At 56.4% G+C, this 68,780-nt stretch overlaps 3 protein-coding genes across 5 annotated transcripts; all 3 read left to right on the top strand.

The window, feature by feature from the left end:
• Nucleotides 1-11,351: 11,351 nt before the first annotated feature.
• Nucleotides 11,352-20,090, top strand: CCDC124 (coiled-coil domain containing 124). 2 transcript variants are annotated; one of them, XM_079773140.1, is made up of 5 exons: nt 11,352-11,397; nt 16,298-16,467; nt 18,780-18,969; nt 19,399-19,513; nt 19,647-20,090. In XM_079773140.1, the coding sequence occupies exons 2-5, from the start codon at nt 16,309-16,311 to the stop codon at nt 19,852-19,854; spliced, it is 672 nt and encodes a 223-aa protein (XP_079629266.1). In that variant the 5' UTR covers nt 11,352-11,397; nt 16,298-16,308; the 3' UTR covers nt 19,855-20,090. The 2 variants fall into 2 exon arrangements, with proteins under 2 accessions (XP_079629266.1, XP_079629267.1); XM_079773141.1 differs by having other exon boundaries at nt 11,375-11,436.
• An 11,809-nt stretch (nt 20,091-31,899) lies between these two features.
• KCNN1 (potassium calcium-activated channel subfamily N member 1) lies at nt 31,900-54,339 on the top strand. Of its 2 annotated transcripts, none has more exons than XM_079772662.1 (9): nt 31,900-32,036; nt 36,402-36,884; nt 37,659-37,754; nt 40,489-40,907; nt 43,668-43,809; nt 45,917-46,027; nt 46,396-46,523; nt 50,892-50,961; nt 53,921-54,339. In XM_079772662.1, exons 2-9 carry the CDS (start codon nt 36,483-36,485, stop codon nt 54,167-54,169), a joined length of 1,617 nt encoding a protein of 538 aa, XP_079628788.1. In that variant the 5' UTR covers nt 31,900-32,036; nt 36,402-36,482; the 3' UTR covers nt 54,170-54,339. The 2 variants fall into 2 exon arrangements, with proteins under 2 accessions (XP_079628788.1, XP_079628789.1); XM_079772663.1 differs by having other exon boundaries at nt 31,925-32,036; nt 40,489-40,909; nt 43,649-43,809.
• Nucleotides 54,340-55,908: 1,569 nt separating this feature from the next.
• ARRDC2 (arrestin domain containing 2) lies at nt 55,909-63,157 on the top strand. Its single transcript, XM_079770169.1, is given in 10 exon segments — nt 55,909-56,407; nt 59,288-59,295; nt 59,298-59,580; nt 59,671-59,737; nt 59,948-60,095; nt 60,594-60,696; nt 60,785-61,041; nt 61,206-61,368; nt 61,621-61,775; nt 62,014-63,157. Coding segments are annotated over 10 exon segments (1,491 nt in total). The 5' UTR covers nt 55,909-56,154; the 3' UTR covers nt 62,068-63,157.
• Nucleotides 63,158-68,780: the final 5,623 nt, after the last annotated feature.

The following is a 68,780-nucleotide window of genomic DNA, read 5'->3' as shown; positions in this document are numbered from 1 at the left end:
TGATGAGACCACAGTTGAGGTTTTGCCTGGGGCTGTGGTCAGCTCAAGGCTTGACTGGGATTAAAGTATCCAATTTTATATTCACTCACTCCACAGGGATGCCTCATGACTTACCAGCTGGCTTCCATCAGCATGAGTGATCCGAGAGAGAACAGCGATCTAAGACAATAGCCATGGTCTTTGTTGTTTTTCTAAGCTTAAATGCATTTCTTATGTAACAATAAATCTAGAACTAGGCAGCTACAGGTGTCCCTTCACCTGCTCCATGATGCCATAGGTTGTTTTTTTTCTTTTTTTCTTTTTGATTCCACCATTTCCATGTTCTCTTTATCCCCAGACTTGTTGCCTTCTGATTGAAAAATGGCTGCAGCCTCCAGGTATCACAGCAGAAAGAGGGGGAAGCCAGCGGCATCTCCCCCTTATCAAGATGGAAAAAGCTTTCCTAGACATCCCACAGCATTCTGCCAACATAGCCGCCCCTACGCAAAGGAAGCCAGGACGTTGGGAGGTAGGAAACCATGGTCTTTTAAACCTAATCTTGGAAGTGCTGCCTCATCACTTCTGTTGTGCGATATTCATTAAAAGCAAATGAACAAGTCTAGCCCAAGTTCAAGAGGCGGGGAGTAACACAAAGATGTGAATACTGGGAGGTGGGGTATCACTGGGGACCCTCTTGAAGGCTTCCCCTCACAGGTCCCAAAGCCAGGATCCTAGATAACTAAATCCAGGCAAGGAAAACATGCCCCCAATCCAGCTGGAGGTCCAGGTGGCCTTTTCCTTTTTTTTATTTTTCTTTTTTTCTGATCACAGACTCTTCTACTTGGCCTGCAGAATTATAGTGTAGCAGGAAGTGTTTGCCATAGTACAGACTCCCCCATGTCTGGCTATGAGGAAACCAAGACTGGCCAAAGAATTCAAAGGGTCTTTGGGACCTCCAGGGCAGAGCCTGGCCTGTGTCATAAGCAGCAGTAACATAGAAAGGCACAGACTCAGTTGGGAACGCAGCATTATTTACTGCAGTGGGAGTGAAGCCAAACACTGGTCCCTTAAGAGGAGAGATTTTCTGAATGGCGTTAAATAGTTCCTGCAGAGCTGGTGGGGGTGTCTCTAGGGAGAACATGTTGGTTATTATGGCACGGAGAACCCAAATATTTGTTTCCACTCTCGACGGGCTGGGCTTGCTGATAGGGTTGCAATTATCTAAGCAGAAAGTGATTTTGTTGACCTGCTATCAAGATCCAGTTGTTACAAGATGAAGTTTGGGATTAAGTAGATGAGAGAAATGTACCAAGTCAGAGGACCTGTAAAAGGAAATCTACCGTATCAGTTTCTACTGCATCATGCTGTAAAATAGTTCCACAAACTGGGTGGCTTAAAACAACAGAGACGTATTTTGATTTCCCTGTGTATGAGATCAAGTTGTCAGCAGGTTGGGCCCCAGCGGTTTGGCTCAGTGGGTAGAGCATCGGCCTGCGGACTGAAGAGTTCTGGGTTCGATTCTGGCCAAGGGCACATGCCTGGGTTGCTGGCTGGATCCCCGGTAGGGGGCGTGCAGGAGGCAGCCAATCAAGGATTCTTGCTCATCATTGATGTTTCTATCTCTCTCCCTCTCCCTTCCTCTCTGAAATCAATAAAAAATACTTTTAAAAGCCAAAACCGGTTTGGCTCAGTGGATAGAGCGTCGGCCTGTGGACTCAAGGGTCCCAGGTTCGATCCCGGTCAAGGGCATATACCTTGGTTGTGGGCACATCCCCAGTGGTGGGTGTGCAAGAGGCAGCTGATCGATGTTTCTCTCTCATTGATGTTTCTGACTCTCTATCCCTCTCTCTTCCTCTCTGTAAAAAATCAATAGAATATATTTTTTAAAAAAAAATACTTTTAAAAAAAAGTTGTCAGCCGAAACCGGTTTGGCTCAGTGGATAGAGCGTCGGCCTGCGGACTCAAGGGTCCCAGGTTCGATTCCGGTCAAGGGCATGTACCTTGGTTGCGGGCACATCCCCAGTAGGGGATGTGCAAGAGGCAGCTGATCGATGTTTCTCTCATCGATGTTTCTAACTCTCTATCCCTCTCTCTTCCTCTCTGTAAAAAATCAATAAAATATATATTAAAAAAAAAAGTTGTCAGCAGGTTGGTTCATTCTGGTTGCTGGGAGGATCCAGCTGTAGGGTAGGAGGAAGGTCTATGCCCCCCCCACTCCATCATCATCATCATCATGGCCAGCAAAGGTGGGCTTCTCATTTTTCTCCTCTCTTCTGCCTGAAGCTAGAGAGAGTTCTCTGCTTTTAAGAGCTGTGTGATTAGATTGGGCATATCAGGAAAATCCAGGATAGTCTCTATTTTTTTAAAGTCCAAAAGGTGAAAAGATTGAGACATACAGATTGGTAGTTACAAAGTAGCTGTGGGGATGTAAAGTACAGCATAGGAAATATAGTTAATAATATTGTAATAATTATGTGTCGTACCAGGTGGGCACTAGAAACATCGGGGCAACGCTTTGTAAAGTATGATCTAAGCACTATGCTGTACACCTGAAACTAACACAAAATAATATTGAATGTAAACTGTAATTAAAAAGGTATTTAAATTTTTAAAAAATAAAATAAAATAATAAAGTCCATAACCTTAATTATATCTGCACAATCCCTTTTTCCATATAACTTAAGTTTTAGGATCCAGGGTCCAGAGTGTGGACATCTTTGGGGGCTTAGCTATTACTCTTTTTTTTTTTTTAATTAAATTCAATGTGATGCCCCTCCCTTGCGTGAGATTTGTGTTTGTTTGTTTTAATAAATTTTTATTGATTTCAGAGAGGAAGGGAGAGAAAGATAGAAACATCAATGATGAGAGAGAATCATTGATTGGCTGCCTCCTGCAAGCCCCCCACTGGGGATCGAGCCCACAACCCGGGCATGTGCCCTTGACCAGAATCGAACCTGGGACCTTTCAGTTTGCAGGCCGACGCTCTATCCACTGAGCCAAACCGGCTAGGGCTCAGCCCCTTTCCATAGTTGGGACCAAAAGCCTAAGGGACCTGTGTTTTGCCTTGCTTTTGCCAGAGCTCTCAGCCATACCCCTCAGGCGAATGGGTAACATCTAGTTCACAGGATGAGGAGGGTTCGAGGGCCCCCGGGGTCTGTACCATGGCTGCTGCTGGGCCTTGGTCCATTCCCAGGTGGCCCCCCTTCAAGTCAGGGCATATAACGGGCGGACTGTCTGAGCTAAGCGCAGTAGGAAAACTCCAGTAACCCAACAGCCCCCAAAACTCTTGCAGATGCTTGGGTGTGAGGGGCCGTGGGTAGGCCTGGATCTTACCAACCCCTGCTGTGAGAGGACCTTCGTCTTACCCGTCCAGACAACACCCAAGAATTTGACAGACGAGCCAGGCCCAGCCCCCTTGGTCTAGGTGCTCCGGGAGCCAGGGGCACATTCTCCGATGTGCAAGGTCATAGAAGAGGGGAGCGGTCCATTTTGCCTCCACAACCGAACCATGAGCCAGAGTAGGGCTGTGCAGGGGGACTGGGGCAGGACTGTGAACGCCCATTGGCATCCTTCCCAGCTGAAGGCAAAGTGGTCCTGGCTATCAGGGTGGATGTCCATGGAGAAGAAAGCAGTAACTCAATCCACCACGTGCTGGTACGTGTCGGCTTGACCTGCCAGCTTGTCTAAGATGTCAGTGATATTGGGCACTGCCACAAAGAGCGGAGGAACCACTTGATTAAATTCCCTATAGCCTACTGTCATTCACCATGTCCCGACTGGCTTTCTCACAGGCCAAATGGGGGAGTTGTGGGGATTGTGAGCTGGACAGACAATCCCTACTTGATTGAGCTCCTCAATAGTTCCCCCTATTTCCTTGTGGCCCCCGGGTAGCTGGAACTGCTTAGTGGCGACCACGCACCTTGGCTGTGGCGGAGCGATGGGGAGTGCTCTTGCCTGCCCCTGCAGGACTGCCTTCACCACCCAGACGCGCAGCCTGAACTCCCAGCAACGGTCCTCAACGGGAGCTCCAGGAGGCCACCCCTCCCTAAAATATACCTGGTACAGGAGGAACAAGCACAGCACAGCAGGGGAGGGAGGGCGGGCGCCCAATGGCAAATGAGCCAGGGACGTGCCTCACGCCTGTGGCGGCACCCCCGGCCCCATCGATGGCACTGAGGGGTCCTTGGGGCCGGCCAGGGTTCCCCTGGAGAAGTGTGCGCTCAGCCCCTGTGTCCATGAGGGCTACTAGGAACACCCGTTGCACATTCTTGCGGGACCAATAGATGGCAACCTCTACACGCGGCTTAGGGAAGACCCCAAACCAGGCAGAAACGTTAGCCCCGCTCCCTTTGCAAAGAGGCTGCCCCAAGGGTCATCTCCAGGAGAGCCTGCAGTAGAGCCCCCCCCCCCCCCCGCGGCCACCACCCCCCACCGGCCACCGCGGAGTCTCTCCCCAGCCCGATTTGAGAGAACCCACCAGCTGTGGGGCAGGGGCGCAGGGGTGGCTCGGCCTTGGCGCTCGGGGTTCATTCCACGACCTGCACCTCTGGCTTAGCCTGGGGGGAGGGTGCTAGTTGAAACTGCTGCTGCGGCCACAGGAGAACCGAGATCCTATTAGGCTGCCTGTCAATTTTCTTGGGACCCACCCCTACTCTCAGGAGGGCCAGCCCCATTCGCTTCTGGGTGCCTTTCACCGCCCTGCCGCCCCCTCCCAGCTGCCCGGCTGTTTATTCTCCTCCACCTGCCCACGCCTGTGCCTGTAGGGGTAAGGGCTAATTCAGTCTCTCCCAGACCCCACACTAACGGGCGGCTGGCTGCACTGTCTCCCACCAAACCTGAAAGGATGGGAACCGGGGTCCCGCGTAGGCAGCCAGGGCCGCCTGCAGGATGTGGTCGCTCATGCCAGTGGTGAAAGTCATTGCCTCTGGCCCCAGAAAGTCGTCATCGTAAATAGCGTGCCTCATTCCCATTTCCTGGAGGGAAGTTTGGAGCTCTGCCATGGGCCCCCACCTAGGCACAGACATGGGTAACTGTCCCTCATTGGGCCAGGTGGCCCGACACCCTGCCATCACCCATGTCAACAGGGATGGATTCTCAGTGTGTTGTGCAGCCCCATGTAGGGGTGTGGAGGGACACAGAGAGGGGTGTGGACTGACCGCGGCCATACGCTGCACTCATCGCCCGCCAGGACTATCCTATCGGCCCCAATGCACCACAACCTCGACAGCCACCCTACGATGCACTGTCCCCTTCTGGTGACACTGGTGGCTAACCCCACCAGCTGGGCTGAGGTGTGCATGCATTTGAGCAGTAGAGGCAGCTGGGCAGGCCCTGCCCATCCGGCCTCTCCCGTTGAGTTTTCAGTTTCTGAGCAATAAGGGACGGAGCCTGCATGGCTGGGCCACCTGGGCCTACCTCAACTAATATCTCCTCATCCGAGTCAGAGACGTTTTCAGCAGCAGGACCTCACCTACTAGGGCTCCATTCCGGGTGCGCTACCCTGGCCTGGGTTCCGGCTGGGGTCAGCTTCCTCACCCTCAGGAGAGCGAACCAGGCCCCTAAATCCTGCAGCTGGCCCCGTTCGCTCTGCTGCCACCCCGAAGTCTCCATATAACTGCCTGCGTCAGATGCACGTCCCATTCTTTTTTTTCTTTAAAAAAAAAAATATATATATATATATGTATATATATATAATATTTTATTGATTCTTTACAGAGAGGAAGGGAGAGGGACAGAGAGCCAGAAACATCAATGAGAGAGAAACATCGACCAGCTGCCTCCTGCACACCCCCTACCGGGGATGTGCCCGCAACCAAGGTACATGCCCTTGACCGGAATTGAACCTGGGACCTTTCAGTCCGCAGACCGACGCTCTATCCAGTGAGCCAAACCAGTTTCGGCTTTTTAATATATTTTATTGATTTTTTACAGAGAGGAAGGGAGAGAGATAGAGAGTTAGAAACATCGATGAGAGAGAAACATCGATCAGCTACCTCTTGCACACCGCCCACTGGGGATGTGCCCGCAACCAAGGTACATGCCCTTGACTCGAATCGAACCTGGGACCCTTCAGTCCGCAGGCCCACGCTCTATCCACTGAGCCAAACCAGCTAGGGCTGCACGTCCCATTCTAACTTTACTTCCTCCTCCAACCTGCGTACTTTTGCTTCAGCGGCCAACTGTTTCGCTGCTGGCCTCCCCTCCCGCACTGCGGTAAAGGGGCCACACCACCACAGCAGCCTCATGACCCTTTCCTTTCCTTGCTCTCCCCCCGCAGTCCCCAGGGCCATGAGCACTCCTGCCGGCATGCAGGGGGCATCCCCCCAGTCCCTTGGTGGTCCCCAAGAATATAGCAAGCTTGCTACGGCGAACCAGGGAACCTGTGGACCACCCTGGGATTTCCTCTGTGGATCCAGCATTGCCCCAGGCGGACTTTGAGGTTTTCTTCCCAACACTTCCCCTTTAGGCTTGCCCCCATCCTCGGCCTAGAACCCGGGGTTTTCCGGACTAGCCAAGTGCACTGTAGGACCTCCGATCCTGGGAGTGCCACGCTGTTCTTTGGTAGCCTGAAGAAACCACGTGGGGGACCAGAGCGGGAAATCGTGGCCTTTGTTATTTATACAGTGGGGAAGGGCCACTGACGGCCGGTCAGGTGAGTTTCTGCTCGGGGTCCGCTAGGCCCTTGACTGGCAGTGGGGAGTAGGAGGGAGCCAGGCTTGTAATGGCTTGTGCCGGCCAAAGACAAAGAGAGAATCTGGTGAAGTTTGTTTAGCTGTCAGGGACGAGGGAACCACCCAGGTCTGGGCTGCTCTCCTCCTTGTGGCTGCTGGCCAGGCAAACACCTTTGCACCGACTAGGAGGGTGCTTGACCCCATACAGAATAATTCACATGACCTGCAGCCTTCAGTTATGCCAATATGAAGTAACAGCTCCTTGCCCCCGGGAAGGTGTGACAAGCCTCTCTTAAAATTTTTATTATTTTTAAAAAATACATATTTCCATTTATTTCAGAGAAGAAGGGAGAGGAAGGGAGAGGAAGAGAAAGATAGAAACATCAATGACGAGAGGAACAACCATTGATTGGCTGCCTCCTGCACATTGGACAGAGCCACAACCCAGGCATGTGCCCTTGACCGGAATAGAACCTGGACGAAGCCTTCGGTCCACAGGCCAATGCTCTATCCACTGAGCCAAACCAGCCAGGGCTTGTTTATTTTTAAACCTGGTTCAACCCTAGCCAGTTTGGCTCAGTGGATAGCATGTCAGCCCTTGGACTGCAGGGTCCTGGGTTTGATTCCGCTCAAGGACATGTACCTTGGTTACAGGCTCCATCCCCAGCCCAGGTTGGGGCGCATGTAGGAGGCAATCAATCGATGTGTCTCTCTCTGTCTCTCCTTTCCACTTTCTCTAAAAATTAATGGAAAAAATATCCTTGAGGATCAACAAAAAAAAAAAAAAAAAAAGAAAGAAAGAAACCTGGTATGAACCGGTTCAGTGGAAGGTTAACTAGGTGTTGCCTGTGGCACCCCCATACCTCCACACCCTGATAGTGAACAACAATAAATGTTTTCAGCAAGCATGTCAACTCAAAGGCTAACACGGGCCAAACAAACAAGGTTTAAGTTTATGTGAACCGAAAAAAACCCAAAAGGTTAAATTTTCATAGAAACGTAGGTTTATTTCGATAGAGATGCTGAATACAAAGGGCTGAAATAAATGAGTAATCGTTAACATAAAATAATAGAACATTTTAATAAAGATGAATATTTTTTCTTGAACATTAACTTACCAGACACTGAATAACTGCACAAATTAATAAGCGTAACGCGAATAAACCTATTTTTCTTGTTCTCTGAGAGCGAAATATTCCCTGCTGCGCACACCAAACAAGTCAGTACAAGACTAATGACGTGGCAATCGGCTGCTAAAATATTTGCTGCTGGTATTAGTGGAGAGAAATGGTGAGCCTGCACGTAAGGCGTGTAAGGGAAATGAATGCAACACGATTATAGTAATCAGTCATTAGCGAACGTTTTAGTTCATTATTAATAATTATGTGTAACAGGATATTGTAAAAATTAAGTTACGGAATTTTTATTAAAACCTTTCTTACATAGCGTTATATTGGCTGGGCCGCAAAAATATTCGTTGTGGGCCGCATGTGGCCCGCGGGCCGTGAGCTTGACATGCTTGGTGTACATTAAGCCCCTTCTTCTTGGTGACAAACACCATTCCATGGTAAAGACAGAAAACAAATACGTCACTAAATGGATAAAGCAAGTTGATGTTATGATGGAAACAAAAAAGGAGGGCTGAGATGGAGCACCCAGGAGGTCAGGGGCGTCTTTACTGAGGACGGGATATTTGGCCAAGGCCTGAGGAAGGGAAGGAGCTGGCCAGGGGAATGCTGGGTGAGGACAGAGGGAACAGCACAGGTGAATTCCCCGAGGCAGGACAGTGACTGGAAATTTGGAGAAAGGAGGCTGGTGTGGCTGGGGCTGAGAGAGAATGGGGAAGACAAGGGAGAAGAGGCGGGCAGCGGGAGGAAGAGGGCAGTGAGGACCTATGCGAGGCTTTAACGCAGGAGAGGTCCATGGTCTGACCTAGGTCCCAGCAGTGTCACTGGGGTTGGACTCTGTGGTCAAGTCAGACTCTTGTGAACTGACGCCCAAGTTCACACCCTGCTTCTCCTCACAGCCAGGCCCAGTGTAACCATCCTCAGATCCCTAGTACTTATCGTTGGGGTGGGAGGGAGAAATGGAATAGTGGGGACTAGCTATAATGATAAGAAACTAGAGGCTCGGTGCACAAAATTTGTGCACTTGGGGAGGATCCCTCAGCCTGGCCTGCTCCCTCTCACAGTTCAGGAGCCCTCAGGGATGTCCGACTGATGGCTTAGGCTCGTTCCCCCACTAGGGCAGTTGGACATCCTTAGCGCTGCCGCAGAGGCGGGAGAGGCTCCCACCACCACCGCTGCGCTCACCAGCCGCGAGCCCGGCTTCTGGCTGAGCGGCGCTCCCCTTGTGGGAGCACACTGACCACTGCTGCGTTGAACGGGATCAGGCCAAAACCAGCTCTCCAACATGCCCCAAGGGGTCCCGAATTGTGAGAGGGCGCAGGCCAGGCCGAGGGACCCCACCGGTGCACAATCAGGGCCAGGGAGGGACACAGGAGGTTGGCCAGCTGGGGAGGAACCGTGGGAGGGCTCCAGGGCATGTCCAGCCCATCTTGCTTAGTCCCGATTGGCCAGACCCCAGCAGCAAGCTAACCTACCAGTCAGAGTGTCTGCCCCCTGGTAGTCAGTGCACATCATAGCAACTGGTCAACCGGTCGACTGTCTGCCCTGGTGGTCAGTGCACATCATAGAGAGCAGTTGAGTGGCCTCACCATATCATTAGCATATTACACTTTGATTGGTTGAACGGACAACCAGACAACTGGACACATAGCATATTAGGCTTTTATTATATAGGATGGTAATCATGCTCTGTTAACTGCGATTGTTTTGTTCTGATTAAAGAAAGTACATTCTGCCCTTGCCCATGTGGTTCATTGGTTGAGCACCGAACTACAAACCAGATCAGAGCACCCTGAGTTGTGGGCTCGAGCCCCAATAGGGAGCATATAGGAGGCAGCCAATCAACAATTCTCTCTCATCACTGATGTTTCTATCTCTCTCTCCCTCTCCCTTCCTCTCTGAAATCAATAAAAAACCTATATACTAGTACTAGTATATAAAACCCTAATATGCAAATAGACCGAACGGTGGAACAACCGAACAACCCGTTGCTATGATGTGCGCTGACCACCAGGGGGCACGTGCGGAACATGGTGGGCATTGGCCATAGTGGCGGGATGGTGGAGCAGGTGAGCAGGGGTGCCAGACCAAGGCAGGGCACTGGTTGCTGTCATCAGGGCAAGCCTCTGGTGGTTACTGAGAATTCTTTGCTCCTGCACACTGCAGTCCTGCCCAGTGCTGGTCCCGCTCGCACCCACTGCTGGCCATGGCCCCAATCTCTCTGCACGATCAGCAGGTATAAGTGGGGCCACATGGGAGCAGTGGGAGCGGGGCTACTGGCAGACAAGGGACTGGGGGCGCGGTGAGAGGTGCCAGGCAGGGGCACGGAGGATGGGCGGAGACGGCCCCTTCCCCACCTCGCGGCCCACAGTTCCTTTCAAGGTGCACGAATTCGTGCACTGGGCCCCTAGTATATATATATTTTTTTTTTAAATATCTAAAAAAAAAGAAAGCACATTCTGACCTGGCTGGGAGTTGTACATCCTGGGACCTGGGATTAACCTCACAATGTGGTCCATTCTCCTTATCCAAGAACTATCATCATGGAAAGATGAACAACCTTGTTGCCGAAACAATGGAGTCCCGGAGGTGCCCCCACCCCTTTGCAACCCCCAGCCCGCACTGCCTGTAACCTGTGACCATTATACCCTTTCTTATTCTTTTAGCCTACTTCCCCATGCCCTGTAATTCCTTTTGCCTACTTACCCATATAATCTTTGTCCTTCCACCCAGTATAAGCAGCTGGCTTTTTTTTTTTGGGGGGGGGGGGGCAGAGCAGATTTCTGTGGATGACCTGCTGCTCTCCCATACTGCCCTCGTTATTGAAATAAACACTCATAGGATTCAACCCTGCCTCTGCTTAACTGACTCAAGTCGTGAGTGACAGGCAGCACAGACCCGGTTTCAAAATGACCCCCAAATCTGTTTAATAAAATAATAAAGTAAATAATATTGCAAGCGGGTAAGGGAGGACAGTAATCCAGAGGAGAGGCCCACGAGAAACTTGAGTCGCTCGCGGTTACATTTTGGCCAAATTCAATTCCTGGTCTTTACGGGCCTGTTTCCCCACCTGGACGGCGCGGTGTTAATTTCTCTGCCCCCTTCTCCTGCCTCCTCCCTCCCCAGCTTCGCAAACGGAGGCAGAGAATGTGAGCTAGGGGAGCGCAGAAAAAACGCAAAGCGATAAGCGAAGGCTCAAGAGTGTTTTCCTCGACCTATTGGGTCTACGGACCGCGCACGGACTGTGGGCTCTGGCGCGCCCTGGCGGGGCAACTCCCGGCGGATCCCCACGGACCAAGAGCGAGGTACAAGCTGCCTTCCGGCCTCCAGGCAGCGGCCATCTTGGTAAAGGCAAGGTTCTAGATTGCCTGTACCTGCCCCTCCTGGCTTGCAAATATCTGAAGTGAGCACCAGGGATGAGTTTTTATAAACTATCCGCTTCTTGAAGAAAACGAATAAATGGCTGGTGACCTTGGCTTGGGTCGGAGACCCGGCCAGAACTCCCTTTACCAAGATGGCGGCGGCGCGTTTACGTCATCAGCGCGCGCCGCGGGAGCTCAGCACGCAAGCTCCACGATGACTTCACGGAGGAGCGACCTGACCGGCGCTGGGGGTAGGAGGTAGGAGCGGCCGTGGAGCTGGCGGAGCTGGATTTCGGGGTGCGGGGTGCGCGTGGGCCGGGTGGGCCGGGTGGGTGTCTGGGCCTGGGACCATTCCCCACGAGGGCTAGAGGTGGGGTGCTCGGAGGCGGGGCCTCTTCCGGCGCCCAGTCTCGATGGCTGCCGCGGAGGCTGTGCCCATTAACTACAGCTCGCGACTGAAACCCAGAGGGATCGCGTCGTGTTCGAGTCCACCCAGCTCTGGCTCTGCCCTTGAGCAGCTGCTCGGCTTGGGGATGACAGAGCTTCGTCCCCGGCTTCTAGCAGTGGGATCAGAACCGGAGAGAGGGATGATGGGCTGGGCGAGCCCAGAAGGGAGAGCCGGAGGGCTTCTTGGAGGAGGAGGCGTTGAGCTTCATCTGTTCTCTCTTACTTTCACATCCAAGCAATTATGTGGTTCTTGATTCCCACCTGTGTTCCCCTGTCCAGCCAGAGCCACTCCCCAGATCCCTGCTTGAGCTCCCTGCTTCTGTCTCCTCCCCACTCCCCACCCCAATTTACTTCCTCACCAACCTCAGAGGGTTCATTCCCATAGGTCTGCGCCTCCAGGCTCTAACACCCTCTGCACCCTCCCATCACCCTGGAGTACAAATCCCTCTTCCTAGCCTGCCTCCCCCACATTCCTGGGGGCTAGGATTTTCCTCTCCTTTAGACTTTTTCCTGGACATTTCATCCAGGAAGTCCTTTGACACACATCTCCCAGAAGCCCCCTCGAGGCTCCCCCACCTCCCACCCCCCTTTGCAGGTCCCTATCACAGCTCAGATCTCAAGTTGTCACTCTTAATGCTGATCTCCCAGACAGCCTGGCAATCCCATGTGGGCAGGAAGCCCATTGGCTCCACCTCTTTCGGTGCTTAGTACATGCTTACTGAGTGACAAAGTGAGGGACTGTGTACCAGAGAAGGAGACTGTCTGTCTTAGTCAGCCTGGGCTGCCATAACAAAATACCACAGACTAGGCAGCTTAAACAACAGACATTTATTTGCTCACAGTTCTGGAGGTGGCAAGTCCAAGATCAAGGTGCCCGTTCATTTAGTTCCTGGTGCAGGCTTTTTCTGACCTGCAGACGGCCACCTTCTCATTGTGTACTCACATGGTGGAGGGTAAGCTCTAGTGTTTTTTGCTCTTACAGGGGCACCAGCCCTATTAGGTTAGGGCCCCACCCTATGACCACATTAGTCTTTTTTTTTTAGGTAGGATTTCCACCAATGTCTTCTTTTGTTTCTGAAAATATATTTTTATTGATTTCAGACAGGAAGGGAGAGGCAGAGAGACAGAAACATCAACAATGAGAGAGAATCATTGATTGGCTGCCCCCTGCATGCCCCCTTCTGGGGATTGAGCCCTCAACCCAGGCATATGCCATTGACTGGGAATCGAATTGGGGACCTCAGTCCATGGGACAATGCTCAACCAATTGAGCCACACCGGCCAGGGCTGACCTCATTTAATCTTTCTCGCCTCCTCACTGGTCCTGTCTCCAAATACAGGATTGACCTTTCTTGAATGAGTTCTTCGACCTCTCTGGCCTCAGTTTCCCTATCCCCGTGGTCGGCAAACTGCGGCTCTCGAGCCACATGCGGCTCTTTGGCCCCTTGAGTGTGGCTCTTCCACAAAATACCATGGCCTGGGTGAGTCTATTTTGAAGAAGTGGCATTAGAAGAAGTTTAAGTTTAAAAAATTTGGCTCTCAAGAAATTTCAATCGTTGTACTGTTATTTGTCTCTGTTGACTAATGAGTTTGCTGACCACTGGTCTAAAACATTTATTGAGCCCTGGCTGGTAGCTCAGTTGCTTAGAGTATCAACCCCATACACCAAGGTTGTAGATTCACTCCCTGGTAAGGGCACGTACAAGAAGTAACCAATGAATGCATAAATAAAAGGAACAACAAATCAACCTCTCTCAAGTCAGTAAATAAAAATTTAAAAAACACATTTCTTGAGAGAAAAAAGAAAAACATGTATTGTGCAAATGAATGAGGGTACTGGGGACACGGTAGTGACCAAGGTAGTCCCAGCCCTGCCCTTATGGAGCTCCCAGCCTGGTAAGAAAAATGGACACTTGTTAGTCATATAAATGAACAGAAAGCAACCCAGACAACGATCTCAAAGAAAAGTTTGAGGTCTAAGAGTCAAGGGGATCCCAGGGAAGGCTTCGAGAAGTTTAAACAGGAGTTAACTAGGTAAAAAGAGGAACAAAGAATAGCCAGGTAGAGCGCACAGCAAGTGCAAAGGCACTGAGGTGGGAACCCTCGATATATTTGAAAAATAGCAAGGAGGCTGGTGTGTCTGCTGCTGGATTCGCAAGGGAGAAATGGAGGGACTCACCCTGGAGTAGGGGTGAGGAGTTTTCTCGTCTGTAACTTGGACAGCAATCCCCACTCCTTGGTGCTTTCCTGGGGAATCCGGGAGAGGGTTTCTGGTGTAGATGCTCAGTAGTGAATGCTGGATTCAGTGTGGGGAAGGCCTAGAATCACCCCCACATCTCAAATAAGAAAACCGGGGTTTGAAGGGAAATACATCAGTTACGATTACAGAGCTGAGGACTCAACCCTGAGTCTCCTGGGTCCACTGATCCCCAGTCTGTCCCGTTCTTCCTCATGGGGTTTGCTTCTGTGTCAAGTGAGGGGCCCTAATGGCTTCAGAGTCCTGATCTGTGTTGATGTTCCCTGAGGGACCTGCCAGGACCCTAGGGTGGAGCAGTGATTAAGAGCATGGAGTCCGGGTTGGCCAGTATAGTTCAGTGGTTGAGCATCAGCCTATGAACCAGGAGGTCACGGTTCGATTCCCAGCCAGGGCATATGCCCAGGTTTGGGGCTCAAACCCCAGTAGGGGGCCTGCAGGAGGCAGCCCATCATTGATTCTCTCATCATTGATGTTTTTATCTCTTTCTCCCTCTACCTTCTTCTCTGAAATAATTAAAAAAAAAAAAAAAAAAAAAGAGCATGGAGTTGGGACTGAGGAGAGCTAGGCCTGGGTTGGAATCCAGGCCCCTTCACTAACCCCCTGTATGGCTCTGAGCCTGTCCCTTAACCTCTCAGCCTCAGATTTCTCGTGTGTAAATGGGCACCTGATCAGGTACTTCAGCGTTCCCACCTTAGAATGGGAATAAGGACAGTCGCCAGGATTAAGGTTTTGGGACATTTGTTTGAGTTGGTCCACATAAAGTGCTTAGTGGAGGATGCCTTTGCTGCTGCTGGGGATGAAATGGTTTAGAACACACACAGCTCCATCCGACTAAACCTCCCGCTCTGCCCGTTGCATCATCATAATTCCCTCAGGTCTGGTGCCTCCCCCTTGTCAGCTAGAGGGCTTTGGAACAAACTAATCAGAAAGTGTTCCTGCCCTGCTCAAAGCTGCCTGTCACTCCCTGGGCCTGAACACAGCCTCCTTCTCGCCTCAAGGCCTTTGCGTGTGTTTGTCCTTCACCCTGAATCTTCACCCCTTTATCCTCGCAGGGCTGCCTTCAACCATCCTTCAGGTCTCAGCCGCGCGGTCACCCACCAGGGTTGTGAGAATTCACTAAGACACTAAGACGCTGCCTGTAAAGCACTTAGCCCAGCGCGCACAACTGCCGCAAACGGGAGCGGATACTAGAGTCTCTGCTGAGGGCTCAGAGATAGGTGCTTCCGCCCCACCATTCACACAGCTGAGAGTTTGGAGTTAGAAGTTGCCTGTCCTAAGTCGGGATGGTCCCACATTCCCTCCCCTTTATTCTTGGGTGCTGGGCCCATTTCTCCAAGGTTCAGCGAGGGGTGAGGAGGACATAGGAGGGATGTGCATCAGCCCATTTCCCAAACGAGGAAAACTGAGGCCCAGAAGGCATGTGCCTTGGGCCACACAGCACATGGTCCTCAGTCAGCACTTGGAGGTAGTGCTGTTAATGTCTCAACTGCACAGCCTTCCCTTCCTCACCTGGAAGGCAGACTTTGGAGGTGAAACTCCTAGCTCAGTCCCATGTGACCTGGCCAGGTACCTTGGCTTTCCTGCCTTAGAATGGGAATAAGAACAGGCCCCACATTTACGGCTTTGGGGCATTCACTGAATTGGTCCATATAAAGTGCTTAGCAGAGGGCTGGGCACAGGGAAGTAGCTGGGACCTGCACAGACCGTGTGCCCACCGGACAGCAGCTTCATGATTGTTACAGCACCTCCCAGCTGTGTGAGCCGGGGCTGGGTCATTCTTTGCCATTCACAGCGGCTGCTGACCCAGGATGAGGGGGACTGAGCCTCAGGGTTGTGGGACCCAGGAACTGAAGCTTCAAAGGTGGCAGGCTGGCCTGTAGAAGTCCACACTAACAGGACTCACAGCTAAAAAGTGGAGAGAACCCAGATGTCCATCAGGAGATGGGTGGATAAACAAAATATCCATTCACACAAGGGGATATTATTTAGCCATAAAAAGGAATGAAGCACTAATTCATGATACAATGTAGATGATCCTCGAAAACATCATGCTGAGTGAAAGAAGCCAGATGCAAAAGACTGCATGTGTGATTCCATCTCTCTGAAATGTCCAGAACAGGCAAATCCACAGGGACAAAAAGCAGATTATTGGTTGCCAGGGGCTGGGGAAGGAGGGACTTGGGGTGATAAAAATGTTCTGGAACTAGTTAGAGGTGGTGATGATACAACATTGTGAATGTATGAAATGCCACTGAATTGTACATTTAAAAATGGTTCATTTTGTGTTCTGTACATTTCTAATACATTTTTAAAAAGAGAAATCACTAAGTCTGAGTCCTTGTTTTATAGATGAGGCCATTGAGGCCCCAAGGGGGTCCTGGCTGCCCAGGAGTGAGTCTGGGGCTCCTGGAGATGGATGCCCCCTACTCACTGGTCCCCACCCTCCTCCCACAGCCTGCTGAGGGATGCCCAAGAAGTTCCAGGGCGAGAACACCAAGTCAGCAGCAGCCCGGGCACGGAGGGCTGAGGCTAAGGCGGCGGCTGATGCCCGGAAGCACAAGGAGCTGGAGGATGCCTACTGGAAGGATGAGGACAAACACGTCATGAGGAAGGAGCAGCGCAAGGTTGGGGGGCCCTGGGCTGCTGTGCCTGTGACTGAGATAGGCATTCGTGGTAGAAGGTGGTGGGAGGCCTCTGGGGCTTTGGCCTGAAGGGCAAGGAGGCACTAAACCCGGAGCAAGGGCAGGGAAGGAGGCAGAAGCAACAGCTCATACAAAGGTCCTGGGGTGGCCAGGACTTGGCACATTGGAAGAACAGCAAGGCAGCCACCGCCCTCCATGGGCTCGTTTTTCTCCTTCATGTGAAGCCAGGGTCAGGTTACACTGGCAGCTCTCACTTGAGGGGTGATTCTGCATCCAGGGAACACTTGGCAACATCTGGAGACATTTTTTTAAAATGTATTTTTTTATTGATTTCAGAGAGGAAGGGAGAGGGAGAGAGAGATAGAAACAACAATGATGAGAGAGAATTATTGATTGGCTGCCTTATGCACACCCCCTATTGGGGATCGTGTCTGCAACCTGGGCATGTGCCCTTGACTGGAATCGAACCTGGGACCTTACATTCTGCCGGCCAACACTCTATCTACTGAGCCAAACCAGCTAGGGCATGAAGACATTTTTGGTTGTCACAACTGGTTGGTGGAAGGTGTTCCTGGCATCTGGTGGGTCGAGGCCAGGCATGCTGCTCAGACTGGGCCCCTAGCAAAGAATGAGCCAGCCCAGACATCAGCAGTACCGAGGCTGGGAAATTCTGGAGAGACTCCCACTTCTGACCTGCTGACCTGGGCCTGAAGGACCTCCCAGGAGTTTCTAAAAACACAGAAGAGGGCAGAGATGGCTGGCTATCCCTCATGGGCCCCAGTGCCAGGTACACAATGGGTGCTTAACGGTCTGGGAATGTTTGAGGGCTGGTGCTTACCTGTTCAGCCCAGTAGGTGGCGCCAGAGACCCGCGTAACAGACATGCTGGTTCCTGGGTTGGTCACGCCTGCCTAGGATCCTGGGGATGCATTGGTGACTCCGGGCATAGAGCAGGGGTTTCCTCCGTTGGAAAACTGATAAAGGTTGTGGAAAATATTGGTGATGCGCAGTCCCTGCACACCTAGATCGGGGTGCCCGGGCACTTTTGAGAGTTTTCCCATTGTCTTTCTGTGCAGGACTGGATCCTGCCTTGTTGTTGGTGGACATTGAATGTCACTGGTTCCCTCCCCTCCTCCTCACCATGCTACATTGGGCTTGTGGGGGGTCTTTAAACTTTTTGATTGTCAACATTTTGACAACATAGCAAAGTTGAAAACCCCAAGGGAAAACCAGTGTCTGCCAAAGGTCCATTATGCAGACAGAAAAGCCAGAAACCTTTGACAGTCTGGGCCCTGGGAGCCCTCCCCATCCTCCAGATGAGGAAACTGAGGCTCAGAACACAGTGGCCTTGCCTGAGGTGCCTGAGCACAGAAGTGGGAGTCCCAGAAGCTATACTCAAACACCCTTGACCTTTAAACCTGCCCACACACACTTTTGTGCCATGCAGGCAGGATGGAAGCTCAGTGGGTATCCTCAGGCACATCAAGCCCTCTCCTGGGACATTGAGTCCAGCCACGGGAGTGTCATGGGGAATTGCAGGCAGGGACCATCCCGGAGGCATGGGAGGCAGATGGCAGAATTGTAGGCAAGTGAGGGTGCCTGCAGTGCAGAACCCAGCCAAAGGCCACTTGCACTGCAATGAGAACCTCACTGTCCCCTGGAGCAGGAAGGGCAGTGACCAAGGGTAAGTTCTGTAGGCCAGATGTCCCCTCGTCCCACTGGCATCTGGGTCTCCGTGGGGAGCCAGGGTGCGATCAGTTCAGCCCCTGTTTTGCTAGACTGGGGACAGTGCCTCCTCCAAGGTCTCTTGACCCGAAAGGGCAGAACTCTTGCCCCAGCGAGCAAATGGATTCAGACCCTCTGTGGCTCCTGTCTCCTTTGGCATCCAATACAAACTGCTCCCCAAGCCCTGAGGTTCCTAAACTGCCCCCCCCCCCCCCCACACACACACACACACACACTTCTCCCTCTACACTTCCCATCCCCACTTCAGCTACACCATTCTCTGTGCTTCTGGTCTTGCTAGGTGGTTCTTGCCTCAGGGTCTTTACACCTGCCACTCCCACCACTCTCCTTCCCCCAGCTCTCCTCCTGGCTGGCTCCTCCTCTGGCCCAGGGGTCACTTTTTCCTTCCTGTGTTGGACAAGGTTCCCATTGCTCCTATCTTCATATATGTTGGGCCATCGTGCTCCCAGCCATGTCCCCTGTGTCCAGCACAGGGTCTAGCACACTGCAGCGTCTCAGTCCACCTTGGTGGTAGGGTGGGGTCCACCCCTGACTGCCCCATTACCCCAGGAGGAGAAGGAGAAGCGGCGCCTGGAGCAGCTGGAGCGCAAAAAGGAGACCCAGCGCTTGCTGGAGGAGGAGGACTCAAAGCTCAAGAACAGCAAGGCCCCCCGGGTAGCTGTGCCAAGCAAAGTCACCCGTGCCCAGATTGAGGAGACACTCCGCAGAGACCATCAGCACAAGGACGCCCAAGAACAAGGTGGGGCAGGGTCCCCTGTGGAGCTGCCCGCGTGCACACTAAAGAATAGGCAGCGGACCTCCCCACCCCAGATGCCTGGGCTCTGCACGGTGAAGCCTGGGGGGCGGTGGCCTGGAAGGCCTGCTCTGAGCGCAGGCACACACGTGTGGACTTGCTTGTGCTCCACTCCTCCCCGGTATGGGGGATGTTGCCCGAGGCTAAGGAGATAGCAGCCGTGTGCGAGTCTTCTCCCTGTGCCCAGCACCAGGGGAGTGAAGAGGGCAAAGGGTTGGGCACCGGTAGGGTAGGACCACCCCCTAGGCCGGTCCTGGAAGGGCTTCTCAGCTCGAGTAGCGTTCCTGCCATCATTCTCCCCTCCCTTCTTTCCCCACTGTGTCTCTCTCTCTCTCTCGATATGTCTCTGTCACCCGGCTGGCTGCCCAACCCCAGCCGAGAAAGTCAAGAGCCACCTGGAGGTGCCACTGGAGGAAAACGTGAACCGCCGAGTGCTGGAGGAGGGCAGCTTGGAGGCGCGCACGATCGAGGACGCCATCGCGGTGCTCAGGTAGTGGGGCGGGGCCTGAGCCTTCGGGGCGCGGCTTAAGCCTGGGCGGGGCCTGAGCCTCTGGGGGCGGGGCCTGAGTCCCTGGGGCGAGGTCGCTGCTGGGCCCCTTTGAAGCCCGGTGTCCTCCCTGCAGTGTGGCGGAAGAGGCCGGAGACAGGCACCCGGAGCGCCGCATGCGGGCTGCTTTCACCGCCTTTGAGGAGGAGCAACTGCCTCGGCTCAAGCAAGAGAACCCCAACATGCGGCTGTCTCAGCTGAAGCAGCTCCTCAAGAAGGAGTGGCTGCGCTCACCAGACAACCCCATGAACCAGCGGGCCGTGCCCTTCAACACCCCCAAGTGAGCCCGGAACTGGGGGAGCAGCCCCACGAACTGGGAGAGCCGCCCCAGGGGTGGTCAGGGCCGTGACCCTGCTGCCCTCTCACCGGGTCAGCTCCCAGGGTTAGAGAGGCCCGGGCCAGTGCGTGTCCTGGGGGCTAATTGGCATCATCAGCCTTGCCTCCCGCCAAGGGTCCCTCTGTGAGTGACACCCACCGCCCTCCTGTGTGCAGTCCTGGGCTGATGCCCAATAAAGGTGGTGGGTGAGGCAGAGTGTGTACTTGAAGTCGGGGGCGGGGGCATGAGGCTGGCGTGAGGTGGGTATGCGGTACACAGCCAAAGATGATAAAGCTCCCAGCAGCACTCCTGTTGCAGCAAGCTACCTGAGACCTGTGCCCCAGCTCCTAAGGAGCTCCCTCCTGGCTGGGCCGTTTGCCCAGTGCGGAACCTGGACCACCATTCCTGAATCTTGATGGGCTCCTGCAAGAGTGCGACTCCGAGAGCTGGAGGAGGCTCTGGCTCCAGGTCACTTTAGGGAATGACTCAGAGGAGAGGAGAGGCAAGTTGCTGGCATCCTAAGTCTGGGTCAGAGTCAGCGGCCAAGTCACATGCTGTGCGTGGGGTCAGGAAGTGCTGGCTGCTCTGCTCTTCCAACACAGGAGGCATCCGGGTGGAGGCCTGGGCAGGCTCCCAGAGGAGGGTTTCTCCAGAGCAGGCCTTAGTGGAACATCAGTCAGATTCCATCACAGAGGCAGGGCACTGGGCAGGCAAAAGCCCGGAGGCTGCAGCAGGCAGGTGGGTCTGAGTAGCAATAAGCATCCCTGCAGAGGCCAATGACTGGGAGGGGCTGGGTGAATCCGAGCCTGGTTTCTGCTTCCAAGTGCTTCGTTCCCCTTAGGGAGTCAGCAGAGATGGAGGGCAGCTTGGAGATGGGCCCACCTGTGTGGAGTGGGGTCTGAGCATTTACCAGGTCACTGCTATGGCTCCCATTACAGTGACACCCTCCCCGCACCCACAAGGCTGCCCCTGAGTCCTCCTTTCTCCACCCCACCCCCCATTCTTCACCCGCTCTCAGCTCTAGCTCCTGCCTCCTTGCTCTCAGCTCCAACACCGCAGGCTTGTTTCCCCTCAGGGCCTATGCTTTGTGGGTTCTTCCTGCCAAATAGCCTATTCTTTCAAACGGCAAGTCTCAGATGCAGATCCTCATAGATGTCCCCAATGGTGTGGAGTCAGGGCTAGGCCAAATGGGGCCAGGCTCTGCCCAGAGGGAGGGAGGGCCTTGAAGGATGCATAGAAGTTCTCCACACAGACAAGGAACAGAAAAGGAGGTCACAACTCTACTGTTCAAGAGAGGGGTGCCATTAATAATTGGGTACAGCTGAAGTGCAGTATGTAGGGTGCCTGAAACAATGGCAGCTGGCATAAAAACTAACCAACATACAGTGAGCACTAGCTTAGTGTGGGGGTCCCCCAGGAGCCAACCCTGAGACAAGGACTGGAAGGCATGTGAAGGATTCAGGAAGACCCTGTGGAGGTTAGGGAAGAAGGATGGGGGAAGGGGGTCCCCATTAACAGTCCCCACCAGGGAGTGGGAGGACTAGACCAGCTGTAAGAGGCATCCCCTGAATGCTGGGCCCTGGTAATACCTCACTGCGCCCAGAGGACAGCCCCGTGAGATATTGGTCCCCTCTACAGATGGGAGAACTGTCACCTGCCTGTGTCATAGAGCCAGGAAGTGCCAGAGCTGTGAGGGAACCGGCAGGGGTGGTGGTGGGGCCAAGAATCAGGGGTGAAGGTGTCTGCCAATAACCAGTTCAGGAGTCCAGATGGCTCCCCACAAATGGAGGCCTGTGCCTTTTACCTCTAGGACCTTAGGCCAGGGACTTAGTGGGTTTGAGCCTGTTAACTCCTATATACAATGAGACTAAAAACAGTATCTACCCCTGAGCTATCTCGAGAATCAATAAGATGGTGCCTGGGGAGGGCATATCTTGAAGAAGGGAGCCTTCTGCATGGCTTGTTGGGGTTTTGGGGCCTGGAATAAGGGAAGATCAGGGACCAATGGTGATTAACCCTAGGAAGGAAGCCCTCCAGGCTGGGGAATGGGGCGATAGGCAGTTGTGTGACTAGGGGAGGAAGAGTATCGGAGCTGAGGAGTTGCGCATGCCAAGCCCTGCTTGGGGACCTGTAGGGGGACGGCCACCTAGAGAGTAATGATAAAATTCAGGGCAGGAATTAAGAGGACCGCCGTCAGCCCTCAAACGTAAAGATGTTGGTAATAACGTCTGTTCACTTGCACAGAAAAGCCTCTTCTCTCTCCGCCCCTGCGAAATCCCGAGCCTGCACGTGCGCGCTGGCAGGAAGGAATCCCCGGCTTCGTTGCGGTGCGCGCGGGAGGGGGCGCGAATTGGGAGTTCCCCGCGCTTCCAGACCTCCCAGCGCGCGCAGCCAGGACGACCTAGCGGGGCTGAGGGGCCGCCGAGTGCGCACCGCGCCTGCGCGGGGTCGGGGCGGGGGGTGGCGGGCGGAATCTCCACGCTTCAGGGCTTTCCCGTTGCGCGCGAGTGGCGGGGAGGGAACGCCGGGTCCAGCGCGCATGCGTCGAGCCCTGTCGGGGGGCCAGGGAATCCTCACCCGCCGCAGTGCGCCCGGGGGCGGGGCGGGGAAACCGGCTCAAACTGGAGCGGGGTTTGCCTAGGTCCGGGAGGTGGCGGGCGGAGGGAGAGAGAGCAGGGTCTTCCCCAGGTTCCCGCTCCGGCCCTTGCCGTTGCCTTGGCAACTTGGCGCGCGGGCTGCAGTGCGGAGGCGGCCTCGGGGAAGCCGGACTGCTCTGCGCCTGCGTGGAGCTCAGCGCCTGTGGCCGGGGTTTCCCTTCGTGCTCCCGGGGGATCCGCAGGGGAGGATGCGGGGAGGAGAGGAGAGGGTGGCGCTGTGGGAGAGGGTGAGCGAGGAGAGAGGGGCTGTGGAGGAGGGGCGGGTTCCGGAGAAGGTTGGGGGAGATGCGCAGGGTGGGGATGATGGGGCGAGGGGTGCAGGAGGAGGAGGGGCTAGGGGAGAGCGTAGAGGGAGACGGACAACAAAGGAAGAGGGAGGGGAGGGGGACCTTGGGGAGCAGTTAAGGAAGAGGGACAATGTGAGGACAAAGAGAAGCCTATGAAGGTAGCACGGGGGTGGGGAGTGTTGTGGGGGTGATGGGAGGAGAGACTGGGACGGACACCTTCTGGAGCCCCAACCCTACTTACCCCAGCAAACCCCAGAAGATTCCAGGCTAGGGTTTCCAGGGAAAAAAAGTACAGGCTGCCCAGATAAATAATGAATATAATTTATATTATTACAAATAGGTTCCATTTCGTGCCCAATATATTATCTGGCAGCCCTAATCTTGGGCGTTCCCCCTTTCCTTACTCCCCTCCCCTCCCCCATCTGTCCTTTGAGTCTTTCTGAAAGCCACGGGGACAGAGGATGTCTTTGTCTCACCTCCCTGGTTCCCTACAGCCCTGCATGCCCGGTCCCACCCCCAGCCCATTCCCCAAGCAATCTCCCAGCCTCCTGGATTTCAACACCAGCCTGAGGTGGAGTCCTGGCCAGGTGGTGAATTTCACAAAGGTGTGGCCTTCTCTCTTCCCCCAACCCAAACCCTCTGCCTTGGGCCTGGCCCTGCTGAGGCGAAATGTCCCACCTCAGACTAACAGCCATCACCTCCTGGGACCTCCAGGGCTCCCTACTCTCTGCCTGCTACCCAGGAGTCCCCACCTGCCAGGCTCACCATCAGTCTCTGGGCACATAGCATACAGTAGGTGCTTGGAAAACATTTGAGAGTGTGTTTTCTGTCCCAAAGGGGGATACCCTCTCTGAACCTTTATACCCTTCAACAAAGCAATTTTTCTTCTATCCTTCCCCTTGGTTTAAAAAATGTAAGATAATAAAACTTTATGGAAAAACTAATAATGGGAACGGTCAGCCCCTGAGGGCCTCTGGCCCTGGGCTGTCCCAGTGCCTCCCTCCCACCCCCCCCCCCCCCCCCATTCTCATCTTTGCTCATCAGACTTGTTTGCCGTGGGAACACTTCAACAATTGCTCCTCCGGCCTGGCTTCTGCTTCACAGTTCGGGAGCTTGGTCCCTATGGGTCATTGTCCACAGCAGCATGTTATTCTGGAAACAGGCTAAGTGGTTCCAGGTGGGGGACACATGTTTTCCGTTTCGCTGTCCTAGGCAATGCCCCTGCAGAAGCAGGACCTGTATCTTTTTTGCATGTCCTAGGGATGCTTTCCAGGGTGGGCGAGCTGAGGTGCTGTCCCTTTATTTGGAGCTGGGTAGCTTCTGAGGTGGCGCTGGCTCAGAGTGACCCTCTCTTCTCATCAGCCAGGCCCAAGTGCGCTGGGACCCACATTCTTCTGGGGCAGGAAGGTGAATAAGTGAATAGACCATACCAGGGGTTGAGGACAATAAACGAGGGTGATATGCCCAGAGAAGGGATGACTCTAGACAGGAGGTGACCTTGGATCAGGCCCTGAAAGACAATAGGGAGTGAGGAGGGCCAGGGAAGGGCAATTCTAGCAGAAGGAACAGCGGATGCAAAGGTCCTGAGGCTGGTTAGGATGGATGCTGGGCATGGCCAGAGCATAATGTATGGTCCAGGGAGACAGCCGGAGGGGTTGGACAAAGGGGAGGGAGAGCCAGACTATGTGGGACTTTGAGGAGGGGGTGATTCGGGGTCCTTCTCTGGGTTCAAGTAGGAGAGTGTCAGCTATTAGGGGCAGGAAGGGACCTGATCAGTCACATGGGTGAGAAGAGAATTCTGTGGCTGAGTCATGGAGAAGGGACGTGGGGCGACAAGCTGCAGGTCTGGGAGGGGCCTTCTGGGGGCTCCAAAGGGCCATTGTGAGGATTCAAGGGTAGGAACCTTTCCCAATGATGTGCGTTCTGTGACTGCTGACTCCCAACTGTCCATCACGGTGTCTGACCACGGCATGGGCCTCAGCCTACCCCCAGGAGTGGTGAGTCACCCCCACAGAGATACTGGCAGGGGTACCTGAGGTACTGTCAGCTCTCTCCCTTTCTGTCTCCTCAATATAGACCCCAAACCCCCACTTTGTTCTCTTTTCCTGTACACGGTCACGGTCCTGCTGGCAGCGCCCTCTGAGCGTGTCTCACTCACACAATGGGAGGGAATGCGCTCCCAATGCCCGCCCTCCCCTACCCCCCTTCACCCCCCGCCCCTGCCCTCCCAGGTTCCAGTCCTTCAGCCCACCTTCACCAAGGAATCCTGGCCTTGAAATTCCAGCCTCAGGACCTGGCCCAGGGATCACATTATCTTTCAGGAGATGCTCCCGACCAGTTGGCGGTGGGGGGTGTGGGGGAGCTTGAAGGGAGAGGGCTATTTTTAGAATGAATGGAAGAAAAGAGGGGGAAATCACAACAACAAAGGACGGAGGCTTGTAGGAGAAGCCCTCTGGCTCCCAAGAGGAAACCCGCCCCCCCCCCCCCCTCTCTCCAGGCTAAGGCAGAAGGTGGGTAGGGATTAGAGACAGGTTGGGTGGGGCAGGGGGTGGCGTGGGGAGAATTCTGATCTGGAGGGTACCACGTTTCATGGGGGTTGGGAGCTGGAGGGAAACAGCAAATCGTAGCAGGCACCCTGACAGACTCCCCAGAGCAGAAAGGACCCCCAGAAGTGGGCGCTGTCCAGTGCTGAAGTGAAACAGACTCAGGCAGCCTGGGCAGGACCAAGGTCACCGCAGGTGCTCAGCCCTGGGCTCTTCCTGCCCCATCCTTAGTGACCCAAAACATGGGAGCCGCATTGTTCTCCTTCGGCAGAGTGACCTTCACAATCTGCTGCCCAGGCCTCTGTCACTCACGCTCAGCGGGGTACCCCAATAGTGAGGGGAGAGGGGAGACTTCATGGCCCAACAATGGCATAGAGAAGTTTTCTGTGGTTTGTTTTCTGGCCATCCAGCGTGCCCCCACTTTTACCAGGACCTTCCAGCCTGGGCAACATCACCAGCTGTCCGCGAGGCCTCAGGGTTCCCACTGGACCCCCCCTCAGGCCCCAGAGCCTGCTCAGGGTGTGGGGGGTACTTACTTGCTTTCCCCTAAGCTCTTTGGCTCCAGATCTTTTCTGACACAGGAAAGCAACCCCCAGAGTGGGGGGGACAGCGGTAATCTGTGCTGCTGGGGTGCTGGGCCCTGGCCAGGGACACCCCCTCTCAGGATCTCAGTTCCCCATCTGTGAAATGAGCGCTTTGAGACGGCAGAGGGTCCCTCCAGCTCTTGGAGCCTTTCTCTGAGGTTTGCAGGCACGTTCATGAGGGGAGGGAGCTTGCTGGAGACCCAGAGGGGGATCCCCAACAAAGCAACGTGGGAGGGAGGGCGGTCCAGCAGCGGCCCTTCCCAGCTCCGGGGTGGTGGGGTGGGGCCCAGGACCAGGGGAGGGGGCGCTCTGCGGCGGCGCGCTCACACCCTCTGGCTCTCACGCCCTTGCCCTGCTTTGCACTTGCCTTCGAGCTCGGGCCAGGCGCGGGGCTCCGGCTGCAGCGGCCGGCGGTCTCCAGACAGTGAGTCGGCTGTGCGGCGGGGGTGTTCCGGGGGTCCCGGGTGGAGGTCCCCACAGAGCTCCTCTCTTCTGTGAGGGGCATGTTTGTGGGAGGGGCGTGCCCAACTCGGGGAATTCAAAGGGGGGCGCTGCGGGGGGGGGAGAGAAACCCCTTCCATACCCCCCAACACCAAGCCCCGAGTCAGCTCCAAACCCCCACACCCCTGTGAGGAGGGGGCTCCTGCTACCGCAGTTTGGGGCGCAGAGATATCCCCCCACCCGGTTGAAGGTGAGGACTTGAGGACCTCCTAGGCAGCGCTCAGTGGGGGGAGAGGGAGAGGGAAGGACTGGCCTTATTGCCCCCTTCCAGCCCCTCACCCCCAGTCATCTCTCTCTCTCCCACTGTGGCGGGATTCCCCGCCTCAGGCAGAGTGGATGGGAACTCCCCCACACGCACGCACCTGCCAGCCTTTTGTGCTTCCGAGCTGACGCTCCGCTCTCTTCCCCGCTCCTCTCCCCCTTCCCAGCACCCTCATTGACAGCCCCGTTAGTGCTTACCCAAGGTCACCCAGATGAGCAGGGGCTGAGCTGGGTTTGTGGCTGACTCACTAACCCCAGAACCCAGTCTCGCATCAGCATCAGGGTTTTCTGCTCCCTGCATTTCACTGCAGGTGTGAGGAGCTTGTCTGGGGACCCCAGAACTGGGAGGTGGAGGGTTCCTCTCTCCCCCAGTCTCTCTGCCCTGATGGAGCCTCAGGCAGGACTGCCCTGCTTGGCTCCCTCCTCCAGGCTCACAGGTTTCTAGTCCCCCCGCCCCACCCCAATATCTCCAACCCCATCCTCGGGCTGCTCAACCTCAAAGGAAATCCCTGGGGGGGGCAGGGAGTCTTCCAGACGGGTGAGCCAGAGCATCATGAGCTGGTTGAGTAACAGTTATTCTGATGCACCTGCCCAGTGGATGATCTTGGCCCCCTGACCCCCCAGGGTCAGAGTCCGCTCCAAGGAGCACCTGGCTGGAACAGGCAGCAGCCCATGAGCCATGTAGGTGGCCATTGGCCCCGCCCCAGACCCCTGATGAGAGAGAGGGCAGCTGGAACATTCACAGCCAGCTGTGTTTCCCTTTCAACCTCATTCTGAGGTCTGACTGTGCCCTCCCACTGCTCCCCACCATGGGGCTGCTCTGTGTTCCTCTCTTCCTCCTCCTCCAGGATGGGTACTTATGGGAACTCTGAAGACCATCCTGTACAGACAGAGGGAATACCATGAGGGAGCTACAGGCCCCAGGACAGCAGTGGGCAGGGCGGGATTTGGGGGTAGCCAAGAATAGAGCTGGGAGAGCCATTGATCCCTGATGCTTTCATCCTCCTACCAGCCCACTCCAGCCTTACCCACTCAGATCTCCTCGTGAGAAAGGAATTGGGGAGAGGACAGGGAACAATATGGGGAAAGTCAGAGCCTTAAGAGTGCAGTGTCCAGTGGAAGAAGGTGGGGCCTCCAGGGAGGTGGCCTGGCATGGGGTAGGTATATGGAGGGACTCACCGAGGGGCCTGAGGGAGGAAACAGGGCTACGCTGGATGGACTCTGCCACCAATCTTAAGTTTCCTTAAAACTTTCAAGGTGATCCAGACCTCATATCTGCTGTAAAGACCATTGCAGTCTGGGAGCTGTTTGCACCCCATCCTTCTGGGGCCCTGCCTCCACCCTGCCCCTATGTCTGGTCCTTACAGGTCAAGGAGGAAAGAAAGGCAGCCACAGCCCCCCACCACCCAAGTGGTAACCCAGCAGGACTGAAGGAGACAGCCCCTGTGGTGGTGGCTCGTCAGGAAGATCCCTACACCCCAGGGTGAGTGGATCCCTTTGGGGGTGGGCGTGGCCCAGAGATTGGATAGAAAAACTGATGACTTAAGAAAAAGTGCCAACCTTTGAAATAATAGTAACAGTATAATAATAATAATAATAATGATGATGATGATGATGATGATGGCTATGTTCTCTAGAGCCCCCCTGAGAATCACTGTCCACTTTCTCTGATCACTCATGGTGGAGAACCTGCTCAGAGAGGCTAGGTGACCTACCCAGTGTCACACAGCCAGAAGGGGGAAGTTGACCCAGGTTGGAAAGGCCTGACTCCCTACCAGATCTTCACCACCAGGTGTCTGTGGCCTCAGTCCCTGGAGACAGCCCTTAGGGAGCAGCTCTTTGCTCTTTCTTTTCCTGAGTGGACAAGGCAGCTCAGGGCAGGCAGGGCCCCATGGGCATGGCAGGGGCTCCTGGACCTCAGCAACTTGGAGGGGACTCTGTGCTTATGACAGGGGTGGTTTCCTGCCTTCCTGTCACCCCCAGGTTCTCACCTCCTCCTCCAGAGCAGGGACTGAGGGCCCAGTCGACTGCCAATGGGGAGAACCAGGGGGTGCCAGGTGCAGCTCCTCCCCACCCCTCCTTTGCCTTGTTTCCTCCGTGTATCTTCTGCAAGAATCAGTTGTATTTATTTATTTATGAACTTATTTATTTATTTTTTAGAACTTATCTTTACCAGTATTGTATTGTTGAAAGTATTACAGATGTCCCCTTTTCCTCCCCACTGACCCACCTCACCCACCCTGTATTTATGTATTATTTATAATCCTCACCTGAGGATATTTTTTTCATTTCTTCTCAAAGAGAGTGGAAGGGAGGGAGGGAGGGAGGGAGGGAGGGAGGGAGGGAGGGAGGGAGGGAGGGAGGGAGGGAAAACGAGAAAAACATTGATGTGAGAGAGAGACATTGACTGGTTGCCTCCGCAATGCCCTGACATGGGGTGGGGAGCGAACTCGAAACCCAGGTACATGCCCTTGACCAGGAATTGAACCTGCAACCCTTCGGTGTGCGGGCCCACACTCTAGCCACTGATATACACAGGCCAGGGCTGTATTTATTTATTTATCAAGATCTTATCTCGCCCACTGGCCTGAAACCATAAGTTTGGTTTTTTTGTGTGCTTTTATCACCACAGTATCCCCATTTCAGGGTATAAGCCTTGCATACAGAAGGTGCTCAATATATGCTGATAGAACAAGGGAAGCTTCTCCAAGCCCCTGAACTTGGAGACCCTAGGAATAAGCCCTCCAAGATGCTGCCCCTGTTCCTCATCCTGCCCCAGCAATTTCCAGGACCCTAGGGGGCTTAACCCTCCATGACTTTTGCTCTGCTCAGACAGAGTCCTCCCACACACAGCCCTGCTGGTGTGACCCCTACACCTCCTCTGACTTGCCCCACCCTGTTTGCCTCTTCCCTCTAACCCCGCTGGACTCCCAAATGCCCTTCTTGGTCCTACCTCAGGGCCTGTGCCCTTGAAGTGTCCTCTGCCAGGTGCACCCTTCTCCCAGCTCGTCCAATGCAGCTCCTGGGCCCCTTCTGAAGGCTCCCTCTCCCGAGAGGCTTCTCCTGATCACCCTGGTTAAAGTCTCCCCATCCCTGTTCCTAGTTTCCTCGACTTCATCGGATCTTTTCCCAAAACTTTGATCTAGAATTCTTATTGGTTCTTAATTTGGAGAGGATTGTTCCCCTCTTCTAGAACTTTAGCTCCAAGATGGGCAGGTTTGTATCTGTCTCAGACTAGATGTCCCCAGCACCAGAGTCAGAGAAGGGGCTTGGTGGATCTGTGAGTAAATGAATGAGTGAGTGAATACCTTTCCCACTCTTCCATCCCACCCTACTCACAGGGGACTCAGCATCCCGCCTCACCTCTGTCCGGGTAGCCATCAGTTAGACCTAGGATAGGGCTGACATTTCTGTGGATGCACAGCTGGGAGCTTTGGGGGCTGGCCAGGCCATCCCTGCTCAGGCGGCTCCCTCTGGGTCCCTCAGGTCCTGTGAGGTTCTCCCAGCTCTCCTGTACCTACATCCTGGAGGAGAGGCTTCCTCTTCAGCCACCAGCCTCTCCCTTGCCCAGTCTGTAGGCCATTTCCTGGGGGAATGGGTCCTGGGACACCCAGCCATACTCCAGTCCCTCCTGGACAACCGTGGGCTGAGGGGCTCTGTCTGGAATGGAGACCCAGGTGGACCCCACCTATTGCCCTACCACCATCCATCCCCAACTCCTGTCTACCACCAGCCTTGTCTTTGAGAGGGGAGGTCCAAGCAGGCCGCAGGCAGACTTGGGCAGGAGGTGATCACTCACCAGGCTGACTATGCTAAGTTCAGCCCCTTGAAGGGAGTCCCTGATCCCTCATCACAGGTGAGCTCAAAGGAGAAAAAGGGTCTTTCCAGGGGAGGCCTGGAGAGGCCGCTGGTGGGGGTGGGGGTGGGGGTGGCTGGTGCTTTTGTAAATTTCTGGATGTTTACATGTTGGACTTGAATTCAGAAAGTGTCAGATGTTGCCCGGCCCTTACAGCAGCCTGTGTATCCAGGGTCAGCCTGTGGGCATGATATGAATGCTTGTTGTGGGGCAGGGACCCGTATGTGGGCCGGGACAATGAATGTGGTGCAAGGATGTGTGCCAGACCCCAAGGGAGATGTGGTTGGCTTCATCAGTAGCTTAGAAAGAGCCCCCAGCAGCCCAGGCCGGGGGAAGAGCCAGTGCAAAGGCCTGGAGGTGGGAACAGCTGAGGGGAGATGGGAGACCTGGGTGGGAGTGGTGGGTAAATGGGGGGATGCAGGAGGGATGTTGCACGCAGGGAATGACCCCTTTAGAGTCACCACAACCCCATTCCTGGTGCCCTGTGGGCATGGCAGGGGATGGGTGTTCCCCAGGCCTCCACTTCTCAACCATCACAGCGCTGGGCACTGTCACCACAATCAGGCCTTCCTTGGGGTGTCCCCATCAGGCTGGAATGAAGAACAGGCTCTCGAGAGGAGGGGACAGGAGTCACCAGCCCAAGGCTGTCACTTGTCCCTGCTCAGCCTCACTGCCATTACCCACCCATGGGACCACCCCCTGCCCAAGCTGCCGTATCTACTCATTCATTCATTCCATCCAGCTATTTTCTGGGCCTCAGAAAACAAAACAGACCCTGACCAGGTACAGAGCTGAGGCCAGGAAGAAAACAGGTGTGGGGCTGGGGAAGAGATGGAGGGGCTGCTGTGTGAAAAGGTCATTTTAGGGGTGGGCACAGGTGTCCAGTCGCTTTGCAAAGTTGTCCCGGAGCACAGAGGTTGAGGGGTAGCTGGAGTTTGGGGGGCCAGATTTTGGGAAGGGGTGGCTAGGAGTTCCTGAGGACTGTCAGCGACTGGTGTCGTGGTTTGGCTAATGTCCCCTCTGTCGCGCAATGCAAGAGGGCGAGTTTGAGGAGCCGCCGAGCGCTGGCGGGGGAAGGGGGAAGACCGAGCACCCAGAATAAGGGATCTTTAAATGTGGGCGGGGCTTGCGGGGTCGCTGGGGGCGGGTCCAATCGGGCTTAGCCAATTGGCTGCACCGCCCGCGTCGCACCGCCCCCTCCTCTCCTGGCCCGGGCGGGCGCTCACCGCCCCCCGGCCCCGCCGGTGCACCGGGCGGCGGGGGATGCTCCCGCTGTCGCCGCCGCCGCCGCCACCGCCTCCCCCCGCCCCGCCGCCGTCGGGCCCACCGTCCCGCCGCCGTTGCCCGTCCCCGCCGAGACCCCGGCCCCGGCCCCGGCCCCGGCCCCGTCCTGTGGGTCCTTGTCCGCACGGGACACTGTCTCCTCCAGCCTCGACCGCCCGGCTGAGCCGAGCCCCGCAGGTATGGGGTGGGATGGGCAGGGGTGCCGGGGAAGGAGGCACGTCCGGGAGGGGGACCGGTTTGGGGCTGGGGACACGGGGAAGGGCATGTGTGTCTGTGCACTGCCAGGTTGAGTGACGAGTCTCGGACCCCCATCCCGCATGGGGCGGGTGCTGGGTTCTCTTTGGGGGGTGAGTCTCCAAACTCCATGGATACGGTGGGGGGTGTCCTCAGGGTGGAGGCAGTGACCCGGGACTGACTTGGGAATGGGAGTAAGGAGACCCTCGCTGCTGGCCCCTGGATCCAGCAGTCAGGGCCACCACGGTAGGGGTCAGCAAGCCCAGCTCACCTTGGACAGAGATTGGGGCACCCCGCACAGGGCGCTGCCCGCTATCCTGGGGGGTGGCCCATAGATGTGAGCGCTGGCGGTTGGGGCCGAGTGAGAGAAGCTGGTGGAGATGGAGCAGTGTGGGGGGCGCTGGTGGAGGCAGCCTGGGGAGGGCAGGGCAGGCTAATTGCACCCTGCTGGCTGCTGGCAGGTCCCTGATGGTGGTGATGGGGGAATGCCTGAGGGATCAGGCAGCCAGCCAGCACCTCACTGCACCGGTGCTGGGCAGTCCATGGGGAGGGAGGGCGAGTGAATCCTGTGCACCCTGCAGAGTGAGGGCCCCAGAGTGCTGGAATGGGAGAGGGGTCCCCGGGTCCGTCCCCACCCTCCACAGGACACACAACCCACGACTTGTCCACACATCCCAGAAGGTTCCACCATGTGCTCTGGCCGTGGTTTCTGGAAACAGCGTGGTGGGCATCTTGCCTCACAGGGGGCTCTGCCTTGGGAACTGAGGGGTCGGGGGCACCTCCTCCCGGTCCGTCTGTGAAGGACAAAGCTTGGTGCTGGGCAGCAGCACTGTGGCAGGTGTCTCCATGGCCACATGCTAAGACTTTCCACATGGGATCTGGCCACCCACCCTGATGGGTGGACACCAAGATGCGGCTTTACTGAAGAGGCAGCGAGGAGGTGACTTCGCCCTGGCTGGGATGCTGAGGGTCCCTCTGGGCAGCTACGGCACCCAACCTGTCATTTGTAAGAAAGGTTCCTGTGAGTGCCTTTGGGGTCTGTTGGGTTTCTCTGTCTTCCTTTTGCGTGGCAGAGCAGCCTGCTTCCTGCTGCCTGCCCACCTTCTTCAGTCCCTCAAGAGCCCTCCTGAGTGCCCCCTGTCCCGTTTGGCTCACAGGGTTCCCACAGTGTGTCTGGGATGGTGTGGAAGGGAGCTCTGCTCACCCTCCTACCCTGGCCTTCAGCCAATGGAGGGCTCAAGCTCCAGACACATTTGACAATTTGGGCCATTCCAGGATCCCTCACAACCGAATGCAGCCCATAGGGTGTTACTCACCATTTAGGGGAGCTCCTTGGAGAACTTGAGAGACTTCACTAAAAAAAAAAAAACAACACACCCTTTAGTGGATATCCCAACCTTGCCCCTGGTTTCAGAGGGGCCCTTGGGTCTTTGGGAATCCCTGAGGGTCCTGGGGACCCCAGCTTTAGGTCCAGGTTGCAGTGGGCGTGGGGGAGGTACACCTGGGAAGGGGCGGGGCCTCTTGTCCCCAGGTCCCTCTGGTCCCACTCAGCCCTCAGAAAAGGACTGCTTCTCCTGTGGGATCTCAGGCAAACCACTTTGTCGTTCTGTTTTCTCGGAGGTCACGGTAGGGCATGGGCACCCATCATGCCTCTGCCCTGAGCTCTGGGGGCCCTCAGGATAGGGCCGGGCTGGCTCCCTCTCCAGATGGCAGCTCATCAAGAGGGAGCCAGGCAGATCTTGCCACCCACCGCCCCCACCCCCGCCCCCCAGTTGGCACTTAGTTCCTGCCCTTCCTGGCTGTGTGACCTTGGGCAAGGTACTGAAACTCTCTGAGCCTTGTCTCCTGTCTATAAAAAGGGGTCAGGGATGCCACCTGCCTTGCCGAGTGGCGATGGAGGTTAAATGTGATCATTCTGATAAAGGGCTCAGCCACAGGAAGCACTAGGGGCATGTCAACATGACGGGATGCCTCCACCCTCTGCTCGCATGGAAGCCCACGCCCCCACTCTCACGCTGCCCGGGGCACCTTAGGCCTCAGCTGCCAGGCAAGGAGCAGCGTGGCCGACAAATGGCTGGATTTGGCCTGTGTGTTGGGTGGCTGAGTCACATCCCCAAATTGCATCTTCATTGGTGCATTTCCGAAGGTCGTCTGCGGGCCCCCACCCCCTCCTGGTCCTGTCTGCCAGGCCTCCCACCTCTCCTGCCTGGGCCCCCAGAACCCCCAGCAAGGATTTGCACTTTCAGGAAGGATGGGGAGCGGGGTGCCTGGGGTTTCCTGTTCTCCCAGGCAAGGGCAGGGTCTGGGGCTGCTGTGCTGACAAGCTCCCAGACCCGCCTAGCAGCCAAAAGCCCTTAAGGTGGCAGGTCCCTGATGGTGGTGATGGGGGAATGTCCCACAGCCCAGGAGGAGAGGAGCACCCTAGTGTTTGTGACACACACACACACACACACACACACACACACACACACACAGATCCGGGCCAAGGTCAGCCTTATAAACTGTGATACACTGGGCCCACGTGAGAGGCCAGGCCTTATAAACTGTGACACACTGGGCCCACATGAGAGGCCAGGCCTCATATACTGTGAAGTGCCGAGCTTGCAGGAGGCCAGGCCTTATACATTGCGAAGTGTCAGGCCACAGGTGGCCACAGCCCGGTGGACGTGATGGGTGGTAGGGGTGAGGGAGGAACATGTTCTAAGACTCATGAGGTCACTGACCATGGCAGGAACGTTTCTTGCACTTCTGTGTGCTGGTACCAGCATCTGGGGACACACAGTGAGCAGGACATACGCAGTCTGGGGGCACCGGACAAGGACACAGGGGTCCTGTGATGCATAGGGCTCTGGCAGAGGTCGCCTATGCCCTGCCCAGCAGCATGGCTTATCTTGGCATGTCCTGACAAGACAGTTTCTGCACCTGTCACCCCCAGAGCATGGTCTCAGGGCCGGGGAGATGTCCTGTCTGTGCACACAGTCCCCCTCCTAGTCCCCCAGTGCATGCTGGCTTAGCCTTTTCAAAGGGGAGCACACTTGGCACACTGCCCACTGCTGCCAAGCTTGTTGGGAGAATTTCAACCAGGCAGCGTGGTCCAGAATCTCCCCTGTAAGGAGATAGTCCCATCACAGCACAGTGCCTCAGTTTCCCCTTCTATAAAACTGGCCAAATACCAGGACCCCCTTCTTGGGCATATTTCGAAGATTTAAGAGAAAATTTGTGTGAAATATGGAGACGAGTATGTAATGGATCAGGTGTGGGGAATGTCCGGGGTAGGGAACAGCCTTATAAACTGTGAAGTGCTGGGCCTGCAGGAGACCAGCCCATATAAACTGTGACGATGGTTAAGAAACATTGGTGGAGTGACAGCAGGTGGCGTGCAAGGTTTAGAGAGTAGGCTGGGGTGGGTCTGGCAGGTCAGAACCCAGCAGACAGGATCATTGAGGTCCCTGCTCTTGCACATGACACCCACATTACTGCCCTGTGCTGGGGCAATATCTGAGGATGTTGTGCAATCAATCTGCTCCTCGGCCTGGCGGGGAAACTGAGGCTGGCCCCGTGTCACAGGGCCAGGCTGAGCATGTCCCACAGGCCCTATAGATTCAATTCTGGGATCTTAGAGTTAAGTCCCAGATTGCCATGTTGGTCCTGGAATCTGGAGATCACTGACCTCCCTCCACCCAGTCAGGAGGGAGCTGGGGGTCTCTATATAGCCCCAGCCTCAGTCCCTAATGTTACCCTAGCCATAGCCTGTACCTGCCTAAGTGTGTTAAGGCCTCGGAACAACTTGAGGGGCGGAACTGGAGGCTCAGTGAAGTGAGGTTAAATTGTCCAAGAGCCTGAAGGTCAGTGGGAGACTAGCCCAGGTTGGAATCACCTCCCGACTATGCACCTGCATGACCTCTACTCCTCCCAGGCACACCTGCCAATCAATCTCAGGGCATACAGAAGTGTTTACTGCGTAGTGGCTGTGTGCTAGGCACTGTCTAGGCCCAGAAAGCCAGTGGGCAAAGGTCAGATAGAGGGTTTTCCAGGTGGAGGGCACAGCACATGTAAAGGCCCTGAGGCAGGGCCAAGCTGGTTGGGATAGGTGAGAGGGAGGCCAGTGTTTCTGGAAGGGAGTGATTCTGGGGAGAGTGAGAAGGACGAATGGTGTGGAACTGGGACCCCAGAGGGCCTCCTGGCCACGGTGGGGAGTTTGGTTTTTATGCAGTGACACTGGGGAGCCACGAGAAGGTTTGAGGGTTTTCGCAGTGGTCCCGGGCCCTCTGATCAGTTGGTATGACCATGTCCCTCCTGCCCCTGCAGGTCAGCGTGGGAGCCCAGCTGCTGAGCCATGCCGGGCCCCAGGCAGCCTGCAGTGAGCCCAACCCCGGCACCCACATAGTCATGAACAACCACAGCCACAATGGCTGTGGGGGGCGGCCGCTGGGAGGCGGACTGGGGGCCCTGACCCGAGACCCTCCGGACGCCGAGGCCAGCTGCCCCCTGCAGCCCCCACATAGTCCAGGCCTCCAAGTCGTGGTGGCCAAGAACGAGCTGGGCGGGCTCTCACCCGGCAGCCCCCGAGGGCACTCCCAGGACCAGGAGGAGGAGGAAGACGATGAGGAGGATGAGGTGGGTGGGCAGAGGGGCTCCAGGAGGCCCCCCAACGTGGGCCACCGCCTGGGCCACCGGCGGGTGCTCTTCGAGAAGCGGAAGCGCCTCAGTGACTACGCCCTCATCTTTGGCATGTTTGGCATCGTTGTCATGGTGACAGAGACGGAGCTGTCCTGGGGGGTCTACACTAAGGTAGGCATGGCCCTTCCCCCTGGCACCTCAGGGAAGCCCTACCCGTACCTCACAGAGGCCCTGCCTGGCACACCTGGCTCCCCATCATCCCTCGGGCATGGAATCAGGGCACATCGGCCCCAGGAGAGGAGGATGGGGGATACAGGGGACCCTGGAGATGGGAGATGGGGGGCTCCTGGGGATCCTGCTGTGCCCTCTTCCTGGGGTGGCAGGGAGACTGCAGATGGGGGACAGAGACTCGAGTCCATTCCCCCGCTTGCACCAAGGGCCATACCCTGGCTCAGGGTGGGGTAGGGGATGTCCCCCAGGATATGCCTGGGCTGGGGGAGCTCAGACAAGGCCTGGGTGGAGAGCAGGGAAAGAGCTTCACTCCCGCCCCCCAGCAGCGGGGGCCAGGTTACGAGCCTGGCTGTGGGTCCCTTAGCGCTGCCTGAGGGTGTGTGAGGACGGAGCGATCAGGGCTGTCTGCCTGTGAACGGTGAAATGCTGTGCCTGTGTGAGAACAGGCCTTATAAACTCTGAAGTGCTATGTCCGTATGAGGCTAGGCCTTATACACCATGGCATACTGAGCCTTATCCATTCTGAAGTACTACACCCACATGAAGCCAGGCCGTACAAACTGTGAAGTACTAACCCATCTTACTCTAAGCCCAGGCTAAAGAGTAAGGGCAAGAGTGCCACTTTCTGAGTGAAGTGCCCAGGTATGAGGGTCAGAGGGCTGCCCCCCCGCCCCCCCTCAGCATCGTCCTGCTGTTTGCTCTCTCTCTGCCCAGGAGTCCCTGTACTCATTTGCACTCAAATGCCTCATCAGCCTCTCCACAGTCATCCTGCTGGGTCTGGTTATCCTCTACCATGCCCGGGAAATCCAGGTCAGTGCCCAGCTGGGCTGGGGTACCCCCTCTCCCTCCACACCAGCCACCTGGAGCCCCAGCCCCCTAAGCATAAGAGGACCGATAGCTTCCTTATAGAAAAGGATCTCTGTGAAGACACACCATTTCGACCACTCTAACGTTTCCTAGAACGTGTGTCTATGTTTTAATTTTTATTGATTATTTGAGAAAGGGTCCGTCAGAGCGCAGGGTGGGAGGTGGGGGTGAGCTAGGGTCTAGCACACATGGATGGCCCATGTGGAGCCCTGGGGTCTTCTGAGGGTTTACAGTGGTGGAAACCAGTGTTATTAGCACCAGGCTCCTTTCGTATTCAATAGGACCCTGCATTTAAAAGATTTATCCCATGCCAGGGAGTTTGTTCTTCTTTTGGGGGATTAATCAAAACCAGGCCAGGCTTGAGTCCAGCTCAGGGCATGTCAGGCAGGTGTGCCCACAGAGGGCTGACATCCCCTGGGTCTGGTGCCAGGTCCCAGGGACACCAAAGGATGTCAGATCTGGCTCCTCACCTCTGGCCTCTGACCCCTGACAGTCTGGCAGGAAATGGGTGGAGGAAAATCCTACCTGGGTTGCACCGTGTGTAGATGTCTATGAAGACACCAGGGTCTGGCGCACGGGAAGGGCCCTGGATGTGGCTGAGGGCAGCAGCGAAGGGGACAGTGACAACTGAGCTGAAAGGAAGCCGTTCTGAGGCTACAGCCATTGGGAACAGCAGTCTGGCAGCTCCTCAAACAGTTACTCACAGAGTTAGTTACCAAGTGATCCAGCAAATCCGCTCCTAGGTGTAGATCCAAGAGAAACAAAAACATCCACGCAAAAACGTGCACACAGATGTTCATAACAGCCCTCTTCACAATAGCCAGAAAGTGGAAAGAAGTTAGATGTCTGTTAACAGGTATATGGATAAACCAAATGTGGTCTATTCATACAGTGGCATTGCTATTCATTGTAATATTATTTTGTTGTTGTTAATCCTCACCTAAGGATAGTTTCCCATTGATTTTTTTTTTAGAGAGAGTGCAGGGGAGGGGGAGAGACGGAGGGAAACATCAGAGTGAGAGAGACACATTGATTGGTTGCCTCCCTCACAAGCCCTGACCAGGGCCAGGAATCAAGCCTGCAGCTGAGGTACATGCCCTTGACTGGAATCGAACCTGGACCCTTTAGTCCACAGGCCGACGCTCTATCCACTGAGCCAAACTGTCCAGGGCTCATTGTATTGTTAATATATTATTCTATTTATATATTATTCATTTATTTAGTATTCAACCATAAAAAGAAAGAAGGAAGTTTGCACAGCTGAGTGGCTTCAGCAAACAGAAGTTTATTTTCTCACAGTTCCGGAGGCTGCAAATCCCAGATCAGGTGCTGGCAGGACCGGGTCCTGGTGAGGCCTCTCTCCTTGACTTGCAGGCAGCCACTGTCTCACTGTGTCCTCACAGGGCCTTTTCCCTGTGTGCATGTATTCCCGGTGCCTCTTCCTCTTCTTCTTTTACATTTTAATTCTTACCCGAAGATATGATTTTTTATTGATTTTTAGAGAGAGAGGAAGGGAGAGAGAGAAAAACAGCCATCTATGTGAGAGAGAAACATCGATTGGTTGCCTCTCACACGCATCCTGACCGGGGATCGAACCCGAACCATCTGGTGCACGGGATGACACTCCAACCAACTGAGCCACCCGGCCAGGGCTCTTCCTCTTCTTAAAAGGACACAGTCCTATAGTATTAAGACCCCACCCTCATGACCTCATTTAACCTTAATCACCTCTTTAAAGGTCCTGTCTCCAAATACAGTCACGTGGAGAGTTAGGGCTTCAATATATGAATTTTGAGGGGACATGATTCAGCCCATAACACCCCACCCTCTGGTGCATCCCCCAAATTCATGTCCTTCTCCCATGCAAAATGCATTCATTCCATCCCAATATCCCCCAAAGTCTTAAGCCATTTCAGCATCAAGTCCAAAGTCTCATCTAAGTACCATGTGAGTGAGATCTGGGTGAGACTAAGGTAAGCTTCTTCGCCAGCAGTGACTCAGACAAGTGCTGGCACAGGCACAGGACAGACATTCCTCTTCCAAAAGGGAGGATCCAAAGGAAGCAAAGGGCATGGGTTCTAATCAAGTCTCAGAGCCAGCAGGGCAGATTCCATGAGCTCGGAAGGCTCAGGAAGAATCCTCTCGGCCGAACGCTCCACCTTCCAGACCCACGGGGTGGCCGCGTGCCCCTGGGCCCTGGTGTCTGGCTTCTGTCCCTCAGCCTGATGTCTTCCAGGTCATCCACATTGTGGGGTGTGCCTGTGCTTTACTCCCCTTCGTGGCTGAGTAGCACTCCTTCGGGTGAATGGACACATTTTGTTCACCCCCTTCCTTTGATGGACACTGGGTGGTTCCCACTTCCGGCGGTGTGAACAGTGCGGCTGTGGCTGTGCGTGCACAAGAACTGGTCCCAGCGTCTGTTTTCCTTTCTCTTGCGGATCCCACCTAGGATTGGGATTGCTGGGTCATGGTCATTCTGTGTTTAACCTTTTGTGGACCGCCGGGCCCATGTTTAGTTTGGAGTGTGGCCAACCCTGGGATGTAAGGAGTTGTGCCTATGAGGCGTGTTTCTGGTAAAAGTCCAGTGGGAGGGATTTCACCTCGGGTCTCGCTGGGGGAGAGGGGGGGGCTGGATGTGTGTCTGAGACCACCGCTGCCGCCTGTCTGCCCTCCGCAGCTGTTCATGGTGGACAATGGGGCGGACGACTGGCGCATTGCCATGACGTGTGAGCGCGTCCTCCTCATCTCCCTGGAGCTGGCCGTGTGCGCCATCCACCCGGTGCCCGGCCACTACCGCTTCACGTGGACGGCGCGGCTGGCCTTCACGTACGCGCCAGCGGCGGCCGAGGCGGACGTGGACGTGCTGCTGTCCGTCCCCATGTTCCTGCGCCTCTACCTGCTGGGCCGCGTCATGCTGCTGCACAGCAAGATCTTCACGGACGCCTCGTCCCGCAGCATCGGGGCGCTCAACAAGATAACCTTCAACACGCGCTTCGTCATGAAGACGCTCATGACCATCTGCCCAGGCACCGTGCTGCTCGTCTTCAGCATCTCCTCCTGGATCATCGCCGCCTGGACCGTGCGCGTCTGCGAGAGGTGTGTCTTGACCCCCAGCCCCTAACCCGGTGAGCGCCACGCCCACCCATGACTTCGGTGACTCAGCTCCCCCAGCCATCGCTTCTGTCCCCCTGATCCCAGTGAGCCCCAGGCCCACCCATTATTTCAGTGCCCAGGGCTTCCCTAGCAATCACTTCCATCCTCCTGACCCTGACCCTGACGACCCCAGGCCCATCCATGACTTCAGTGACCCAGGCTCCTCCAGCCATCTCTTTCATCCCCTTGATCTCCCCCACCCTGCCCCGTCCAGTTCCCGGCCTCAGCGACTATCCAAAACCCTGGGACTCCAGCCTTGTGTCCCCAACCACCCCTGACCCACACCCCTCTGCGACCCCAGCCCCCTTCCCCCCACTTTCCTCCAGGGGGACTCATGCTTCTCTTTCTCCCAGCCCCTCTACTCTGCGGGCAGCTGGCCTCTGACCTCTGGCCCAGGCAGTGGAGGCAGCAGGAACAGGGTGCCCGCCCAGCTGCCTGTCTCTACCCCGATTTAACTTGCTCTCCTCTCCCCTCTGCCTGCCCCGCTGGACTGTAGGGAAAACATGTGAGTCCCAGGCTTGGCCAAGCTGTGTGTGCAGAGCTGCTGCCGCCGTGCTGCCCGTGAGGAATTTAAGATTAGCTGCCGAGGGGGGAGGGGTGTGGGGGGGCAGGTAGGATTGAGTTAGGCTCAGGACGGTGGGAGGCAGGCCATTCGCAGCTTCTGTCCACTTGGGGCCCTTGGGGGCTCTGTCCAAGGTGTGGGGAGGAAAAAGGGCTGAGCTCTAGCGTCTTGTTTGGGCAGCTGACCCAGGGACCTGGAGTCTGGGGTGAAGGGAACTGGCCCGGCCTTTAGGATCCCTACTTGGGTTTTGTTCTCAACAGTCCTGGACAATGGCAGCCATCAACCCAAGTTACAGATGAGGAAACTGAGGCTCTCAGGGGCAAAGGGACATTCCTAAGAGCCTGTTTCTGGTTGTCTCCCACCCCCCGGGGATCCAGGGAGGGAGGGGCACCTTGTTCAGGAGGGGTCTGTGTTAGGTGGTGCTATGATTGGGCTTCCTGGGGGAGGGGGCCCTGGGCTGGACTTGCCCCCCAGGACCTCAGTCCTCACCCCTTCAAGCCCCCGCTCCTTGTCATCAAGGCTTACCACCTGGGGGTCACACGGGGCCTCCTTGGACCCCTGATATGCCCCAATGTCAGTTCCCACAGCCCACTCCCCACCCTTCAGGGCAGGCTCAGATCAAGGTCTGGGGAATGAGAGAGGTATCCCTCCTCAGGCATCCCTGAGGTCCAGGCTGGATCATTTCAGGGGGCCCCAGGTGGGGGTGGGGAATGGGGCAGGGTGAGGGGGGCAGCCAATCCTAAATTCTGAGCCCATATTGCTGCTTGAAACCCCCTCGCCTGCCTCCCTCTGCCCCACAGCTCTGTCCCACCCCTACCTCACCTCCCGCATGCCCCCCCTCCCTGGTCCTGGGGGTTCTGCAGCACCCACCCATGGCTGGAGAGCCCCCCTCCTGCCTCCTGAGTTGGGGGTGCTGGTCTCCACAGAGTTGGAGGCTGAGGCAGCTTGGGGTTCAGGTACCTCAGTGAAAGATGGGGGTCAGTTTCTGTCCCCTGCACCCAGCAAGCAGCTTGGGAGCCCCCCAGTGGGGCGGAGATGCCCCAACACCAGACCTGCTGTGACGGCCTCCGTCCCTCCCGCTCCCACTGGGGCTTCCCTTCCATCTCCTCCCCACCTTGAACCCCTGGCCCAGCCCCATCTACCTGAACAGCCTTCCCCCAGCCCCCCTACAGCCCCACAGTGAGGCCCCCCCTCCTTTGTGCCACCATGGTTGACCTCTGACCTTGAACCCTTTCAGAGGAGGTCTTCGCCCACTGGCGGGGTTTCAGGTGGCCTGAGGCCTGCTAAGGAGGGGTTTAGCTGGAAAGGGCTCCCCCAAGCTGAAGGGGCTTTGCAGGCTGGGGCTGGCCCAGAGCAGAACCTGGAGCTGCCCCCAGACCCAGAGAACCAGCCGCTCGGCCCCCGGCCTGGGCTGACATGGGTAGAACCTGTTCATAGTCTGTGTGGCCAGGGTCCCGGGCCAGTCCGTGATGGGGACAAAGCAGTGTGCTTTGCAAGGCCTTGGGGCCTGTGACCCCCACACACACATCAAAAGTTCAGCCCCAGGCTCTCCCCAGGGCTAAGTATGCTGTCTCCTCTCTCCTTACCCCCAGATCAACCCAGGCGTGGGATTGGGGTGACTGGTGCTGCCCTCCACATATCGATATCCCTTCTTCACCCAAGTCCTGGAGCATGATTCTTCAACCCCACATCTCCCCAACAGACCCCTCCCTCAGGGCTGGCTGGTGAGGGAAGTTCTTCCTGGTGTCTGATGTGACTCCTCACCTCCGTGCCGCTTCTGGTGCCCATGGCCACCCGTGTCCACGCCTGTCTGTCTGTCTGTCTATGGGAAAGGTTCCGGTGGACATGCGTGGACACATGTGGACATACCTCACCTGGCCCCCTCTCTGCTCCGTGCCCAGGGCTAGAAGGGCAGATGTCCCGAGCAGCAGCTTTGGGGTCGGTGAAGGAAGGAGGGTGAAACGGGGCCTGGGAGGAGGATTTGGGTGCCCTCTGTCCCGGGAGCACCACCCCCCTCAACCACGCCTTTATCACTGTGAGCCCTCGGAGTGACTGGCTCCCTGATTCTAGCACTGCCCCAGGGGGTGTGATGAAGGAGGAGGGACCAGTGCGGGCTGACCAGCCCTCCCTACTCTCCCTAGGTACCACGATAAACAGGAAGTGACCAGCAACTTCCTGGGGGCCATGTGGCTTATCTCCATCACCTTCCTCTCCATTGGCTACGGAGACATGGTGCCACACACCTACTGCGGGAAAGGCGTGTGCCTGCTCACCGGCATCATGGTAAGGGCCGGGCCCTTGCACGTCCCCCGCCGACAGGGAGGTCACCGTCACAAGTTGTACCACACAGACAGGCATTTGTTCTCGCAAAAACATGACGCCACCCCCACCACCCTTTCCTTTCCTCCCTCAGAAGGAGGGGCCTTCGTGCAGAGGCTCCGCACAGCCCCCTGCTCTAACGCCCTGTTCTCAGGTGTCACCATCTCTTGAAACCTGAAGCCCAGTTGCTCTGTTCCCCTCCCTTCTCACTCCCTCCTGTTTGGAGGCCGCTGGGGGCCGCGTCCTCCTGCCTCCCCACCAGGGCCGCCCGCCTCCTGGCTGAGCGGAGCGCCCCTCCCTGGTGAAAGGGCATGTGCACACGTGCTTATGTTGTTTTGTGACAGTGGAAGGGGAAAGTAAAGATCAGCCACAATCTCCCCCACCCCCCCAGCAAATGGACTTTCTAAATAAACAAACAAAAACACTCAGATAAATGAGCTTTAACCCAGAAAACCCTCAGTGGAATGGAAAAGCCGTGTTCTCTTCTCTGGGATGCGGCTCCTTCCAGAAAACCAGTTTCATGTCCAGCCAACAGCTCACTCCCAGCCCTCGCCCCCCAGCGCACACACACACACACACACACACACACACACACACACACACACACACACACACGGTCATGCTTGGGTCCCTTTTAGCTACTCTGTTGGCTCTCTCCTGTTCCCTCTGTGCCCAGTGCGTCTCCTCCCCTCACTGCTCACAGACCCATCCCCTTCCACTGTCCCACCAACCCCGCGTTTCCCTGTCCCTGAACTTCAGGGTATCCCGGCGGGCCTTCCTCCGAGCCCAGCCTCTTTTGCTCAGCGCGGTCACCTCTTCTCCTTCCTTGCCGTGTAGCATGCCACGTGCAGGTTTCCGGCGTGTTACTTTGCCCCTAATCACAGGGCTTTTCCTGAGAACAGGCTCGTGGGTCCTCCCAACGTCCTTGGCCTGGTCAGGAACCCTCATCGGGGTTTCCTTGGAGGGTCCCTTGGTGCCCACCTCACCAAGCCGGGCATGTTGGCCCAACCAGGAGAGTTTGACAGTGTCCCTGGCCCTTGTCCACTCCTCCCCATAAGTGTTTTCTTCCACCCCTGAGAAAAAGTGAGCTCGTGCCAGCCACGCCCCCAGCCCTCAGGGCCCAAGCCGGGGTTCTCCCTCCTCCCACCCGGTACTCAGCCGCCGCAGGCGGAAGCAGCTGGCAGGTGAAGCACCAGGGACAGCCTCGAGCACAGGCAGAGAACCAGCTTCTGGCTCCGTCACCAGCCCCTGCCGCCTACTTCCTGGTCACGTCTGAGGCTGATGGCACCGCCTGAGTGTCCTAGGCTCCCTGGACCCCACTTCTCTGTGGCAGAACCTCCCCTCTCCCCCACTTTCTTCCTCCTGTGTTGCTTTTTGCTGCCCCTCCCTTACCTGCCCTTCCCTCCTCCTTGGCGCCTCACTCCTGCCCCCTGTCCCTCCCAGCAGCCCCCAAGCGACCTCCTTTTCTGGCTGGGCTGCCACTAAGGGCATCCTGAGGAGAGTGGTTGTACCCACCAGGGAACCCACATGAGGAGGCATCCTCCCCCCTCCCCACCTGCTGGGACCTGTGCGTTCCTCCTCCCTTCTGCAGGTGCCCCACTGTGCGCAGCTGGCTGGCCTTTCCCTTATGCCTCCCTTCTCACTGTCAGCTGACTCTCGTTACTGTTCAGCAACCTGTTAGCCCAGTCTCTGTCCCCAATACCCGGACCCAAAGCCCTGACAGATTCTAAATCCTCCCACTTCCATGGTCATCGGCCCCAAACCTGCCTGCAGATCCTGCTGTTCCTTGTCCCTTTCTTATCTCCGAGCCTCCGTTTCCCCCTCTGCCCAATGGAGGTAAGAATGGAGTTGTTGGGATAAAATGAGCTCATCTGTGGGACTTGCTCCCCAGACATTGGATGGATAAAGCACATGGGGTCGGGAGTCAGTGAGTCTGAGCCAACACTGCAGGCTTGAAGGGTGAAGTCAAAGGTGGGATCAGGACAGGCTTCCTGGAGGAGGGAGCGTGTCCTGCTTTGGCCTGGGACCCACCTGAAGCAGGATGTTGATGCGCTCCACCCTCCTCACGCAGGGGGCTGGCTGCACGGCGCTCGTGGTGGCTGTGGTGGCCCGGAAACTGGAGCTCACCAAGGCAGAGAAACACGTGCACAACTTCATGATGGACACTCAGCTCACCAAGCGGGTAAGGATGCCAGCCCCCATCATGCCAGCCTCCTGATCATCAAGGGCAGACCCCCCCCCCGCCCTACTTCTGCACGTTACAGGCACACCCATGTGCCCACAGGTCCCCACACTGCCCTGGGCATGCCAACACTGCACTGGGCTCTGCCATTGATGAGAACGCCCGGGAGCTGTGCACAGAGACGTGGAGAAGGCCACAGGGTCCACCCGTGTGCCCAGTCACAGCCCTGCCGCGGGCCATGCAGTGAGAGGCAGGAATGATGGGACCAGGCAGCCACGTGCAACTTACAAGCTGACCTTGGCAGGTTGACCTCTCTGTGCCTCTGTTTCCCCTGTGTGAAATGGGGAACTGTTCTTTCTCTGGCCCAGGTGAAAAATGCCGCTGCTAACGTTCTCAGGGAGACGTGGCTCATCTACAAACACACCAGGCTGGTGAAGAAGCCAGACTACGCCCGGGTTCGGAAACACCAGCGTAAGTTCCTCCAAGCCATCCATCAGTAAGTCCAGCACCTTTCCCACCCACGTTTCTGTGTCCGCCTGGGGCGGAGGCAGCGTGACACGCCCCCCGGGAAGAGGCCGAGGGCCCGGCCAGACAGCCCAGCATGGCCTCGGCGTGGCCGCCTATGCTAGGTGGTCAGGTGACGGACCAGCAGCTTCTGTTGGATGGGTAGTTGGGATGGTCCGAGGGAGAGATATGAAGGGCCCAGCATTCATCCAGGGAAATCACCTTTGGTAAGGCATGCAGTCCATCCAACATAAATGGCAGGAAGCATATTTTATTCTCTGGAATAGCCCAAATGATTTTACCCCTTAGACACTGAAGCAATATCCCCTTTTGGCTTTGGCTAGCGGGAAGCTCAGAATTTGTGGCCGGATCTATAAGCTCGTGTGGAATAATTAGAAACTACTTAATTTCCTCTTTTGTCCCTTTGTCCTGAGAATTACTCATTCAAGTAGTTCTCATCCTTGGCTGCTCGTTGGAGTCACTCAACTAGCTTTTAAAAATCCTACAGGCCACACCCAACACCAGTTACTCTACAGTGTGGGATTAGTCTGGGCTTAAGCTTAAGTTCCTCCGGTGAGTCCAGTGTGCAGCCAGAGTTGGCACATTTTCGGTAAAGAGCCAGACAGTAAACATTTCAGGCGTCGTGGCCCAGACCATCTCTGTCACTACTCTGCTCTGCTGTTGTCACAGGAAAGCCGTGGAGATGAGCGGGCGTGTCTGTGCGACACGTTATTTTCCAAAACAGGCATCCGGCCAGGTTTGGCTCACAGGATATGAAATGCCAGTGACTGTCCACTCAAAACATCCTATGAGCTACATATACAATTCCACATTTCTTGGTAGCCACATTTTTTAAAAAAGCAAAAGGGAGCAAGTAAAATAAAATTAATATATTTATTTAGTGTATCCAAATTATTATTATTTTAACATGTGATTAAGATTTAAAAAATCATTGAGGTATTTTATAAAGTTTTTTGTACTAAATCTTCAAAGTCCATTGTATATTTTACACTCACAGCTTGTTTTTATTCGGACTAACCACATTTCAAGTGCCACATATAGGATGCATGAGACAGCACCCCGTCTAGAATTTAAACAGCTCCAAATTCTGTGGGGTGGAGCCCCGTGGTACCTGATGTAAAAGAGTGAAAACATGTTCTTAGGCACTTTTCAGAATGAGCCTCTCTGAAGAGAGTTCCCAAGTCTCAAATCATGAGAAAACCCATTCACAAGTGGGTTCTCCTCGGTGAATGAGAAGGCTCCCTGTCCCAGGAGCTCGCAGGCCAGACTCAGGGGCTGATGAGTTAGAGAGTGAGATGAGCAGTGTTAGGGTCTGAGCTAGTACAGCAGGAAGGCAACCGACTCAACCATAACCAAGAGGCAGCACAGAGAACGCCAATGTGAGCGGTGGGATGGGGAGGTTGGATAGAGGAGGGAGCCCGAGCTGTGGCTGGGACAGCCCTGAGCCTGGGCTTCCAGAAGGTAAAGGAGAATGACCACTTACCAGGGAGAGACCAGGCCGTGGGAGAAGAAGCTCACCAGCTGGGCTTTAATTTTTTAATTCTGTTCAGTCTTTTTTAAAAACAGCTTTATTGGGGTATAATTGACATACAGTCAACTGCACCTACTTAAAGTGTACAGTTTGATGAGTGTTAACATATGTCCACACCCATGAAACTATCATCACAGTGAAGATAATGAACAGATCCATCACCCCAAACGTTTTCTTATGCTGCTTACCATCCTTGTCTTTTAACTGGAGAGTTTAGTTCATTTACATGTATTGTGTTTGCTATTATCATTGGGATGCTTTCTAATGATAATAATCCCTACACCCCAGGACTTCGGGAGGTCTAAATGAGATGATTTGCAGAAATGCCTGGCATAGTCCCCAGCACAGAACAATCTCTTGGTAGCACATAGCGTCCACCTCACCCCCGGCCCTTGCTCTCTGCCTCTGCTTCCACCGCCATCTGAAAACCAGGGAGAGGAGCTGGTATCTCATTGGCTTGACTTCACTGTGCCCAGGTGTTAGTCCTACCTCCTCACAAGACTCTGAGACCCTTGAGGACAGGGAACTCTCCTCGCTGACTCTTCCACAGTTGTTAGCTGACCACTGGTTCCCAATCTGGTCCCTTCCACCTAACAGTGGGGCCTGGGCAAGTGACACACTACTCCACGTATCTTATCTGTAAAGAGGAGATGATGGTAACGAGTGTGATGTCGATCGAACACAGGTGGGATGGCCAGATGACTCCCCTGCGCCTGACTGCCGCACAGTATTTTCTAAATATAGGAACTGGAATTGTTGTTATTTCCACCCTCAATGGGGTCATTTTATCACTCCACAAGCATTTCCTGCACCAGCTGGTGTGGGGGACACTAGACGTGGCCCCGCCCTGGATCTTGCCCTAGGGGATGTTCCAGAAAGTTCTTTGGGGGAAGTAGGAGTATGAGAATTGAGGAGAGCCAGGTCTGGGGAGAAGGCGCCTGCTCTGTGAATTATCTGTGACCATTTGTTCGGGGGCAGGACTGTTTCACTCACCTTTAGATCCCCTTGCACCCCCACCCCCACCAGAAGCAGTAGCCCTGCAAGAACAGATGATGAAGTCAAGAAGTGTGAACTCGGGCCTGAAGGGCGGATACGATGTGAGTGGGAAACTGAGAGGCAGGCTGGCATACCAAGGATGCCCACAGGCTGAGGGAAGGCAAGGAGGTGGGAAGGAGCCCAACGCCAGGGAAACGGGAGGTCTGCTCTGCACACGTGAGGCCCCACGAAGGGGCGCTGTATGCAAAGCCCGTGAAAAGGAAGACATGGTCTCAGAGAAGATGGATGGGGAGTGTGTGTTTCCTTGGCCTGCGGTAGTACGTGGGTGGCTTGAAACAGCAGAATTTATGATCACCGTCCTGGAGGCCAGAAGACCAAAATCCAGGTGTCAGCAGGGCCATGTTCCCTGTGAAGGTGCCAGGGGAGGCTCTGTTCCAGGTCTCTCCGAGCCTCTGGCAGCGTCGGGCGTTCCTTAGCTGGTGGATGCATCTCCAATGATCCATTTCCATGTGGCATTCTTCCTGCGTCTTCATGTTGTCCTCCATCTGCGCGTGTCTGTGTACAGACTTCCCCTTTTGTATGAAGACACCAATCATATTGGGTTAGGATTCCCCCCAAGGACCCATCTTAACCTGGTGACATAGGTCACATACTGAGGTCCTAGGGGTTAGGACTTCAATATATCTTTTGTGGGGAACACCATTCAACCCATATGACTCCCCGGGGAAGGCACGGCAGGGCTCCTCAGCAGCCTCCTGGGGCCATCTGTATTCGCCTCCGTTTCTCCAGACTGAGGGCTGGGTCTTGGGGCCCTGGCAGTGTTCAGCATGGTGGGCCCTGAGGGGCCTCCCCACGCATCCATCGCATGTGGGCACACACGGGCGGAGTTTGAGCCAGTGAAGAAGAGAGTCTTACCTGGAACCGCTCCCCTGGCCCAGGTTAGCTACAGAGGCATGGAGAGGAAGGTGCGGACACACAGGCCATTCCTCACGCCTCGGGCAGCTAGTGGAGGCCAAGGGCAGAGAGGCTGCCCAGGGTGTTACCAGCCATTGGCTTTGCCACTCTGAGCCTCAGTTTCCCCCTTAGGAAACATCATGGGTATAGTTTACTGGACTAAAAGTCACCTCTAGGGCCAGGTGCCTGGCACAGGTTGGCAGACAGCAGAGTTGCGGAGCGAGGGCAGCTGCGTTTGTCCTGGCCAGGGCTGGGTGGATACTGCTGGAGGGAGGGGGCAGAGGACGGATGCACCTCTGAGGGGCTGGCACTGCCCTCTCAGAAGCTGAGCCCCTCGGCAGAGCAAGGGCAACAGCCCCTCGGGTCCAGGGGTCAGCATGTGGGAGGAGGGCAGCATTGGGCATGAGCTGCCCAGCGGTGCTGAGATTAAAATTGCCCTGTGATTTCTCTCTGCTCCCCCGGGTCCTGCCAGAGCTCAGAAGTAAGTCTCCTCCTGAGGGTCAGGGGTGCATGGTGGTCATGGGTCAGGGTGCATCCCCGGGGCAGCTCCTGGAGGCGGCCAGGGCTGGTGTCCACCCTGCAGACCAGTGCAGGCTTTACTGAGACGTGCTGAGCCGGGCCCTATGCACACAGCCAGACGGTGGTCACTTTGGGCAGTGGCTGAGCTGCCGCCCAGGCCCTGCTGCCCCCTATGTGTGGGGAGGGAATGGACTGCAGGGGGCCTGACCCCAACTCCCACCTCATCTCCCCACTGCATGTCCCACATGGCAACCCTGGGTGGGGCAAGTGCATGAGGGACCCCCCCATCCCCCCAACAATGCATCCTCCACACAACCCCACCCACCCACCGGTCCCCAGGCTCCGGAGTGTGAAGATTGAGCAGGGAAAGCTGAACGACCAGGCCAACACACTCGCAGAGCTGGCCAAGGTGAGCAAGGTGGGGCCCGGTGGGACGGCTCCCTGGGCCAGTCTGGGCTGGTTGGGTCTCTGGGGAGGAAAGGGGGCATTTCAGTAAAGGACAGGGCACAGCTCCTGCTGAGGGAGGGGCAGAACTGGGGTTCTCAGGGCAGGCAGGCGACACCAGCAAGGGATGCGGGGCATAGGAGCCAGCAGGGAACAGCAGCCCTGTCTGCAAGGGTCCATCGTGACCAGAAGCTCTGACTGTGAGAGGAACTCCGGGAATCTACATCTGTAAAAGCTACTTTTAACATTGGCAGTAGTTTTTATTTTTTTAAAATATACTTTTATTGCTTTCAGAGAGGAAGGGAGTGGTGGAGAGATAGAAACATCAATGATGAGAGAGAATCGTTGATCGGCTGCCACCTGCATGCCCCCCCCCCCCCACACTGGAATAGAGCCCGCAACCTGGGCATGTGCCCTGACTGGGAATCGAACTGTCACCTCCTGGTTCATAGGTTGATGCTTAACCACTGAGCCAAGCCGGGTGGGCTAGTGTTTTTTGTTTGTTTTAATTAATATATAAGAAAATCGTATATATGGGCAAAATTGATGATGTACTTTTGCTGCGGATATAAATTCAAGTAATAGCCCCAACAGAAAGCTAAACACCTTTTTGAAAATTAAAGTTGATTCCACAGCTCAGTACGATCAGTTTGTGTTATAAATGAATCTATTTGTTGGTTCAAACATCAAGTCCTACCCTCTTTCCTGCTTTTCTCTTAGAATGTTCTCACACTATTCAGAACTTCTCCTGACAATGTTACATACTTCATAAATAGTTCATGTGTGAGCTTTGCCTATTGGTCCCACTCCCTAATCAATTATCAGTTAGAGCAGTGATGGGCAACCTTTTGAGCTTGGTGTGTCAAACTTCGCCAAAAAACTGAGCATAACTCGGGTAGTATGTCACTTTGAGGAAAAAACATTATTTCGCAAATGTTTCATCCTCAGGAGCAGCAAATGTTTCATCCTCGGCATGCGGCCGCCTCAGCGGCCGCGTGTCATCAGAAATGGCTACGCGTGTCAGTGCTGACACACGTGTCATAGGTTCGCCATCACTGAGTTAGAGGCTACTTTAATGTTATCTTTAGAAGATGTTAAGTCCTATTCTATTTCACTTCTTATACCCAGCTCATTGTGGACTCACTCTCTTCCTCATTTCAAGAGATTGCAAAGTAATTTAATATTAACCTACATAAAATTAATTTGGAAGGGAACGTTACAGAGGAAAAAACATTCTAGAACCCTGAAGAAATAATTCAGCCCGGCTGGTGTGGCTCAGCGAGTGGTTGAGCATCGACCTATGAGCAGGAGGTCATGGTGACCAGTTGCAAGCTTGATCCCCAGTAGGGGATGTGTAGGAGGCAGCAGATCGATGATTCTCATCATTGATGTTTCTCTCTCTCTCCCTCTCCCTTCCTCTCTCGGAAATCAATAAAAACATGTTTTTAAAATAAATAATTCAATTGGTGGTAGAAACTAGAACATAACCCTAAGAGAATATAAAAATCATTGGCCAACTAATTTGATGTCATATGAGATTATAGCCATAAATGTAAAATACCTTGGAAAAACTCAGATACTAGGAATTATAATTTGAATTATCCATATTACACTTCTTTAGCACAAATGATTGAAATTTGAATTTTTAAAATTTTAAACCTTGTAATCATGGTGGTATACTCTCAAAATACATTTTACAAAAGCTTCTTTGAATTCAGTCTTTAATTAGATTGGATTATATGGGTTTCTAATTTTTTTAATTAAACAAGGTTAAAATGTTTTCCAATCAAATTTTTCTGCTTTCCTTTCCAAGGTTGCTAATTTAATTTGTATTTCTCTGGCAAAAATAAAATATATAGGGTGTCCCAGACTTTACAGCTAATAGCTCAATGATGTTTTTTTCTTTTCAGATTTAACCCATTGGAATTCATTATTCAAAGTGTGTATACATTTTTGGGGACACCCTGTATATCCTAAGTTTAAAACAATTTTTTTTAAATCTCAGAGAGGGCCAAAATGAACCACCCCAGTGTTGGATGCCTCCAGATATTACCCTCTGACCCTGGGGACTGTGGTTCCTGAGGCAGGCTGGGGTGAAGGTCAGTGGCCCTAGGAGGGGCTCCGAGGTGTTTGTCCTCCCCCCACCCCCCACCCCCGCCTCCCCTACCCCTTAGTGGGGTCAGCCTACTGGTAACAGAAGAAAGGGTGGAGGGCAAAGGTGTGGAAAGGCTGGGATAGTCTGCAGGTATGTAATCGGCGCCTCATCCTATTTCTCTCCCGCGGAGCAAGGGGTTGGGGTGTTTGCCCCCCTCAGCCAGACCTGCCCCCCTCAGCCAGACCTGCCCCTGCAGTCCTCGCCTCCAAAGCCTAGGAGAGGCGGTAAACTCCGGTTCCCGCCTGCGGGTCTGGTCACCGAGAGCTGGGGTTAGAGACGCGGAGCGATGTTCTAGCGCCACCTGGTGGCGAGAGTGGATCCTTCTGGACAGTAGTAGAACTGGCCCGTGCTGCTGCCCTGTGGGGAGTAGTGAAGGTGGTGGGGACACCTGTCGCCTATCATAACAGCGATTATGGCTGTCGTGTTCCTGGGTCTGTGATTGGGCCAGATCCTCTGGATACTCACCTCCCTCCAGACCTCTATCCAATCCCTAGTGTACTGTATGTGTTAGGTGGCCAGTTCAGTCCCTCAGGGCAGCTCTGGTCACCTCCACCCCTCCCCAGTACAGCCCTTGGCCTTTCCCAGGCCTGCTGGCCCCAGCTTGTCATTTAACTTGTCTGTCCCCTCACCTATTCTCCCACCATTTCCTGGGATCTAGCAGGAGACCTGCAGGGCTGGGGGTGTCCTCACAGTTGCAAATGTCTGTGTGTGTGTCTGTCACTCCCTGTCTCACTCAGCCTCTTCTCTCTCCCACCTCTGTTTCTCACAGACCCAGAATGCCATGTACGACCTCATGTCCGAGCTGCACGCCCAGCACGAGGACCTTGAGGCCCGCCTGGCTGCCCTCGAAAGCCGCCTGGATGCGCTGGGCACCTCCCTGCAGGCCTTGCCTAGCCTCATCACCCAAGCCATACACCCACTTCCCCCACCCTTGCCTCCCCAGCCTGGCGCCCCAGACCAGGCAGCCCAGAGCTCCCCATGCCGGTGGCCACCCGTGGCCCCTTCAGACTGCGGGTGATGGCCCTGCCCACCACCGGACCCCACAATCTTGGCCATTGTGTGGCCGCCACCTCCACACCATCCAGGAAGGCCGGTCTAGTTGTGCCTCTTGGAGTACAGGAGCCAGAGCTGAATTGGGCTGAGTGGCCAGGGGCCCGTCCCACCCAGACTGTCTGGACAGGGGTGGCTGCTGCCTGCTTTCTCCCTGGTTGGAGCTTAGGGAGCCCAGGGCTTCCTCTGATTCCCTGGCCCCCTAACTCTCCCCAGGCCCCCGGTGGGCTCAGAACAGCAGGGAGAGGGGTCCTTGCCAGTTCTTAATAAAGCAGGACCCATCCAGTTGCTGCCTGTTGTGTGTAGCTGGGGGACACTCATAGTCACAATACGGGAGGTGGACACCTGGCCTGGGGTCCCAGAATGGATATGGGGGTTACGGTGAGCCAATCTCCATCATCTTCCTAGCCTGGTAGTCTCCTGAGCCCGAGCCTGAGGACATCGGCACCAGTCCCACCTGGCTCTGATAGAGGGACCTGCAGGGGATGTGGCCCAGCCCCCACAGGAGGCACTGGATGGTCAGACATTCTTCCCTTTGACCAGCTGGCTTTGCTGGAGCACCCCCTGTGGACAGGTGCCAAGGAAGCACAGTCCAATAAGGGAGTTGACACGGGTGAGGAGGGCTATTCAGTCTTCATTGGACGTGTACTGAGCACCTGCTGTATTCAGGGAACGTGAGGTAAATGATCACACTGACTCTACCAGAACCTGACCAGGGTGGAATAGGGAAACTGAGACTCAGAGAAGCCTGGGGCTACAACGTGAGGAGTGGTGAGCCAGGACTCCAACTTGGGGACCCACTGGCCACCATGAAGAACCCAGACTTGGGGGAGGGCACTTCATGGGGGGCTGGTGTGAGTTGGGGAAGGTGTGGTGCAATTGTGGGGTTAAAGTGGCCCATTTGGGGTGGGCCGGAAGGGAAGGTTCTGGACACAGGTAGAATCAGAAAGATCCCTCCAGGCCTTGGGCTCAGGGTGTGGGGGTCAGGCAGGGGGCAGCAGGCACTAGGCAGATGCTGGGCCCTGATGGGGGTGGAGAGGGAAACCCTGGCCCCTGCAGAGGCTAACCTGGGCCCAGCAGACAGCCCAGGCCCTGGCAGCCTCTGATAAAGCCATTGGCACCTGGCTGGAGGAGATAGGTTGGGTGCAAGAGAGAAGGGTGTGGAGAGGTGCCAGTGGGCTGCTGTCAGACCTGGGTTCGAGTTGTGACTGCCATCCCTGGGTACCTCTGGCAGTGGCTGCCCCTCTGGGGGCCTGTGTTTCCCTATCTGTGAAATCCAGTGATGAGAAAAGGGTGCCCACCTTGGGTGCAGCCATCTGATGGAGGAGCAACAGTGAACACATGGCAGTCACAAGCTCAGAGCCATAAAGAAGTAAACAAGGTCACAGCATGCCTAGGGGCCTGGAGGTGGACCTGGGAGAGGGCGTTCCTAGCAACAGCACAGCCAGTGCAAAGGCCAGGAGGCAAGACCTGAGCTTGGTGTGTTTGGGGCACAACCAGTAGGTGACAGGGGCGGGAGGAGGTGACAGGGGCTGGGGCAGCACCCAGGGCCAAAGGTGCCAGGTGGGGGAGCGAGAGACCACAGGGCACAGCTCGGGGCTGCCTCCACACATCCGCCCCCGCCCCGCCCGCCTCTGACTCATCAGCGCCGACCCTACAAAAACAGGGCCCGCCCCACACCGAGGGGTGGCAAAGTCAACAACGCGGGCACACGGGCAGCACGTCCCCAGCGGGCCCGGGTGCGTCACGGGGCGGGCGGGGAGAACCAGGAAGTCAGCCCGGGGCCCAGGGCGTCTGCACAAGTTTGCAGAGGCGGGAGAAAGCGCGCGGGCGCCCCGGGCGGCAAGGACCAGCCCTGAGACCCGGAAGACCCGCGGTGCGCCTGGTGGCCGCGCGCCCCGGCCGTGCCCCTCGCCAGGTGCGCTGTCGCTGCTGTGCGCCCAGGCCCGCGCCATGCGCCCCGGGGGCGTCCGCAGCTTCGCGCTGGAGCTGGAGCGGGGCGGCGCTTACCGCGGCGGGGAGCTGCTGTGTGGCCGGGTGCTGCTGGAGGCGGCGGCGCCGCTGCGGGTGCGAGCGCTCGAGGTGGCCGCTCGCGGCGGGGCGACAACGCACTGGCTCCAGGGCCGAAGCGTGGGCATCAACGCGGTTTCCAGCGACTTCACGGCCGTCGAGACATATCTGCGGCGGCGGCAGCTGCTGCTCCGAGGTGAGCCGCTCACCCTCCCACTCCATAGCCAGGATCCCCTCAGCACCCGCTCCCCAGTGTCTCAACTCTCCCACTGGGACATTCACCCACCGACCCCCTCCAAAACCGTTTTTGCTGGGTCCTGTTCCCCCTCCCCAGTGTCTGGGCACCCACCTTCCAGGGCACAGATGCCCTCGATTTATTTATTTATTTTAAAAATACATTTCTTTATTGATTTCAGAGAGGAAGGAAGAAGGAGAGAGAGATAGAAACCTCAATGATGGGAGAGAATCATTGATGGGCTGCCTCCTGCACGCCCCCCACTGGGGATCGAGCCCACAACCCAGGCATGTGCCCTTGGCCGGAATTGAACCCGGGACCTTTCAGTCCGCAGGCCAACGCTCTATCCACTGAACCAAAATGGCGAGGGCAACTCCCTCGATTTAGAGGCTGTGCGGTGTGTGGTGGGGACCTTCTGTCTGGGGCAGTGGTCGGCAAACTCATTAGTCAACAGAGACAAATATCAACAGTACAACGATTGAAATTTCTTTTGAGAGCCGAATGTTTAAAACTTAAACTTCTTCAAACGCCACTTCTTCAAAATAGACTCGCCCAGGCCGTGGTATTTTGTGGAAGAGCCACACTCAAGGGGCCAAAGAGCCGCATGTGGCTCGTGAGCCGCGGTTTGCCGACCACTGGTCTGGGGGAATACCTGGGTGGGGCAAGGAGATCCTTCTCTCTGGACCCCAGGATCCCAGTTAGCCCCAAGCCTGGGATCCCTGATTCCCAGCAAAGGCCACTGTGTCGCTCAGCCAGTGCGCCCTCCGCCGTTTGGCCCACAGTGTTCGCTGGGGCGAGTTCTTCCCTGGATTGACGTTCTGGTGGCCTTTGCAGGTGAGGGGAAGGAGACTTGGGGTGAGGTCAGATTAGGCGGGGAGTCTTACCCTGGCAAGTCTCAGTTCCCCACTCTCAGGCCAAATGGCCGGTCAGGAGCAGAACAGGGGCCACAGAAAGGGCTTTGGAGGGCCTGGCCTCTTGGGGTGACCCTTCCATCCCCTCCCTTATGCCCACCTGTAAAATATGCGCGGCAGGAGGCAGCTCAGACCTGGCTTTGCGGCCTGGTCCAACAGCCCCAGGTTTGGGGGACCCGGGCCTGACCAGCTGTGGAAACCCAGGCTATTGGCATGGGGTGTGGCAGGAAGGGGCCCCAGAGGAACTTCCTTTCTCCTGCAGCTCAAGCAAAATTGGGGCTGCTCTCACCCTGCAGTGCCCCTGGTCCCACTCACCGGTGGCTTCTTCGACACTGGAGAGGTGAAGCTTTCTCACCTGCTGTCTGACCCTGCCCGTCTCGGCGGCGGTGGGTGAATGTCCCATCTATAAAAGGGACTGAGGGAAGTGCTTGCTCACCATGAGCCTTCCTGTCCTGCCAGAGTCACCTCACCCTCCACCTCTTCCTGGCTGTGGCCTCCTGTCCTCTCTGGGCTCCACTGGGCGGTGACAGAAGGTTCCAACCCCTTGTTTCAGCCCCAGAGCCTCCTCCTTTACGCAGACCCCAGACTGGTCACTGAGGGGACAGCTTCTGCCCCACCCTTTGGGCCTGCTCTGACCACTATCGCGGGCTGACCCCGTCTGGTTACGGCCGTCTCCCACTGGGGGTGCGGAGGCCTTGGGGGCGGGGCGGGGGGGGGGCGCCGCGTCCCTGCGTGGCCTGAGCCAGACTCAAAGGGATGGCCGGCCGAGGTCGGCACGGCTTCGAGCGGCAGTGCATCTCGCTGCCAGGAGAGGGCGCAGGTCCCCCGTAGATCGCGAGGAGGCAATTTGCGGCTTAAAAACTCCTACGTATGATTCTTCTCTCGCGAAACTGAGGCCCAGAGAAGGATCATCCCCGCCCCGAGGTAACAGCGCAGCCCTGGACCCGGGGGTGCCTGGAACTTCCCCTGCACTCGACTCTGTCTGTGAGGGGACCAGGGCTGGAGGTGCCCAAAGCTGGCACAAGGGCTAGGCCTAAAAGTCTAGAAGGCATTTGCCCGGGGCTGGAATTTGGAAAAGAAATGTCGGCTGGTGCTTAAGTGCTTTGGCGCAATCGAGTGGCGGCGCGTTGGTGACCCGGGAACAAGGCTCTGGGAAGGGTTCTGTAGGGTCAACACAGTGGTTCATGCACAACCCTCTGAGATGGGGCTTATTTCCTCCCGGCGCTGCGCACGTGGGAACGCAGGCTCCTAGAGGTTGTCACCAGTCCGGGGTCACCCAGCTGAGCGGGGTTTGAATCAGAGGAGGGGGCAGCAGGTACCCGGGGGAAAGGGAGGCCCCACCGACTTCCTCATCCCTCCCCGTTGCACAGAGGAGGAAACTGAGGCCCTGGTGACCTAGGTTCTCAGCGCCCCGATCGGGGCCAGGCCATTCCACACCCCTCCAGCTCTGGCTGGACATGTCCCGGTCATATCTACAAACAGTGGCGGGTTGATGATTAAGCCAAAGGACCGAATGGTCTTTCTGAGTGACCTCAGGCCCAGGCCCCGCTTCCTGGCCTCAGTTTCCCCTTTTGACCCCCTGGATCCGCGAGAGACCGAATCTGGTCTCCAGGGCTTCAGTTTCACCCCAGGGTCCACGAGGGTGGAGGGCTAGCCCACTGGGAGTCTGGGAGTTTGTTATTTTGCTCCACGCCTGGGCGGAGCCACGCCCCTCGCCGCGCCATTGGCGTATTCCATTCCGGGGCGGGGCATGTGTCTCGCCCCCGCCCCGCCCCGCCTTATAAGAGCGGCGCCAGCGGCGGCTTGAAGAACCTCTGGCTGGCTCTGTAAACGCTCCCGCGCGAGCCGGGTGGGTTCGCGTCCTGAAGCTGTGGCCTCTGCACCTCGCTCCGCCGTGTCAGGGGTTCGAGGCCAGGGTCCACGTGTCTAGGGCTTGCATCCCCGGCGCGATGCTGTTCGACAAGGTGAAGGCATTCGTGGTGCTGCTGGACGACGCGAGCGCGGGCGCCGATCCCGTGTTCAGCGGCGGCCAGGCCGTAGCCGGCCGGGTGCTGCTGGAGCTGGCGGGCCCGGCGCGCGTGGGCGCCCTGAGGCTGCGCGCGCGGGGCCGCGCCCACGTGCACTGGAGCGAGTCACGCAGCTCCGGCTCTAGCACCGCGTACACGCAGAGTTACAGCGAGCGCGTGGAGGTCCTGAGCCACCGTGCCACGCTCCTCGGGCCAGGTACAATTAGGGACCCCTGCGTGGCGCAAGTGCTGCGCGCCCTGCGAACCCCTCAGCCACAGAGCCACCCCCTCTTGCTCCTACCTGCAGATACTGGAGAGACCACCACGCTGCCTGCTGGGCGCCACGAGTTCCCATTCAGCTTCCAGCTGCCTCCGTAAGTCATCTGGGGTGCTGGATTGTGGGGGAGTAACCCCCAGGTTTGGGGCTCCACTGCTTCGTATCTGGGGACCTATGAGCCCCAAGACTGTCTCCACTGGGAGGCCCTCAGGAGTGTCTCTGTGTCTCTCAAGCCTCAGTCCTTGGGAACCCCCAACCTGCTAGTCTCTGTATGGCATCCCCCTGAAGCCCCTTCCTTCCACCCCAGGACGCTGGTGACGTCATTCGAGGGCAAACACGGCAGTGTCCGTTACTGCATCAAGGCCACCCTGCACCGGCCCTGGGTTCCTGCCCGCCGGGCCAGGAAGGTGTTTACTGTTATCGAACCTGTGGACATCAACACCCCTACCCTGCTGGTGTGTGGCTGGCTGCCCCTTGGTGGGGGGGGGCGGGGATGTAGCCCAGGGGCCTGGCTGCCGGGGGACTCCAACTGGCTCCTCACCCCCTTCACAAATTGTCACAAAGTGCGGGTCACAGTTGGGTCCCGGCTGGGCGGGAGGCAGGCAGGGGAATGTCTGGGATTGCACAAGCAAATCCCAGCTGCACCAATTTGCTTTGTGGCTCGGAGCGATTGTCTCACCCTCTCTGAGCCTCAGATGCCTGGTCTGTTAAATAGGGCACAGCCGGGCACAAAATAATAACGGCTTGCTGAGCACTAATTACATACTCGCTTGCTCATTTCAATTTTAGCTTAATGAGATGGGTCATATTCCTAGATCCATTGTACAGATATTTCCTAGATTGTGAAAAAGAGACCGGGACACTGGGCCCGAGCTCAGGTCTTCCCTCAGCTGGGGATGGTCTGGAAGCCCCACACAGTGACCCATTGATGCCTTTTTCCTCCACCCGGTAAGGCCCCTCAAGCAGGAGCCCGGGAGAAGGTCGCCCGATCCTGGTACAGTAACCGTGGCCTCGTCTCCCTCTCAGCCAAGATCGACCGCAAGGGCTACACGCCAGGTAGCAGGCGGGAGCAGCCCGATCGGGAGGAGGGCCGGCGTCAGGGCTGCGGGTGGGGAGACTGAGGCCCCGCCCCGTCCCGTTACAGGGGAGGTGATCCCTGTGTTCGCTGAGATCGACAACAGCTCCACGCGCCCGGTGCTGCCACGGGCGGTCGTGGTCCAGACGCAGACCTTCATGGCGCGAGGCGCCCGCAAGCAGAAGCACGCCGTGGTGGCCAGTCTCTCGGGCGAGCCTGTGGGCCCGGGGCGGCGGGCGCTGTGGCAGGGCCGGGCGCTCCGCATCCCCCCGGTGGGCCCCTCCATCCTGCACTGCCGCGTGCTGCACGTGGACTACGCCCTCAAGGTGGAGTATCGTAGGAGGCGGGGGGGTGGGGGGGGTGCATCTGCTCTGTCCCCAGGTAGGGTCCACCACGGCTGGTGCTGGGGCCTCAGGACAGGCAGGGCCTCCTGTAGAAGGCAGGGGTGGTGAGGCTGCCCGGGCACCCTCCATTGTGCTCCTTCCTCCAGGTCTGCGTGGACATTCCGGGCACATCCAAGCTGCTCCTCGAGCTGCCGCTGGTCATCGGCACTGTCCCCCGGCACCCTTTCGGCAGCCGCTCGTCCAGCGTGGGCAGTCATGCCAGCTTCCTGCTAGACTGGGGGCTGGGGACCATGCCAGAGCAGCCGGAGGGTGAGTGCCCATCCTGGTGTCCCCAGGGGCGGGGTCGAGGGCCAGGCCACCACGCCCTCCCCAACGTTAATGCCCCATCTGTAGTAGCACCCAGTGATGGTCACACTGACCACCACGGGTCCCCCAAGAATCTGAGGCTGAGGACACACAGCCCAGCTGCCCAGAACTGGCACAAGGAGGCTCCTGGCCGCTGTCCCCAATTCCAGGCTCCCCCGCCCACCACCACCCTCACCCCCGCGGCTCTATTTCCAGCCCCTCCAGACTATTCAGAGGTGGTGGCAGGTGACGTGGCAGCCGGCGGGCAGAGCCCCCTTCCTCTACCTCAGGACTCCGACGTGAGCCTCGAAGGCCCCTTCTTCGCCTACATCCAGGAGTTCCGCCTCCGCCCGCCACCCCTGTACTCCGAGGTGAGCTTGGGGATCCAAGAAGCCCCCATGCCTTTCTGGGCCCTGGGAGCCGAGAGGGAGGTGGGAGACACAGGAGTTTTAAGTGTTGATGAAACTCCTGTATATATATACATTCAGGGCCTGAACCAGCCTTGAGCCCAGTCTGCTCTAAGGGTTGGAGACGATCAGGGCAGGGAGGGGTGTTTCTGCGCCTCTGGTGCCCCCCCCCCCTGAGGCTTGATGGGTTTGTTTTCCTCAGGAGGACCCAAACCCGCCCTCTGAAGCCATGAGGCCACGCAGCATGACCTGCTGAGTGGGAGCGGAAGTGGATACCTCCAGGGATGAGGTTGCACATGTGCTTCCAGCCTCCGTGGACGTGGGGAGCGGCTGGGCCAGGAGAGACACGCCTGTCTGCGGTTGAAGTTGGGGAAATCAAGTCTTGGACCGAGGCAGGGCTGTTCACACAGGACAAAGGAAGAGCCAGTCTGGCATCTGACTGAGCTGGTCCTTGTCAGGCATCAAATGGCTGTTGCAGGATCCGAGTGACTGTTCAAGCTGTCTGTGCTGGCCTGTGGACCGGGCTGGGCTCCCCAGGAGCCTCCAGTCTGGGAGAGACACAGCCGGGCACAGATACTTCCAGTCTAGTGGGACCAGGGAGAGTCCAGGGAGAAATCAGGGAAGGCTTCCTGGAGGAAAGGGCATTTTAGCCGAAGCTTTGGCATTATGAATAAGCTCAGGAGACAGGCAAGCAAGAGAAAGGAGAAGTCAGACAAGGTCAAAGCTCAGGAAAGCTTGGAGACTGCCCCCTTCATCTTAGCACCGGGGCTCAGAGGGCAAGTGCTTCCGTTGAGGTCACACTGGAAGGTCCAGCGGGCGCGAGGGCCCAGGAATGAGTCACTCAGGGAAGCAGGTCCTGGGAGCTACATGGGACCTGTGGGCGGCAGGGGCAGCGGCTCCAGCCTTTGAAGCCTCTGAAAGCTGGAGATTCTACCCCAGGCTGAGACCGCCTGAGGGCTTCTCCAGGCACTCAGACACGGAGCTGTGTGGCCGCGAGACCCAGATTCAGAGCGGGACAGACAAGACCTGCTACATAACTTGCACGTGAAAATGTGGGGGGCCTTGTTCAGGGAGTATTAAGAATTTCAAGATAATGACAGCAGAGCATTCAACCAGGCCCTGGGACAGAGGTCGGCCTGGGGGGACACAGCAGGGCCAGTGTGCTTCTGGAGACCCCTGTGTCCAGAGGGACAAAGCAGGAGGGAGTGGCTGGATAGGCCCCCGGCTGCAGAGGCCTGGCCCTGGCTGGGGCAGAGTCCCGGCCTGGGTCTCAGCATTCCTAAGCCTTAAATTGTTCTCTTTTGTACGATTATTTTTTTTTTTAAATAAAAGTGTGGAGGAAGAGACTAGACTTGTTGGTTTCTCTTCCCCCAGCTGCTGAGGAAGCTGGGGTAGCCTTGACTACCATCCTGATCGAATTCCAGGCCAAAGAGGGTTGAGTGGCCCATTGTCCAGAAGGGGAAACTGAGTCCCAGGGACACACAGGGAGGCTGGGCTCGGGTTGGAGCCAGACCCCCACAGCCCTCACCTCTCCCCTGGTGCAGTCACAGGTGCTAGTCACGTGAACGGTGAAGGACAGGAAGCTTCTGTTCTCCGCAAATGGAGAGGAAGAGGCTGGGCTGGATAGGGTTCCGGGTTGCAGGAGGTCCTGACTATCTCAGTCTGGGCTTTTTTCTTTCTTTCTTTTTTTTTTTTGAGATACAATTCTCATATCATAAAATGAACCATTTTAAATATATTTTTTATTGATTTCAGAGAGGAAGGGAGGAGGAGAGAGAAGATAAAAACATCAATGATGAGAGAGAATCATGGATCGGCTGCCTCCTGCACGCCCCCAACTGGGGATCAAGCCCACAACCCGGGCATGTGCCCTTGACCGGAATCGAATGCGGGACCCTTCACGCCACTGAGCCAAACCAACGGGGACATAAAATGAACCATTTTAAAGTAAACAATTCTGTAGTGTTTAGCACATTCACAATATTGTGCAGCCATCACCTCTATCTAGTTCCAGAACATTTCATCACCCCAAGTTGAGACCCCGTCCCCCTTAGCCGTCACTCCCCATCCCCTCTCCTACCCCCTGGCAGCCACTAACCTGCTTTCTGTCTCTAGGTTTGCCTGTCCTGGACGTTTTATATCAATGGGGTCACGCGCTCTGTGGCCTCTGCGTCTGGCCTCTCTCACTCAGCATGTGTTTGAGCTTCACCCACATTGTAGCGTGTCATGGCTTCACCCCTTCTTATGGCTGACCAATACTCCACTGTGCACGGACTGCATTTTGTCCGTCCCTTCACCAGTTGATGGACATTTGAGTTGTTTCCACGTTTTGGCGCTTGTGACTAGGGCAGTGGTCGGCAAACTCATTAGTCAACAAAGCGGCAAACCGCGGCTCACGAGCCGCGGTTTGCCGACCACTGGACTAGGGCTTCTGTGGACCAATGTGCACAGGCTTTGTCTGAACACTCACAGGATTAACAGGCAGCCCGAGTGGTGGGAGGTGTCCTTCTCCTGGGGTTGCAGGTGGGAAAGTGAGTCCAAGGGAGGGAGGTGGCTTGCCCAGGGTCCCACAGTGGGGACTGATGGAACCGCCCCTCAAAACAGCCCCTGGAACTCAGGAGGCCACACCCCACTTGCGGCTCCCGCAGAGCCAGCAGCTCAGGCTCTGCCTCGGATTCTGAAGTCCTGCCCCTTGGGCCAAGGCCCAATGAAAGCCCTGGTCTGATCCTAGACTGTCCGCCAGCCAGCCTAAGGGCCCAAGGCCGTGAGAATTACCTGGCCACTCAGGATGGTCATGGATGGGGCTGAGGGGCAGGGATGGGTTCTTGGGGGGTGGGACTGAGAACCTAGGGACAACAGTGGGAGATGTGGGTTGAACCTTTGCTGTGTGACCATGGTCAGGGCACTTGCTTCGGAGCCTCAGTTTCTCCATCTGAGACTCTGGGACACCTCCCCTCCACAGCCTCCATCATCTCCTCCCTCGATCTGCGTTGGGGCCCTGATTTCCAGCTGCTCCTGATCCTGGGGTCCACCCAGCGCCCCCTGTCCTGCAGCATCTGCTCTGGGCAGCTGACCTGGCGCCCAGCTCGGCGTGTGCCAGACCTGAGTGTCCCTGAGACTGGGACCAGGGGAGATCTTTCCACAGCACAGGCACCCAGACCCCAAAGTGCCGCCTCTAGGATGAGTTCCCTGTGGCCCAGGGAGTGCATGACGCAGATCCCAGTTCCCAAACTGAGACGAGTCCCAGGTGTTTATTGCAACAGCGGATGTGGGTGCAGTTCTAAAAAAGGTTCTCCCGGCAGGCTCGGGAGGACGAGCCACCCCGTGTCCCCAGGAGTCCTGCATCTGCAGCGATGGGGAACCTGATCCTTAGAGGAGATGGATTTTCTGTTTCAGATCACTGATAACCAGGATGCAGCTGGCTCGGGCAGTCCAGAATCCAGGGAGCTCCCTGAACACAGGGAGCGGCCCTTAGGGCACGGAGGAGAGTGACCAAATCTTCTCCTAAAATAAAACCCCACCTCTCCCCAGACGTCTCAGACCTCCCACTATCTCTCCTCCCAGCTCCTTGTCCATCCCTGGCTGTTACTCCAACACCCGAAGCTGGTTCCCGCCCCAGGGCCTTTGCACAGGTGCCTTCTGCTGCAGACGCTTCCCTGCGGCCGGCTCCTCTTTATTCCCAGCCTCACCTTTCCGGGGACATGCAGACCTCCTGGCTGATGTCGCCGCACAGCCCCCCTGCCCCCCCCCCGCCCCTCGTTCCCTCTCCCTGTTGTCTTCATAGCCCTCATCACGCTCTGAAATTCCTATTTAGATATTCACTTATTTGTCTGAACCTTGGAGCGCAGGGCTGGGTTAGATCGGTGTCCCTGGCTCCAGGACACGGCAGGCATTGCTGACTGACTGACTGGAGGGGACTCCTTCCCTGCTCTGGGGTAAACAAAGTTTCCGGTGGAGGTGGGGGTGTCACTGCCTTGCACTGGTTCCCAGGACCCCCAAATCAGACCTGGCACCCATTCAGAGTCTGTCTTTGGCTCTCACTCCTGTCTCAGTCTCTCTCACTATCTCTGTCTCTGTCTCGGTCACCATCTCTCTGTCTCTGTTGGTCTCTGACCCTTTCGCCATCTCTGTCCCCCGCTGTGGCTGGGCAAGGCCCGGGGCCTAGGGCGACAGGCAGGCAGAGCTTCCCCTGCTTGTTTTCCACCCTTGCTGGCAGGGGGCCCAGCAGGGCTGCTGTTCAGGAATCCTCCCCGCCACCCTGCTCCAGCCACGGACGCAGCCACACTGGCCGCTCCTCCCGGCACATTCTGTCCCGAGCGGCTGTGCTGAGGGTAGACGGGAGGGGGGACAATTTCCTGCTGGGCTCCAGTTACAGGACAGCCTGTCCTGGTGGCCCTGCTCCCCACCAGGGATGCGCCCTGATGCCTCCCCTCCCTGCGGTGGGCTTAGATCTTCCTGGATCGGGCCCCTCTGCGGCGCATCCCCACCTCAGGGCCTTTGCACCTGTTGTGCCTTTTACCTGGAGCCTCCTCTCCCAAGATCAGCCCAGGACCTTCTCGCCTGCAGGCCTCAGGTCACACACCGCCTCCTCAGGACACTCTTCCGGTCTCTAGGCCAGGGCGCCCCGGGGTCCCCTACCCTGGCCTGGTGCATTTTGCTTCCTGATCTTTCCCCTTCCCCAGAGTTCTCTATCTGCTTGTTTGTTGTGGTTTCTGTTGCCCCGGAGTCCTGCTGTGTCCTAGCTCCAGGCACACAGAGTAGGTGTTCAGTGAATAGTTCAGAATTGATGTCACTTCCTCCCAAAGCTCCGCTCTGCTGAAGCTGCCCAGGCTCACTCACTCAGCTCCCCACCCCCCTCAGCCTGCCTGACCGTGCACCCCTGCGGCTCCCTGCAGCCCCCTGCTGCTCCCTGTACCCCTGTACTCTTCCCTGCACCCAACAGTCTCCATGCCCCCCAGCCTTTGCCCAGGGAATCCTCCACGAGATGCACCTTTCCCAGCAAGGGGCTGGGTCTCTGTCGCTTAGGCCCCAGGGCTCTGCACACAGGACAGCCCTCATGCACACACACGTGCAGAAACACACACATGCACGTACACACGTAGACACTTGGAAACGGGCCAGTGAACAGGCACCAAGAATGCTGACATCTGTCCAAACAGGCACAACAGTAATGACCCTGCTCACCCCAGCGCTGGGCACCCACAGCCCCGGTTGAGGGCTTGAGGGGTGTCCACATGCAGAGTCCCCATTCCAGTGGAAGTGGCCGTGGCCTCCCTGTCACGGGTGGGCACAGGACGTGGGATTGAATCTAGGCCAGGGTGCGCGCAGACTTGTCCACGCGGTCTCTGCCCTCGCTTCCCCTGCCCTGGAGTCTTCACTTTATTTTTGATGTTCACGGAAGGCCAGGAAAGTCCCCGGAAAGCCTCAGGCTGGGCAAGGGGCCCGGAGAATGGGTGACTCAGCAGGTGGCCATTGGTGCCTGCCACACTGGGCAGCTGTCTGGGAGGCTCACAGAGAAGAACAATGAAGAATGGGGGCTACAGGGTAAACAGGGCCCTGCCCCCAACAGCAGGTGGGGGAGGGGAGGACTCCTCTGTGCTCCAACACCTCAGCCCTGATGAGCTTGATTCACAGGTGGGGAAACCGAGGCACAGAGAACAGGAGACTTGCCCAAGGCCCACCAGCCAGGATGGGGCAGGCAGGAACCTCGGAGTCTTGAGGGCATCTACTCCCGCTGCCTGCCTTCAGTGAGCAAAAGGAGCCAAGTCCAGAAGTGGACATGTGATCACATCTGGCCAATCAGAGCCTTTTGTCACCACAGACGCAGGAATTGGTTCGGGGATGGGCACGTGACTCTCTGGCTGAGCCAATCATCCTGGGAGTATGGGGGCTCCCTGGAGGTGACGATGGGCCATCTTGCCACCATGGCAAGGGTAGCGGAACAGAATCCCAAGGACGTTGTGGTGGAGTCCACAGATACCTCCAGCCCCATGGAGTCAGTGGAGTCACAGGGAAGGATGGGGACTGGTAGGTGCTGGGACGGCTTCCAAGAGAGGAGGACATTGGAGGTGGGGCTCTGATGGATGAAGAGGAGTTCGCCGGGGAGCTAGGCATTCAGGTAGAGGGAATAGCCTGTGCAGCCACAGCAGCGATAGAGCGGGCTGGGCTGGGAGACCGAGAGGCCGCTGCGGCCCTGTTTGTTTATCTGCTCCTGGGCTGGGTATTCCCCCACCGCAGCCCCGCACTGTGTGACCGGGTCTGTTTTGTTTGGAGCTGACGTTCCATTAATGTTTGTGACGTAGGTGGCCCTTCTTTGGGGGACAGATGGGTGAGATGGGCTCGGGGACGGTGAGGACGGAGAGGGTGCGTCCACCAGCGGGAAGGCCTGCAGCTGCTTGGAGCCCCGAAGCCTGGGAGCCACAGGGCCGGCAGGGGGGTGATGGCCTGTTTGTAAACCCTGACCCCAGGCAGGCGCGCGCTCCAGAGGAAGGAAGGTGAGAGCTCAGCGTCTGGACTCGGGGCTCCACCTCTTTCTTCCTGTGTGACCCTGGGCTAGTGGCAACACCTCTCTGAGCCTTTGTTTCCTCATCTGGAACCTGATCTCACTGTAGGACGGGCTCAATAGTGGGCACGAGAGGATGTAAGGTCTGTGGGGCTGGATGAGGGTGCTGAGACAGTGGGCGGGGGCGGGGGGGCGCCTCCAGGACATTCCACCAGCAGTTCTCAGCCTCTTTGAAAACAGGAAGCTAGCTCTCGAGGGAGCCCCCAGCAGCTCTTCCTGAGCTTCCTCATGATGTGGCAAGGCCGGGGGGCGGGCGGGGCAGGCAGGGGGCCTGGAGAGAGGTAGTGCTAACAGGGTGCGCCTGTGTGTTTGCGTGTTGGCCTTGTGGAGCCATCCAGAGGTGTGTGCACACGTGTTACATGGACCTCGCATGTGGGTTTACACATCTCAGCCTATGTGGGAAGCAG

The sequence above is a fragment of the Cnephaeus nilssonii genome, assembly GCF_951640355.1.
Source record: "Cnephaeus nilssonii genome assembly, chromosome: 5".
NCBI lineage: Eukaryota > Metazoa > Chordata > Mammalia > Chiroptera > Vespertilionidae > Cnephaeus > Cnephaeus nilssonii.
Note: the sequence above shows the minus strand (reverse complement) of the source record. Positions and strands in the feature narration are given on the sequence as shown.

Excerpts from the sequence above, each read along its gene's own strand:
- CCDC124 (XM_079773140.1), top strand. The coding sequence starts at position 16,309 with ATGCCCAAGAAGTTCCAGGGCGAGAACACCAAGTCAGCAGCAGCCCGG. Across the intron at positions 16,468-18,779 it reads TGAGGAAGGAGCAGCGCAAG|GAGGAGAAGGAGAAGCGGCG; the intron begins GTTGGGGGGCCC and ends CCATTACCCCAG. Across the intron at positions 18,970-19,398 it reads CAAGGACGCCCAAGAACAAG|CCGAGAAAGTCAAGAGCCAC; the intron begins GTGGGGCAGGGT and ends GCCCAACCCCAG.
- KCNN1 (XM_079772663.1), top strand. The coding sequence starts at position 36,483 with ATGAACAACCACAGCCACAATGGCTGTGGGGGGCGGCCGCTGGGAGGC. Across the intron at positions 37,755-40,488 it reads ACCATGCCCGGGAAATCCAG|CTGTTCATGGTGGACAATGG; the intron begins GTCAGTGCCCAG and ends TGCCCTCCGCAG. Across the intron at positions 40,910-43,648 it reads CGTGCGCGTCTGCGAGAGGT|CCCTCCCTACTCTCCCTAGG; the intron begins GTGTCTTGACCC and ends CGGGCTGACCAG.